This window comes from Oncorhynchus nerka, linkage group LG15 (assembly GCF_034236695.1).
Source record: "Oncorhynchus nerka isolate Pitt River linkage group LG15, Oner_Uvic_2.0, whole genome shotgun sequence".
Taxonomy (NCBI): Eukaryota; Metazoa; Chordata; class Actinopteri; order Salmoniformes; family Salmonidae; genus Oncorhynchus; species Oncorhynchus nerka.
In genome coordinates, this window is record NC_088410.1 from 29,119,324 (window position 1) to 29,191,207 (window position 71,884).

General features: G+C 45.5%; 3 protein-coding genes across 4 annotated transcripts in view; all 3 read left to right on the forward strand.

Annotated features, from left to right (window-relative positions):
• The first annotated feature begins 1,808 nt into the window (after positions 1-1,808).
• On the forward strand, positions 1,809-12,118 carry LOC115142403 (inactive phospholipase D5-like). Its single transcript, XM_029681828.2, has 10 exons — positions 1,809-2,200; positions 5,741-5,877; positions 6,147-6,330; positions 6,604-6,712; positions 7,560-7,687; positions 8,375-8,572; positions 9,704-9,855; positions 10,170-10,335; positions 10,626-10,716; positions 10,996-12,118. The coding sequence occupies exons 1-10, from the start codon at positions 2,162-2,164 to the stop codon at positions 11,223-11,225; spliced, it is 1,434 nt and encodes a 477-aa protein (XP_029537688.1). The 5' UTR covers positions 1,809-2,161; the 3' UTR covers positions 11,226-12,118.
• Positions 12,119-13,458: 1,340 nt separating this feature from the next.
• On the forward strand, positions 13,459-55,818 carry LOC115142395 (girdin-like). Of its 2 annotated transcripts, XM_065001475.1 has the most exons (29): positions 13,461-14,100; positions 14,208-14,299; positions 16,850-16,955; positions 28,458-28,527; positions 29,341-29,399; positions 29,606-29,689; positions 35,821-35,940; positions 36,521-36,690; positions 38,049-38,130; positions 38,687-38,845; positions 39,161-39,307; positions 39,635-39,779; positions 40,021-40,205; positions 40,382-40,874; positions 41,194-41,467; positions 41,693-41,819; positions 42,111-42,241; positions 42,503-42,644; positions 42,808-42,981; positions 43,287-43,448; positions 43,880-44,157; positions 44,459-44,602; positions 44,889-45,075; positions 45,812-45,957; positions 48,455-48,547; positions 48,722-48,954; positions 52,732-52,980; positions 53,307-53,372; positions 53,803-55,818. In XM_065001475.1, the coding sequence occupies exons 1-29, from the start codon at positions 14,038-14,040 to the stop codon at positions 54,990-54,992; spliced, it is 5,571 nt and encodes a 1,856-aa protein (XP_064857547.1). In that variant the 5' UTR covers positions 13,461-14,037; the 3' UTR covers positions 54,993-55,818. The 2 variants fall into 2 exon arrangements, with proteins under 2 accessions (XP_064857548.1, XP_064857547.1); XM_065001476.1 differs by lacking the exon at positions 52,732-52,980 and having other exon boundaries at positions 13,459-14,100.
• Positions 55,819-70,647: 14,829 nt separating this feature from the next.
• LOC115142393 (methyltransferase-like 26) overlaps positions 70,648-71,884 on the forward strand; it is a 2,410-nt gene continuing 1,173 nt past the window's right edge. The window contains exons 1-3 of the mRNA XM_029681800.2: positions 70,648-70,999; positions 71,259-71,421; positions 71,560-71,619. Of these exons, the coding sequence (XP_029537660.1) occupies positions 70,806-70,999; positions 71,259-71,421; positions 71,560-71,619 (417 nt within the window). The 5' untranslated portion in view covers positions 70,648-70,805. The remainder of the gene's footprint in view (positions 71,000-71,258; positions 71,422-71,559; positions 71,620-71,884) is intronic.

Sequence of the window (71,884 nt, forward strand, 5' to 3'; positions counted from 1 at the left end):
TGGATGTGAAAGAAGTATTCCTCAGACTCCCAAGGTTGTTTGAGGTAAATTGACTTTAAGTAAACTTTTCCACTCCCCACCAGCTCTCTCTCTCTCTCTCTCTCCCTCTCTCTCTCTCTCCCTCTCGATGGGCTCCAACCCCCTATGCCTCCTGCAGTAGGTAGCATATGCTCTTCAGTCTTCGCTAGAGTTAAACCATGCCAAGTTTCCCTGTGAATAAAAAAAGAGACATTAGAGGTGAAGAGAAAGATTGAAGTAGTTTAGTTTCAATCATGCTTGATTCTTCTTCACTGCAGTCTTGAATGCGCTTTTGTGCACTGCAGAGTGCAAGAGTTATGGATGTTGATGGCCTTAAGCGCAGTGATTGAATATCAATTATTATGACACAGGAAACTTGAAATGTAGGGCGTAGAAAACAAACATACTATAATGACACCATTTGATATGCTGTGTGTGTGTGTGTGTGTGTGTGTGTGTGTGTGTGTGTGTGTGTGTGTGTGTGTGTGTGTGTGTGTGTGTGTGTGTGTGTGTGTGTGTGTGTGTGTGTGTGTGTGTGTGTTCTTAGTACACTGTATGTATAATGTATTTGTGTACACTGTTTACCTACAGTATATCCATCACATGATTATGTTGGGTGGATGGAGGTGCAGTTGAATCAATACCATAAACATTATGTTAGTTCTGCAGCTACTTTAGTTTCTGCCCTATACCCAGTGGGTATGTTTCTTTAGTTTCTGCCCTGTACCCAGTGGGTATGTTTATTTAGTTTCTGCCCTGTACCCAGTGGGTATGTTTCTTTAGTTTCTGCCCTATACCCAGTGGGTATGTTTCTTTAGTTTCTGCCCTATACCCAGTGGGTATGTTTCTTTAGTTTCTGCCCTGTACCCAGTGAGTATGTTTCTTTAGTTTCTGCACTATACCCAGTGGGTATGTTTCTTTAGTTTCTGCCCTATACCCAGTGGATATGTTTCTTTAGTTTCTGCCCTATACCCAGTGGGTATGTTTCTTTAGTTTCTGCCCTATACCCAGTGGGTATGTTTCTTTAGTTTCTGCCCTGTACCCAGTGGGTATGTTTCTTTAGTTTCTGCCCTGTACCCAGTGGGTATGTTTCTTTAGTTTCTGCCCTATACCCAGTGGGTATGTTTCTTTAGTTTCTGCCCTATACCCAGTGGGTATGTTTCTTTAGTTTCTGCCCTATACCCAGTGGGTATGTTTCTTTAGTTTCTGCCCTATACCCAGTGGGTATGTTTCTTTAGTTTCTGCCCTATACCCAGTGGATATGTTTCTTTAGTTTCTGCCCTGTACCCAGTGGGTATGTTTCTTTAGTTTCTGCCCTATACCCAGTGGGTATGTTTCTTTAGTTTCTGCCCTATACCCAGTGGGTATGTTTCTTTAGTTTCTGCCCTATACCCAGTGGGTATGTTTCTTTAGTTTCTGCCCTATACCCAGTGGGTATGTTTCTTTAGTTTCTGCCCAGTGGGTATGTGGGTATGTACCCAGTGGGTATGTTTGGGGATTTCATTCTAGTCCCTAGCTAGGTCCATTTGCTTTCTGCCGGTTGAGTTTTGCTTCACAGGGCAGGTAGGAAGGAAGAAAGGAAGGGAGAGGAGTGGGTTGGAAGGAAGAATAGGGGAGGGAGGGAGGGGAGGGAGGGAGGGAGGGAGGGAGGGAGGGAGGGAGGGAGGGAGGGAGGGAGGGAGGAGACTCAGCTTGGAGAGAGCTTTCACATTGGATGTTTGGACTGAAGGGGTGGGCACAGTCCTGTTCCTACTCTATCTCTCCTTCTGCCTCTGTCAGTGTGGAGGGTAGTAGAGAGAGCACACACACACATCCAAACACACACATCCCAACACACACACACTTTCACACTATCACTGTGGACAGAGTAGAAGAGCACACAAAGGAAGAGCCAGAGAGGAAGTGGAGAGACCATGTCAGGACTTACCGGGACAGACCTCGGACTACACCACGCATCACACACACCGTTGGGCCCAGAGCAACAGCATTATGAGGACAAGGGGACACTGTGAGGACAGGGTCATGGTTATGGTTTACGAGGACAGGGTCGTGGTTTACGAGGTCACTGAGATTGGAGAATGTCTAATGTGATTAACCGTTAGTTGACCGTTAGTTGACCAGATGTGTGAAGTGTAAAGGACTCATGGCAGCACCAACTACACAGCCACAGGAGCCTATGAAGGTGAGTTTGAGATTTATCAATGATTTATTCATTCATCACCTTCCTTTTTTATTCTTTAGAATGATTTGTGTATGTTATTATTCATTATATTATACAGAATTGGGTGTTAATGTCCTTACAGAACATACTGGCTCATTTCGGTTGCTAACTTTTCTCGCTGCGATTTGAATGCTTGATCATAATGAGATTTGATTTATAATATCCAGAAGAGAAGGCTTTACTTGTAATTAGTTGCATACAGATACAATTGGTCACAGAGAATAGTGTTTTATAAATTATATAATTAAATAACATGTTGCTGTGGAATTAAAAATGATACCAGAAAATGAAATTCTGGGTTTATGCCGGGATAGTTTCTGTGAAAGGTCAGACAGGTCTGGCTTGTATTTATTGCGGATGAATTTCCCTATGGGTATTAACACCAGCGAAACGTGGCGAGGTCTTTGACTCGGCTAAATTAATTGAAGGGAGGAGCGGTTCCCTCGTTCTCTTGGCGCGACAGACGAGTGCAAAGTGCATCCGGGCTGTTTCTCCTTCGTTCCGCATGAGCGCCCGAGACAGACAGAGAGGAGAGTAGATGATGGCCCGGGTTTAAAATCGACTTGACAATCTGTTTCTATGTGGACTGGCCATTCTCAACATGTTATAGCTGAGGAGTGACACTTTTTGTTTCACTAGCTGTCAAAAGTTGTATTGTTTTTTCTGACTTCGACCAGTCTTTGTTTTGCTTCACTGGCAAAAGTTTCATAGGTTGTGAACGATGGTACATTTCTGACTGCTTGAAGTTTTAAAAGGGCTGCTGTAAAAAGGGGGGAATTTGCACCGCTCCTTCACCCAAAGGCACTGAACAAGCTGACAAGGGGCCAGAGAGGGATGGTGATGAAAATACTAAATCTAGCTGTCAGAAGTGTTATTGGTTGTACTGGTGGAAAATTCTTGACTACATAGAATCTTTAAAAAACTACAGTTGTGGAAGAAGGGTTGAGGGCAAAGCTCCCTCACCCAAAGACAGTAGACAAGCTGGCAGGGGCCAAGGGAGGATGTTGATTCAAATACAACATGGGAGAGGAAAAGAGAGAAAGAGATTAGATAATGTGATGGTGACAGCCACACACAGCGCAACACTGATACAGGCGCCGTCAACAGTAGTGCCAAAGGGCCAAGCAACCGAGAGAATGAGATTGCAGGAGTGTCGAGCTAAGCGAAACAAAACTGACGGCCCGCACTTTTAAATGAAGAAAAAAAATAGGGGCTTCTTGAGGATACCTCTCAGAAGAGAGGTCGGTATTCTGAGAGATCTGCCCTCAATTAAAGCTACATACATCAAACCTGTAGGAGAAGGAAGAAGAAAAATGTTATCTTTACTTTCCCTCAAGGGGATGTGTCTTCAAGACACAATACTGTTGTATAAAATAGATACTTACACTCAGGGGTGCAACTTTCACTGGGACATGTCACCCCCCCAACATTCTGAATTTGCATTATTGCCCTCCCAGTTTTATCATTGGAATGTGATACAAAACGAGGCAACGGCGTGTTTTAGGACCATGAGCATGCCTCCGAGTGATCGCGTAGGCTGTTTAGAGTGTTTATCTGACTGGGTAGAAAGAAAAAAAAATATATATATATATATATATATATATATATATACAAAAAAATATACAATAATGATGTCCCCCCCACGTCTGAAACCGAAGTTGCTATAAAACATTTATACAATTAAACATGTCATTTACATCTACTACACATAGTGTTACAATACATACATTGAACTAAGTAAGGTTTGTAAACAGACAACAAAAAGACCCCATAAAGTAGTACACGGTCTCAATACAGCAAAGTAGCCGGTTTAAGGTTGAGCAAAATCCTTTCAGATCTGATGCGCCTGAACAATTCAGGCGGGCGTAGGGCAGCTGTTGAAAAGCCCTACATACCTAAGCCCCTGTTCTTTTACTTCAATAGAACAGTGTTTTCCTTCTTTCTTTCCTTTAAACGTAGTTTTACTGTGAATCAAATTTGCCTTCAGTTTGGTTTGGAAGTGTAAGGTTCTGTATTTATTTTCTTAGTCAACCGTTGTGTTTCGTTGTGTTTCGTTGTGTTCTTGAACGTAGCCCTGTCTTTAATTTGTGTTGATTGATTTCACCTGTGTTAGCTACTCACCTGGTCTCATCAGCTCCTTATTTAGTTCCGTTCATTCTGTTTGTGCGGTACTGTTCGTTTTGACTCTACGTAGCCTTTTCCTAGCTCGTTTGTGAGAACCAGTTATAGCCTTCAGTCCTAGTTTTGTTTCTCCTGCCTGTTTATGCCCATTGCCTGCCTTTGACAACGATTCCTGCCTTCTACGAAGGCGAAATAAACACCTGCCGTGCTCTGCGCGGGAATCTACACATTTTTCTCCCTGAGTATTCATTACAGGAAGACTGTTCCACTTCACTTGTCCCCTCAGCTTCTTCTTAGCATTATAACAGCCTTCCGTCTCCAACCTAAACTCAAGTGTTCCACTACAGCATATACTGTATCGTGTGTTGGAGGATGGCAGGACCTCTAGAATAGGACATCCACCATCAATATTCAATATATTACCAGTAGACCGTAAACTAGCATAGTCCATTCTCAGCCCATTCATTTGGAATGCCTGGAGCTAGCCACAGGAGGATTGCAGCCGAGGAAATGTGCTTCGCAGCCTCCAATGAGAATTGATAACTTCCACTGTCCGGCTCAGACGCACTCAATGCCTGCTTTAAATATGGACCATACCTTCCTCTGTCACATCTGATGTCTGACAACACAGTCCAATGACGTTCTAGTTGGGTTATTGATTCGTTAAATCCTGACTGCTGATCAATTGTATTGATGATTGATATTCAAATCTAATGAAGGATGATTTTCTTGTTGTGTAATACCTGAGACCTAATGGACTTGTCAATAGTTCATCTCGTCAGTTTTGCTTCTTGGCTGAGATTAGTCCTAATCAGGAAAGAAGAGATTGAGGAGCATTTAGTAAATCCATTGAGGTTCCTTTCAAAAACGGTTAGTTTTGCTCCCTTGGCTGCATTTCTATTAGTCATAATCTGGGATGTAAACAAATTACAAGGGGACAGATTGAGATTTAGGTTGAGGTGCATTCAATATCTCCATTGAGGTTCCTTTTAATTACACTCAGGAAACGTTACAACTGATTACTGGGTTGATGTGGATCATGTTCTTTAGGGCATACGTTTTAAATGATTTTTTTACAATGGAAAACAAGTATTTGTGCTACCTATTGGATACCTCCAGGGTCGTATTCACTAGGGCACACCATATCTAAGTATTTTGCAACAGAAAACAAACATTACCCTTTCTCATTGGACAAGTCCAGGCTGTCCATCCATGTTTCAGTCTGTTTGCTGCCTAATGAACACAACCCTGATTTGATGTGTTGTGTTTCTCTCTGTCTTTCGGTCCCGACAGAAGTCCACTTTAGTCATCCATATTTCATTCTATTTTCTTCCGTTTGGTGTTTACTGATCATGATGTGTGTTCCTCCCTGTCTTCCAGTCTCAGCAGAAGTGCATAGCCATATTTGCTCTGCTGTGCTGCTTCGCTGTGCTGGTGGCTCTCACCTTCTCCGCGGTAGACGTCTGGGGGGAGGACGAGGACGGAATCACAGAAGAGAACTGTAACAGACACTGTCGGTAAGAGGTACAGGAACTATAATCAAGGAACCCAGAACCAAATACTTGCGCTAGCTAAATGAAAGTCATTACAAAGGTCCTAAACCGTCTGCAGGGCTAACGATCTGTAACAAGTACATCTATAGATATAGCCTACAACATTGTCATATTGACAGGAGTCAAAATCTTCCAAGACCCTAAGATGCTATCGTAAACATAGACCATAGATGTCTGCATCATCGATTTCAGAGATGTGAAATGACGATTAAAACTGTATGCTTTCTCATCAGCATTGTCCTTGTGGAGAACATTCCGGAGGACCTCCCCCTTTCCGTAGATGGTACAACCCACGTTCCCCTCTCCACAGGCCTCAACAGCCTGTTGGACCAGGCCAAGCACTCAGTGGAGTTGGTATCTCCCGTCTGGAACCTCAACTCATGGGACCAAGAGACATGGCCCAACTCTGACACACAGGTATCATGTAACAAGAATGGCACTTCTACTTCTTCATCTTCTTCTTATTCTACTTCTTCTTCTTCTTCATCATCATCATATATCGCAAACTATAAAACTATACAAAACAAATGTTCTACTTTGGCAAAGTGCGATTCCATCATATCAGCAGTGCGCCCAGCAGCAGAAATTGATAGTAAGCCACACAAAACCTGCAACAGTCTTTGGATAAGGACATTCACAGAGCAGAGGGTACAATAACAGTCATACTGTACATATCCTTTTATGTCTCAGGGCCAGCTCCTGTTCCAGAGACTGCTCAACCTCAAGACTCGGGAGGTTAAATTGAAGATTGCCAGCAGTCTCACGGACTCTGCTGAACTGCAGAAACTAACAGAGCATGGTAAGTGACACTTCATTCATATCACTCCACATAATATACAAAAACAGCAATGTATTATTCATTGATGGCCTATAGTACTGTGTGTGCCCAATTATGCATACGGATGTAAGATCTTAATTGAATCACTATTTTGTCTTTGAGAATTTTCCTGCACGGCAGAAATGCAAACTTGTAGTGAATTTGAGTTTTTAAAAGGCTTCTAAAGTTGATAATTTCCACTTTGAAAATTCAGACTTGATTTGCCCTAACAAAAAAATATATCAACCCCTACAAAAATGTTAATGAATTATAATTACATAATTCAAATTTCCTCTTGCTGCAGGATTATTTTCCCGCTGTAGCAAACTTACTCAAATTTAGACCCTACATCTGTAGGCTACAGTGTCTCATATGTATCTAAAGGAAAGCAGATACAGCACTTTCTATAACATTTTGTCATACCCGTGGTATACTGTCTGATATACCACCTCTGTCAGCCAATCAGCATTTAGGGCTCTAACCCCCCAGTTTGTACAACGTTTTCTATAACATCCATCACAGTATGAGCTCCACTCTCACTCCCTGAGCTCTCCGGCAAACTTGAGTCCACAAGGTCAAACAACATGAATGTGCAAATGGATCCAACTTAACTGCTTCCTTGTCAAATTGGGCTTCAAGGCTGCCTGTACGTCTTTCTGTCAGCCACAGGCCACATCTTCCTTTCTTCTCGAATGTGGCCGTGATTTAAGGGGCCAATAGAGACAGGGCTTTAGAAGCCTAAATGTTTGTCTGGAGGTTGTGCCCTTCAGCAAGGCACTTTACTGCCTCCTTCAGTATTCTTCTTCTCTGACTTCATTTTCCCCCTCAGGTGCCGAGGTTCGCTTTGTGAATATGTCAGCTCTGACCAGAGGCGGACTGCACTCCAATTTCTGGGTTGTTGATAGGAGGCATGTGTTCATTGGCAGTGCCAGCATGGACTGGAGATCACTGTCCAAGGTACCAGTTCTAGACTAGGGTTTCCCAAACTCGGTCCTGGATCCCCCCTGGGTGCATGTTTAGGTTTTTGCCCTAGCACTGCACAGCTGATTCAAATAACCAACTCATCATCAACCTTTGATTATTTGAATCAGCTGTGTGGTGTTAGGGCAAACACCAAAATGTGCACCCAGGGTGGGCCCCAGGACCGGGTTTGGCAAACCCTGATCTAGTCCATTAGTGATTAGAGAAATGATTACCTGGCACTTTCATGCCCTAATGCCAGCTGGTGGTAGAACTCCCATTGAATGTAATTAACATATTGGCCAATGAGGAGTCAAAACACACACACACACACAACCGCACACACACAACCAAACACACACACAGTGCAAGACAACAGAAATCTACACACTCTAGCAGAAATGTCGGCAGAGAACAGAAATGTCTCAAGGTCCTGTACATGCAATAATGAGCTGTCAGCAGTCTTTGTCAGCTGAAATGAACAGGTATATAGTCCACAAACACAATACACTGAAACAAACAATGTGTTCATCAGACAAGTATTCACTTATAGTGCATATAACTAGTCTGTTTAAGGAGTCTCTCAGCCGCCCAGTCAACACACTCATTCTCTCTTTAATAACCAGACTGTCAACCACATTGCCTCCTCCTCTCCCTCCGTCTCTTCCCTGCATCTCTCCACAGAGGAAGGAGTTGGGGGTGGTGGTTTATAACTGCAGCTGTCTGGCTATAGACCTCCATAGGGTCTTCTCCTTTTACTGGCAGCTCCAGAACAGAGACTACGTCCCTTCTATCTGGTCTAAGAGAGTCACGGCCCTCTACGGCAAGGACAGCCCCGTAACGCTGTACCTCAATGATACAGAGGTTACCGCTTATGTGTCGGTGAGGATTCGTTATTATGTACTATGTATTACATAGAGCAGATCAGCGGAGGCTGGTGGAGGGAGGAATCGGAGGACGGGCTGCGTTCCATTTCTTCCATCCCAGGCATTACAATGAGCCTGTCTTCCGATGTATAGTGACACCAGCCACCACTGGTCTACAAACTATAACATTGTCTTGCTATAGGAGTTTTGGAGTTATGTTTCTACACTCTTGTTGAAATGGAGTAGAATAACCATAACTAACCCTAACCATAACTAACCCTAACCCTAACTAACCCTAACCCTAACTTACCATAACTTACCCTAACCCTAACTTACCATAACTTACCCTAACCCTAGCCCTAACTAACCCTAACCAACCCTAACCAATCCTAATTTACCCTAACCCTAACCCTAACTAATCCTAATTTACCCTAACCCTAACCAACCCTAACTAACTCTAACCCTAACTAACCTTAAATAACCCTAACTAACCCTAACCCTAACCTACCCTACCCCGAACAGATTGCTTTATCAATTATTAAACCGACGCTCACCCGGGTGATTAATCATGTAAATGTTACGCAGAGAAACAAATGAAACGTCTCCGTTCAACGCGCCAGCGTCTAATTTGACAGTAATGAATCTCTCCACCCCCCCTAGGGATGATGTGTTGATCAGCTACAGAGAACACATTCATCATCATAACAGGAAGTAATGATGGTATGGCGTCCTACTGTGATGCTGCTGTTGGCAAAACCTTGCCCTCCTCCTCTGCCTCAGCTCCCCTCAGCTCACTTCTGACAATGACGCATGTTGGGGTTATGTCCGTCCTCGTTTCGACCCGCTACTCCCCCCCTTCGTCTCAGACTATATTAAGTATTGAGACTGCTTAAAATGTAGGAAATGGGAAATTGGAAAATAACCTTTGTTTTGAAAGTGTGAAATATAGGCTAAAAGGGGGCGTTGGCTGTCACATAGAAGGCAGTAATAAAGTGAAGCTATGAAATGCTGAAGCTCTACTTATTGAAACAGTTGACAGTCTTCAATATAACCTGCAATCAAAACAAGTCAAATTGAATCATTTGAATGTGTGTTCTCATCTTAATTGTGATGGCTTTCTTGGTTCCCTCCTTCCTTCCCTCCTCAGACCTCTCCTGACCTCTTCTGTCCTAAGGATCGGGCCAAGGACATAGATGTCATACAGCATGTGATGCAGGAGGCCAAGTTGTTCATCTACATCTCTGTCACAGACTACCTTCCCCTACTCACCAGAAGGTCTGGAGGGCCTTTAGTTTCAAGGTGATGCTTCCCAATATCCGATAATGAGCCTATTCATCTTTTCACAATGTGCTCATTATAGTCGGACCAATGACATACCACGTATATGTCATACAAGCTGTAGCTATACCTTCTGCAATCTGAGTGCAGCCGTAGTTTGCATCCGTGCCTTGATTTCTGAATTTGAGAGCCCAAACCCTCTGCTTTGTAGCAAACCAAGTGGCAGGGATGCCATTGGCTGAAACACACATGAAGGATTGTGGCTCAAAGTGTTCTTCTAACACCCAGTGGTCCTCTGCTGTGCATCTCACTTTGTGACCCTTCCATCGACACAGATACTGGTCTCCTATCGATGAGATGATACGTGAGGCTGTGGTCCTGCGAGGGGTCAAAGTTCGCATGCTCATCAGTTTCTGGAAGCAGACCCACCCGCTCACCTTCAACTTCATTATGTCCCTCAAGTCACTGTGCATGGAGCTGACCAACTGCTCCCTAGAAGTGGTGAGTGAAGGAAAAGAAAGACTGTGAAAGGCCTATTAAAGAGATGTACTGTATATTACACTCCAAAATACCACGTACTGTAGCTGGTTTTACACAATCACTACTTTTGAGGTCTAAGAACATTGGTCTTGGACTGTAATATTCCTTTCAGAATAAAGTGGCTCAGGAATTCAGATGTATGATGGCTCATTGAGTGTTAAAGCAGCGTGAAGCCGTACAGTGCACTAGCATTGCCTCTATTGCGGTGGATATCGATTTGCTTTTCTGACTTTAATCTTCTGTTCCTGCAGAGGTTTTTTAGCAGGAGGGAGCAGATGGCTAATAGTCAACCAGGAGTCAACCACAATAAGTACATGGTGACCGACAGTGCTGTGTACATAGGTCAGTGATCCAGATCCAGTCACTGGGAATCTACTGTATCATTGATTATACAATTATACAATACCCCCCCCACACACACACACACACACACACAGACACACACACACACACACACACACACACACACACACACAGAGACACACACACACACACACATATTTTGGAGAGAAGCAAAGCGTCAACCACAATTCAGCACTCCCTAGAGCTAGTTTGGAATGCAGTACCTTGCTCAGGGCACAACGGTATGATATCTGACGTGCGCTGCCTCTATTTCCTCAGGCAATCACGACTGGGTGGGGAGTGAGTTTGTCTATAACGCTGGGACCGGACTCGTCATCAAACCAACACAAACTCTCAAGGAGAGGGGCGCCACAATCCTGGAACAGGTGAAGGCTGTATTCGAGAGAGACTGGCATTCGCGCTACGCTAAAACCCTACAGGCCAGTAACAGGACTCCAGAGGGTAGCAAATACAGCAACCTCCACAACAACCAGAGGGCCAGAGTCTGACGGATAACAAGGAGGGCAAAGAGACCTGGAATGAGTCTAACGACCCCTGTTAATAAACTATCAGCACACCTTTCCCTTTAACTTGTCATGAAACAAGGGTGTATTCACTAGGAACTAAACTGACGCAAACAGGCCGAAAGGGGGTGGGACCGAGTTAATATTGTCCGATATGAAACTCTGGTTTTGTTGCGTTTTGCTGTGGTGCGTACTAAGGAATGCATCCCATGTTTGATGACGGCCAAAAATGGATTAGCCCGAAGATGCACACATCTGGTTATGTGGACCGTTATATGCACTATAATACCCATGAGCGGCATGGAGGTCGAACATAAACGACTATTCTAATGGTGTCATTTCTTTCAGGACCTCTACATTTACACACACTGAAGTATATATGCATTTTGTATTGTCTGATTATGCATTCAGTTTGACAAGAATACCTCAGTATTTGAACCTTTTCTAATAACCTATATAACCACAAAAAAAATCCTAGTAAACATAAAATGCTTTGCCTTAATTATATTTCACATGCTCACATGGAGACGACCTCTCTTTCTAGACTTATTGTCATATAAACAAATGACAATATAACTGGTAGGATGTTACCTGTGTGCAATTGCATGGCATGCCTTTTGGGGGAACTGCCAAAATGACCCCCCCCCCTTCTCAGTACACACACACGCTCAAGGACAAGAGGACAATTGAACCTAAAGCAGAAGATTATCATTATACAGAAGCCAGTAGGCCTATGTAAGTAGGAATGATTCATTAACATACATGGAATGTACATTATATTTATGATACATTTATGATACAGTTTCGCCTTGTTGATCCATAATATAATGTGAACTTATTTTATACTTGACTGTAATAAAAACGATACCTCGTCCTTATTTCCACTGTTCTGAAACATTTCCTGACTGGAAGTAGCAGAAAAACAAAGGATACAATGGCCACCACTTCGGCCTAGTAAAGGGGAGAAGTGTAGGAAATTAATCATGGGGCTTACTTTTCCCATCAGAGCTGTATTTTGGGGGGGGGGGGGGGGGGAACAGTTAACTTCATGCCTAAAATCTATGTTTTATAATGCTATTCTACACATTTTGTCATGAGGCTGTGAGAAAATGTTGCAGTTTTAAAGCAAAGTGTCTACTATTTACACAGTTTGCCATGAAGCTGAGAGAGAATTTAGCTGTTTTAAAGATCATTTCCTGCAATTCTACAGATGTTGCTGTTATACGCTATTTGGGGCCACCCTGACCTCCAAGTTGTGTAATAATAATTTGGTTGGCGGTACCCTGGAGGTCGGGGGCCCAGGGCACGAGCCTTGCGTTCGTGCCGGGCACCACATGAAGCAACATCAGGAGTGTGGTAGTACTTATTTTGAACACATGATGGTGCTATAGTATTATATTAGATATCAAATGGCTCTGGGTTGACACTGTGTAAATGGATTCAATGAGAGATGATAATTACTTTTTCATGTTCAGTTAGTTGTATGTTCACCGCAAAGTTTGATATCAACCTTTTTATTCAGTTTTATCATAGACTAATCATGTTGAAATTACAGCCTAGGTTTACTCGTGTTGTAAATTGTTATAAACATGTAATGGGGTTTATCGTTTGATCGTTTTTTTGTTTGGATTTGGATTGCAGTTTATGTATCTCCTCAATTTGTATGATACCATGTTTTGCTCTTTTTCTGTCCAAATTGTATTTTGTTGTTAGGGAACAGCCATTATGTAGCCTATGGTGGTGATATGGAATGGGAAACGTGCTTTCCATTCCTGCTTCTTCCAGTGAAGTGTTGCGTGGCTTTAGCATTATCCCTGTGTTGCTTATTGTCGCTTTGTGATGAAAAAGGACCTGCCCCCTCCCAGCGATGAGGAGAGGAGGGGATGGAGAGGGTGGGGTGGGTGCCGCTGTCATGGCAACAAGATTAAGGTCAAATATATTTTAGACAGCTCTATTAGCACTTTTTGCTCCTGCGGATTAGCACCAACTCGGGATTATTTGATATGGTTGGTGGCATCGGGGATGTGCGATGGTTTGACTGAGGTTAGTGTGTTGTCAGTCTCGTTTTGTCATGACAAATATACCGACCGGTGCAAAGATACAATGTATTCAGAGTGAGAGATCATTGTAACTTTTTTTGCACTTAGTGTAGCTACTTACCCGGCACTGCGTCACTCGTAGGTTGAGTGTCCGCAACAGAACGTCAAATTGTAGCTGGTGGATACTGATACGCGCGTGCATGTGTTTTTGTACGGGAAAGAGAGTGAGGAATGGAGAGAAAGAGGGAGGTAACGTTAGGTATGTGCCACCTGACTGCCTGCAGATGCCTTTGCAGCTGCAGGGAATGGACCTTCCAAAGGATTTAGGTGACAGAATACATTTGCGGGGGAAATGCCAATGGAATTTTTTTGAACAATGCGTGTCCACGGCTACATATCGTAATCTTTTCAAAACAAATGATGTAGCATGTTAGTTTGTGTACTAGCGACAAAAGTGCGTACGGGACTATTATGCAGTCTCACTGCGGCTGCAGCAGGGAGCTACTTGAATTCTCAAATAGTTTTACGAAAGCGACAGGATCCCTGCCGACCACACGAAATGCAGCAGGCTTTTCCACAATGACAGTGGCTGTGTCCTGCGTTTCATTCACCTCTAGGGATAGGGCGAATGTTTGAAAAAAGAGTGTTCTGTGTTTATCAAGCAAACGATCTCTCTTTTGACGTCTACAGAAGTCCTCATCAAATCCAATATGTTTTGCTGATAAAGGATCGATCAATCATCAAGGACATCGATCAAGATGGAAAGCGAGGTTTTTCTCCCCCATCTGGAGCAATTTATGCTCAGCCCGCTTGTCATTTGGGTAAGTACCCTTCTGCATGTTAAAAATGTAGCTATGATAAATGTCCGTGGCGTTGATTTTCCTATTAATAAGCAAATAATTATGTTTTTATTTTTTGTTTTGTTTAGGTGAAGACATTTGGGCAAAACTATGGGAACATGACATTGGATTATCCCGAGTTACTGGATGGGGTCGTTTTGAACAAGATCATGATTCAAATGTAAGTTTGGTCTGTTTTTGTTTTGTTTAGTTGCACATTTTGCCCTTTGCACTGCAGCCAATAAGGAAGTTGGCTCTATGCCGGCCTGGTGTAGCCTAATCCAAGCCAATGAGCAGCACTGTCCAGATAAAACAGTTAGTGTAGCTGGAATTTGACACGTTTTGACACAGCCCATGTCAATGATTGTCTTGTCACCCGCTTCTGCTCATCTGACAGCAAGCTACAGTGTTGCTCATAATGTTGCTGTGATCATCCATGCTATTAACGAGAGAATTTACATAATAATAGGCTATTTAACTTGGTTGTATTTTGACAATAAACCGAGTGCCAGTCTCTCTGCTATCATGCTAACTCCTTGTCAGTAGTGGTCATGTTTGGTGTGACAATGACATCAGTGGAGTTAAGAAGAGCACAAACAGATCTGGGACCAGGCTGTTTTGACTACATTTTGACTCCATTTTGACTCCATTTGGGCATGCTATAATTAGAGTGAGTTCTGCTGCCAACTTCATGCAAAATGTATGTACAAAGTGATATAACACTTAACCTGTTTGTACTCCAGTCCTCTCAGAATTTCGCCGCATTTTGGGAATGCTATTTTTAGAGCTCTAAATTGTGTTGGGTCGGTCAGGGTCATTCTGCCTGACATTTAGTGTTTTCAGAATGAAGTTGTGTTCTTGTCTGTTTCTGCGTGTCGGCTAGTGGATACAGCTGTTACTAATGCAGCACAGAGCTGCTGAAGTTCTTGTTAACTAGTCAATGCAGCACAACAGTGTGTGCTTTGTCACTCACTTGCACTGAAGGAGTTCATTGTTGTCTGCCTGCCTGTCTGCCTGCCTGTCTGCCTGCCTGTCTGTCTGCCTGCCTGCCTGTCTGCCTGCCTGCCTGTCTGTCTGCCTGCCTGTCTGTCTGTCTGTCTGTCTGTCTGTAGACTGACTGTCTGTAGACTGACTGTCTGTAGACTGTCTGTCTGCCTGCCTGCCTGCCTGCCTGCCTGCCTGCCTGCCTGCCTGCCTGTCTGTCTGTCTGTCTGTCTGTCTGTCTCGGTCAAGAATATGTATTGTAACGTTTCTAATTGGTTTCCAGAAAAGGTTGAGTCTGAGTCCCAGATCACTTAGTGCAGTCTTTCCAGCTCCCATCGCTGATGTGACAATGACAGCGACGAAGTTGACAAGACATTACGAAACAGATCTGGGACAAAATAGGTCTTAAAGGAAGTCTTCAAGAGCTCATTGAGTAGCTTATTGTTGGGGTACCTTATGGCTGGGAGAATTATCATCATCACCCACCTAATCATCACAAACTGATGTCCCCTCTGATAGACAGTCATTAGTGTGGCTGGGGGTTTGTTAGACCCAGGCTGTCCAATGAAAAGGCACTATAACCCCAAAGAACAACTTTTTATTAAGGTTAGATATAGCCTAGCTCTGAACCTAAACAATATCAATATTTAGGACTAATGTAAGTTATGTTTGAAGGACTCCAAATAACTAGAGGTTTAAATATATATATATATATATATCCTGTCTTCTTTGGGATAAGAGCGTCTGTCATAGTCTGGCTAAAAAACAATACACACACACACACACACACACAATGCTGGGGCCTGCCGGTGGTTTAGGATAATCCCTTGGATTGCATGGAGACCCTCTGGATTAGAGGCTTGTTGATAGTGTTTTTTTTATGTGGAGAGCGAGACAGATGGCAGGGAGGGAGACAGTAGCGGCTCAGAGACCTACAGGAGACTATGGGGTCATCCTCATTAGGGTTCACAGTAGTGACACATTTTGCAACGGGAATCGAAAATGTGTGTTTCTTATTGGACCAATTCAGGTAGTCCTTCCCTGTTTTGGAATGTTTGCTTCCATTTTCTGCCTAATGAATACAACCATGGACAGATACCAGGGTACATCCTATCTGTTACAGGAGGCTGAGGCCAAATGGGTTTAGGTCACTGTGTCAGTCAGATTGCCAGTCATTAGGGAAATTGAAATGGATGGGAAGGGAGTGGAGTGGATGAGTGAAGGGAGGGCTCTTTTAGGTGCTTGAGTGGAGTGTTGCTAGCCTGGTCCCATATCTGTTTGTGCTGTCTTCCCAACTCACACATGTCAAGGACCATAGGAGTTAGAAAGACTGAGCAAACAGATCTGGGACCAGGCTAGAGTGGAGCAGGCTGATGCTATGGCTAGAGAGCAGCTACCATTTGGCTGTGAGTTCATCATGCCATGAGCCTGACAGAGGGAATGATGTAATGGGGTAGAAAAAGAGGGAGAAACAGAGAGAGCTAGAAGCAGGTTTGATGAGAGTTAAAGCCAAGTTTAGCCAGATGTACTATATCTTTATAGCACCTGGCTTACCACATAACTCACCACCTCTGTGGCTGTAGAAATAGCATCTAATACGTCTTAGAAATAGCATTTATATTTAATGTCATTTCATTTCCTTCAGAAATCACAGAGGTAACACTTGCCCATCTTTGTGGATGTAGCTGAAATATGTTGTTGTAATTAAGTTGCTATAACGTTATTATAATGTTTTCATTCTCCTCAGAAATCCCAAAGCGACTCTTCCGAGCGTCAACAAAGTGAACAACAACCCCAGTCAGAGGATTCTGAACCTCACCGTTCTCATCCGTCAAATCAAAACCTATTACCTAGTGAGTTACAGCTATGGATGTTCCCTCTTAGTTAAGTTTCCACCATTAAACATTCCTCCCTTTTATACTGTGTGGAACATTTGAGTTTGAAAGATTGGCAAGTCAAACCACATTCGTTCTAGGGAAGGGACACGCAAACACACACACACACACACACACACACACACAGTCTCACAATTTGCATGATGGTAAGGGTTAATACCCTCTAAGTGAGGAGAGCAGCTCTCTGCACATCTGGCCCACAGCCCTGGCCTGATCTGGTCGGCCACCAGGCCACCCACCAGACTGTCAACCAGCCTCTTCTTAAGACGACTGCCCTAAATATCACCACATCCACCATGTAAACATCTCTGCAATCAGTGTGTGTCGTTAGGCAGGCTACAGTAATGCCTGTGCCAGACCTACAAGGCTTTGGAATGACCCATTTGGGGGGGATCACGACAGAGAGCGAGAGAGTCCCTCTCAGTCACAGCTGTCTATCTGTCTAATGCTGCGGTTTAGATGAAAGCAATTGTAGTAATTGAAAACAGAGCAATTATACAGACATAAGGTCAGTTTTAATTTGACCTTTATTTAACTAGACAAGTCAGTTAAGAACAAATTATTATTTTCAATGACGGCTTAGGAACAGATCTGTACCTTGTTAGCTCGGGGGTTTGAAAATATAGTACATTGTGAATGTGTGATAGCCCGAGACATACTCTATATTGTTATATTTCCAGTATGGAGATTGATTTGGATTCCGGAGGGAGAGTTCAATCGCAGCTATCTACTTTCCCAAAAGGGTTTGATTTGGATTCCGGAGGGAGAGTTCAATCTCATCATCGCAGCAATCTACTTTCCCAAAAGGGTTTGATTTGGATTCCGGAGGGAGAGTTCAATCTCATCATCGCAGCAATCTACTTTCCCAAAAGGGTTTGATTTGGATTCCGGAGGGAGAGTTCAATCTCATCATCGCAGCAATCTACTTTCCCAAAAGGGTTTGATTTAGATTCCGGAGGGAGAGTTCAATCTCATCATCGCAGCAATCTACTTTCCCAAAAGGGTTTGATTTGGATTCCGGAGGGAGAGTTCAATCTCATCATCGCAGCAATCTACTTTCCCAAAAGGGTTTGATTTGGATTCCGGAGGGAGAGTTCAATTTTATCATCGCAGCAATCTACTTTCCCAAAAGGGTTTGATTTGGATTCCGGAGGGAGAGTTCAATCTCATCATCGCAGCAATCTACTTTCCCAAAAGGGTTTGATTTAGATTCCGGAGGGAGAGTTCAATTTCATCATCGCAGCAATCTACTTTCCCAAAAGGGTTTGATTTGGATTCCGGAGGGAGAGTTCAATCTCATCATCGCAGCAATCTACTTTCCCAAAAGGGTTTGATTTGGATTCCGGAGGGAGAGTTCAATCTCATCATCGCAGCAATCTACTTTCCCAAAAGGGTTTGATTTGGATTCCGGAGGGAGAGTTCAATTTTATCATCGCAGCAATCTACTTTCCCAAAAGGGTTTGATTTGGATTCCGGAGGGAGAGTTCAATCTCATCATCGCAGCAATCTACTTTCCCAAAAGGGTTTGATTTGGATTCCGGAGGGAGAGTTCAATCACTTCTAATTCTTGCTCAGCAACAAAAAAAAAACAGGAAAGAAACACCAAGAACAATCAAGATATCTAATGAATTCCCCTCAGAATTCCTTATGGGCCCTGGTCAAAAAGGAGTGGATTGCAATTTGGGAGTGTAACGATCTGAGTGTAGTGGGTGAGGAGTCAAGCGCAGGAAGCAGAGAGTTCAGGTGAGTGCCATTTTAATGCACCGACAAACGGCGAACATAAGCCAACCCACACGAACACACACAGCGTAATGAACAAACAGGAGGACTAAACGGTCCTGGGAAAACCCACAAAATGGGAAACACAAAAACCCATAGACGTGCACACAAGTACACTAAAACAGATGGTCACAATAATTAATCCCGCACAAGAAACTCTGCGGGCCGGCTGACTAATAAAGCCTACTACCTAATTCAAAACAGGTGCACTCAATCAACACATAAGGAGGGGGATGAAATAATCAGTAGCAGCTAGTAGGCCGGCGACGACGACCGCCGAGCGCCACCCGAACGGGAAGGGGAGTGTCCTTCGGTCGGAGTCGTGACAGTACCCCCCCCTTGACGCGTGGCTCCCGCAGCGCGCCGACACCGGCCTCGAGGTCGACCCGGAGGACGAGGCGCAGGGCGATCCGGATGGAGGCGATGGAAATCCCTCAACATTGACGGATCCAAAATGTCCCTGGTGGGTACCCAGCACCTCTCCTCCGGACCGTACCCCTCACAGTCCTCGAGGTACTGCAGGGCCCCTCACCCGGCGTCTCGAATCCAGAATGGCCCGTATCGTATACGCCGGGGACCCCTCGATGTCCAGAGGGGGAGGAGGGACCTCCAGTACCTCACCGTCCTGTAGGGGACCAGCTACCACCGGCCTGAGGAGAGACACATGAAACGAGGGGTTAATACGATAATAGGAAGGGAGTTGTAATCGATAACACACCTCGTTTATTCTCCTCAGGACTTTGAACGGCCCTACACACTGCGGCCCAAGCTTCCGGCAGGGCACGCGGAGGGGTAGGTTTCGGGTCGAGAGCCAGACCCTGTCCCCTGGTACAAACACGGGGGCCTCACTGCGGTGGCGGTCAGCACTCCTTTTCTGCCGTCCACTAGCCTGTTGAAGGGATTCCTGGACGGCCCTCCAGGTCTCTTTGGAGCGCTGCACCCATTCCTCCACCGCAGGAGCCTCGGTCTGGCTCGGATGCCACGGTGCCAGGACCGGCTGGTACCCTAACACACACTGAAAGGGGGACACATTAGTAGAGGAGTGGCGTAGTGAGTTCTGGGCCATTTCAGCCCAGGGGATGTATCTCGCCCACTCCCCTGGCCGGTCCTGGCAGTACGACCGCAGAAACCTACCCACCTCCTGGTTTACTCTCTCCACCTGCCCATTACTTTCGGGGTGATAACCGGAGGTCAGGCTGACCGAGACCCCCAGACGCTCCATGAACGCCCTCCATACTCGGGACGTGAACTGGGGGCTCCGATCAGAAACTATGTTCTCCGGCACCCCGTAGTGCCGGAAGACGTGGGTGAATAATGCCTCCGCAGTCTGTAGGGCTGTTGGGATACCGGGCAACGGGAGGAGACGGCAGGACTTAGAGAACCGATCCACAATCACCAGAACCGTGGTGTTGCCCTGAGACGGGGGAAGGTCGGTCAGGAAATCTACGGATAGATGTGACCATGGCCGTTGTGGAACGGGGAGGGGTTGTAACTTCCCTCTAGGAAGGTGCCTAGGAGCCTTACTCTGGGCGCATACCGAACAGGAGGAGACATAAACCTTAACGTCCCTAGCCAAGGTAGGCCACCAATACCTCCCCCGAAGGCTCCCCACTGTCCTCCTCACCCCAGGGTGACCCGAGGAGGGTAGGACGTGAGCCCACCGAATCAGTTGGTCCCGAACACCAAGCGGCACGTACCTCCACCCCGCCGGACACTGAGGAGGCACGGGTTCAGCCCGTAACGCCCGCTCGATGTCCGAGTCCACCTCCCATACCACCGGTGCCATCAGCTTTGAGGCCGGAAGGATGGGAGTAGGTTCGGTGGACCTATCCTCCCGTGTCGTAAAGGCGGGACAGTGCGTCCGCCTTCACGTTCTGGGAGCCCGGTCTATAAGATAAAGTGAACCGGAATCGAGTGAAAACATGGCCCACCTTGCCTGCCGCCGCGGATTCAGTCTCCTAGCTGCCCGAATATACTCCAGATTTTGGTGGTCGGTCCAGATGAGAAAGGGGTGCTTAGCCCCCTCAAGCCAGTGTCTCCACACCTTCAGAGCCCTGACCACCGCTAACAACTCCCGGTCCCCCACATCATAGTTACGCTCCGCTGGGCTGAGCTTACTCGAGAAGAAAGCGCAGGGGCGGAGTTTTGGTGGCGTACCCGAGCGCTGTGATAGCACGGCACCCACCCCAGCCTCGGACGCGTCCACCTCCACTATGAATGCTAGAGAGGGGTCCGGATGCGCCAACACGGGTGCATCCGTGAACAGTGCCCTCAACCTGTTGAAAGCTCTGTCCGCCTCTGCTGACCATCGCAACCGCACCGGGCCCCCCTTTAGCAGTGAGGTAATTGGAGCCGCTACCTGGCCAAAACCCCGGATAAACCTCCGGTAGTAGTTGGCAAAAACCCCAAAACCGATGCACCTCTTTTACCGTGGTGGGAGTCGGCCAATTACGCACGGCCTTACTGCGGTCACCCTCCATCTCCACCCCCGAGGTGGAAATGCGATAACCCAGAAAGGAGACGGCTCGTTTGGAGAACACACACTTCTCAGCCTTGACGTATAGGTCATGCTCCAGCAGTCTACCAAGCACCTTGCGTACCAGAGACAGATGCGCGGCGTGAGTGGCTGAGTAGATCAGAATGTCATCGATATAAACAACCACTCCCTGCCCGTGCAGGTCCCTGAGAATATCGTCTACAAAGGATTGAAAAATGGCTGGAGCATTTTTTAACCCATACGGCATGACGCAGTACTCATAGTGGCCCGATGTGGTACTAAATGCGGTTTTCCACTCGTCTCCCTTCCGAATACGCACCAGGCTATACGCGCTCCTGAGATCCAATTTTGTGAAGAACTGAGCTCCCTGAAAGGATTCCACTGCCGTAGCAATGAGAGGTAGTGGGTAGCTGAACCCCACTGTGATGGTCTGATACTTCCGGCGCCGACTGAGATGGCCGCCTCGCTTCGCGTTCCTAGGAAACTATGCAGTTTTTTGTTTTTTTACGTGTTATTTCTTACATTAGTACCCCAGGTCATCTTAGGTTTCATTACATACAGTCGAGAAGAACTACTGAATATAAGATCAGCGCCAACTCCATCAGTACGACCAAGAATATGTTTTCCGCGACGCGGATCCGGTGTTCTGCCTTACAAACAGGACAACGGAATGGATCGCATGCAGCGACCCAAGGAAACGACTCCGAAAAAGAGGGAAACGAGGCGGTGTTCTGGTCAGACTCCGAAAAAGGGCACATCGCGCACCACTCCCCAGCATTCTTCTTGCCAATGTCCAGTCTCTTGACAACAAGGTTGACGAAATCCGAGCAAGGGTAGCATTCCAGAGGGACATCAGAGACTGCAACGTTCTCTGCTTCACAGAAACATGGCTTACTGGGAAGACGCTATCCGATGCGGTGCAGCCAACGGGTTTCTCCACGCATCGCGCCGACAGAAACAAACATCTTTCTGGTAAGAAGAGTGGCGGGGGCGTATGCCTCATGACTAACGAGACATGGTGTGATGAAGGAAACATACAGGAACTCAAATCCTTCTGTTCACCTGATTTAGAATTCCTCACAATCAAATGTAGACCGCATTATCTTCCAAGAGAATTCTCCTCGATTATAATCACAGCCGTATATATCCCCCAAGCAGACACATCGATGGCTCTGAACGAACTTTATTTAACTCTTTGCAAACTGGAACCATTTATCCGGAGGCTGCATTCATTGTAGCTGGGGATTTTAACAAAGCTAATCTGAAAACAAGACTCCCTAAATTTTACCAGCATATCGATTGCGCAACCAGGGGTGGTAAAACCTTGGATCATTGTTACTCTAACTTCCGCGACGCATATAAGGCCCTGCCCCGCCCCCTTTCGGAAAAGCTGACCACGACTCCATTTTGCTGATCCCTGCCTACAGGCAGAAACTAAAACAAGAGGCTCCCACGCTGAGGTCTGTCCAACGCTGGTCAGACCAAGCTGACTCCACACTCCAAGACTGCTTCCATCACGTGGACTGGGACATGTTTCGTATTGCGTCAGATGGAAATATTGACGAATACGCTGATTCGGTGTGCGAGTTCATTAGAACGTGCGTCGAAGATGTCGTTCCCATAGCAACGATAAAAACATTCCCAAACCAGAAACCGTGGATTGATGACAGCATTCGCGTGAAACTGAAAGCGCGAACCACTGCTTTTAATCAGGGCAAGGTGTCTGGTAATATGTCCGAATATAAACAATGCAGCTATTCCCTCCGCAAGGCTATTAAACAAGCTAAGCGTCAGTACAGAGACAAAGTGGAATCTCAATTCAATGGCTCAGACACAAGAGGCATGTGGCAGGGTCTACAGTCAATCACGGACTACAAGAAGAAACCCAGCCCAGTCACGGACCAGGATGTCTTGCTCCCAGGCAGACTAAATAACTTTTTGCCCGCTTTGAGGACAATACAGTGCCACTGACACGGCCTGCAACGAAAACATGCGGTCTCTCCTTCACTGCAGCCGAGGTGAGTAAGACATTTAAACGTGTTAACCCTCGCAAGGCTGCAGGCCCAGACGGCATCCCCAGCCGCGCCCTCAGAGCATGCGCAGACCAGCTGGCCGGTGTGTTTACGGACATATTCAATCAATCCCTATACCAGTCTGCTGTTCCCACATGCTTCAAGAGGGCCACCATTGTTCCTGTTCCCAAGAAAGCTAAGGTAACTGAGCTAAACGACTACCGCCCGTAGCACTCACTTCCGTCATCACGAAGTGCTTTGAGAGACTAGTCAAGGACCATATCACCTCCACCCTACCTGACACCCTAGACCCACTCCAATTTGCTTACCGCCCAAATAGGTCCACAGACGATGCAATCTCAACCACACTGCACACTGCCCTAACCCACCTGGACAAGAGGAATACCTATGTGAGAATGCTGTTCATCGACTACAGCTCGGCATTCAACACCATAGTACCCTCCAAGCTCGTCATCAAGCTCGAGACCCTGGGTCTCGACCCCGCCCTGTGCAACTGGGTACTGGACTTCCTGACGGGCGCCCCCAGGTGGTGAGGGTAGGCAACAACATCTCCTCCCCGCTGATCCTCAACACGGGGGCCCCACAAGGGTGCGTTCTGAGCCCTCTCCTGTACTCCCTGTTCACCCACGACTGCGTGGCCATGCACGCCTCCAACTCAATCATCAAGTTTGCGGACGACACAACAGTGGTAGGCTTGATTACCAACAACGACGAGACGGCCTACAGGGAGGAGGTGAGGGCCCTCGGAGTGTGGTGTCAGGAAAATAACCTCACACTCAACGTCAACAAAACTAAGGAGATGATTGTGGACTTCAGGAAACAGCAGAGGGAACACCCCCCTATCCACATCAGTAGTTGAACAGTAGTGGAGAGGGTAGCAAGTTTTAAGTTCCTCGGCATACACATCACAGACAAACTGAATTGGTCCACTCACACTGACAGCGTCGTGAAGAAGGCGCAGCAGCGCCTATTCAACCTCAGGAGGCTGAAGAAATTCGGCTTGTCACCAAAAGCACTCACAAACTTCTACAGATGCACAATCGAGAGCATCCTGGCGGGCTGTATCACCGCCTGGTACGGCAACTGCTCCGCCCTCAACCGTAAGGCTCTCCAGAGGGTAGTGAGGTCTGCACAACGCATCACCGGGGGCAAACTACCTGCCCTCCAGGACACCTACACCACCCGATGTTACAGGAAGGCCATAAAGATCATCAAGGACATCAACCACCCGAACCACTGCCTGTTCACCCCGCTATCATCCAGAAGGCGAGGTCAGTACAGGTGCATCAAAGCTGGGACCGAGAGACTGAAAAACAGCTTCTATCTCAAGGCCATCAGACTGTTAAACAGCCACCACTAACATTGAGTGGCTGCTGCCAACACACTGTCATTGACACTGACCCAACTCCAGCCACTTTAATAATGGGAATTGATGGGAAATGATGTAAATATATCACTAGCCACTTTAAACAATGCTACCTTATATAATGTTACTTACCCTACATTATTCATCTCATATGCATATGTATATACTGTACTCTAGATCATCGACTGCATTCTTATGTCACTAGCCACTTTAACTATGCCACTTTGTTTACTTTGTCTACATACTCATCTCATATGTATATACTGTACTCGATACCATCTACTGTATGCTGCTCTGTACCATCACTCATTCATATATCCTTATGTACATATTCCTTATCCCCTTACACTGTGTATAAGACAGTAGTTTTGGAATTGTTAGTTAGATTACTTGTTGGTTATCACTGCATTGTCGGAACTAGAAGCACAAGCATTTCGCTACACTCGCATTAACATCTGCTAACCGTGTGTATGTGACAAATAAAATTTGATTTGATTTGATTTAGACCTCTATAATCAATACACGGACGCAATCCTCCCTCCTTCTTCTTCACAAAAAATAAACTCGAGGAGACGGGTGAAATGGAGGACCGAATGTACCCCTGTCCTAGAGACTCCGTGATATATGTCTCCATAGCCAACGTCTCCTCTTGGGACAGTGGGTACACGTGACTCTTGGGAAGCGCAGCGTTACCCTGGAGATCTATCGCACAATCCCTTCCCGGTCGATGTGGTGGTAATTTAGTCGCCTTCTTTTTACTAAAAGCGATTGCCAAATCGGCATACTCGGGGGGAATGCACACTGTGGGACCCTGGTCTGGACTTTCCACCGAGGTGGCACCGACGGAAACTCCCAGACACCTTCCAGAACACTCCTCTGACCACCCCTGGAGAACCCCCTGTTTCCACAAAATTTTAGGATTGTGCCGGGCCAGCCAGGGAATCCCTAACACCACTGGAAACGCAGGCAAATCAATAATATAGAGACTGATACGCTCCCTATGATTCCTCTGCGTTACCATGTCCAGTGGAATCGTGGTCTCCCTGACCACCCCTGACCCTAATGGCCGGCTATCTAGGGAGTGCACGGGAAAGGGAGAATCTATCGGCACAAGCGGAACACCTAATTTAATAGCAAGTCCGCGATCCATAAAGTTCCCAGCTGCGCCTGAATCGACTAGCGCCCTATGCTGGGAAGAGGGAAAAAATTTAAGAAAAAAAATCAAGACAAACATGTGACCAACAGGGGGTTCTGGGTGAGTCTGGTGCTGACTCACCTGGGGTGATCGAGAAATGTTCCGCCTGCCATCTCGACTCCCAGACGGACCCCCCCAGCACCGATCGGCCGTGTGTCCTCTCCGACCACAGTTGGTGCAGAGGGAGCCTCCTCCTCCGGTACCCCTCGGCAAAGCCCCTCCCAACTCCATCATAACAGGAGTGGAGGTGCTGGGTGGTTGAACACACAGGACCCTCTCCAAACGCCCGCGAGCAGCCAGCAGATTGTCCAGTCGGATGGACATGTCAATCAGCTCATCTAATGAAAGAGCGGTGTCCCGACACGCTAGCTCCCTGCGGACGTCCTCCCGGAGACTACACCTGTAGTTGTTGATAAGGGCCCTGTCGTTCCACCCGGATCCTGCTGCCAAGATACGGAACTCCAACGCGTAATCCTGGGCGCTCTTTTTCTCCTGCCGAAGATGGAATAGTCGTTCTCCCGCCGCTCGGCCATCTGGAGGATGGTCAAACACGGCGCGGAAGCGGCGAGAAAACTCGGGGTAGTGCTCCTTAGCTGAGTCTGGGCCATTCCAAACTGCATTTGCCCACTCCAGAGCACGACCCGTGAGGCAGGAGATGAGGACATTCACCCTCTCCGCTCCCGAGGGAGTAGGTCTGACGGTGGCCAGGTATAGTTCTAGCTGGAGTAAGAACCCCTGGCACCCTGCTGCCGTTCCATCATAGACCCTCGGGAGCGTAAGACGGAGGGGGCTGGAGTCGGGAGATGGGGAGTCTTGAGGAGGGGGGGCCGAAGGTGGAGAGAGACCGCTTCTCTCCCATCGGTCCATTCCCTTCATCACCAGATCCATCGCCGTTCCGATCCGATGGAGAACGGTGGTGTGATGTAGTACCCTCTCTTCCATCGATGGGAGGGGAGTGGCTGTTGCTCCTGCTGACTCCATTCCTCAGTGGTGCGGGATTCTGTAACGATCTGAGTGTAGTGGGTGAGGAGTCAAGCGCAGGAAGCAGAGAGTTCAGGTGAGTGCCATTTTAATGCACCGACAAACGGCGAACATAAGCCAACCCACACGAACACACACGGCGTAATGAACAAACAGGAGGACTAAACGGTCCTGGGAAAACCCACAAAATGGGAAACACAAAAACCCATAGACGTGCACACAAGTACACTAAAACAGATGGTCACAATAATTAATCCCGCACAAGAAACTCTGCGGGCCGGCTGACTAATAAAGCCTACTACCTAATTCAAAACAGGTGCACTCAATCAACACATAAGGAGGGGGAGGAAATAATCAGTAGCAGCTAGTAGGCCGGCGACGACGACCGCCGAGCGCCACCCGAACGGGAAGGGGAGTGTCCTTCGGTCGGAGTCGTGACAGGGAGGTATGCTAAGATGGCAAATGAAGACGGCAGCTCTCCTCTCTCTGCAGTAATGTAGGCTACAATGCTTGATCAAGAGATGAAATGGAGTCTGTTTCCCAGACACTCATTTCAGGACAGATTCAAATTCTGTCATATTGAGACATAGTTATTTTGGGATGGAATTGGCCTAGTTTGTGTTAGTCTTAGATTTGTGCATTTTGTGACAGGATTTTTAAAGATATATATTTTTTGTCATATTCAGCTGCAACGTTGCAGCTGTAATCTCTATGTCACATATATCCAAGTCTTATTTTGTGTGTAGTGCACCAATCACTGGTTGAAGAGATGATTTTATCTCAACTCTGCTATAAACCGCAATCCAAAAAAAATGATTTCACTTCATAATCAGATTTTAGCTCGAGGGGAAAGCAAAGTGACCCCAGAACCCAGTCCCTTGAACATTCCTCACTGGAAATTGGAAATGGGTCGCAGTCACTGGAAAAATTGACTGGTTGGTTGGATGGCAGTGGTTGAGTTTACTGCATCACAGCTGCATGGCTCGCCAGACTGGAACTCTCTTACTAGGGACTTTACTAATTGTTTCCTGGACGTAAGAGGGGTCCTGGTTTTCTCAATGGGAAATGAAACATTGCATTACACATTCACACCACATTAGCCTAGCTAGCCACTGTAGCGACCAACAAATAGACATGGGTTCAAATAGTATTTAGTCTCTTTCCAATACCTTCGCTGTGCTTGATTGAGCTTACCCTGGCACAATGGAATAGTCCCTAAAGTGCAAACTCCGCCCGCCTCGACGCAGGCTAAATAAAATGTGCTACATATTTGAAAGACAATACAAATATTTCTTTTAAACTCAGGTCTGGTCAACAATTCCCCAGACTGGAAAGTGCCTTGGCACCACTGGCATTATAGGCTGAAAGGGTTATGCATAAAGAAGCACCAAAGAAACTGCCCATTTCTTATAGCCATTCTGGTCCCTCTCCGTCTGTTGGCACCAAGTCGACATATTTAAATGCCTGACTATACAATCCCAACCCTACTCATTCAGATAGCATTGGCCAGATCCCAACAGTGTTTTTTTTGTCCTCCTGTCTCACTCTTTCGTTGTCCTTTTCCGTACCCACGCTCCCTTTCTCATCCCCCCTTTTCTCCCTTTCCTAGGAGACTCTGAGGCAGCTGATCATGATGCCTTTACCCAACGTGTTGGTGCTTGGCAGGACTCCTCACTGTGGTGTGTTTGCCCACCATGCCCACACCGTCTTACATTCTGTTGAGAAGCCCAAAGAGAGAGCAGTACACCCTTTGAATTCTATGTGAAGTACAGTACTACTTTAGTTACAGAGATGTAGCATCTTCATTTGATCACCCTGTTGTTGCCCGAAATGTCAAACTTGTATTGTATTCAATGTTTAAAAGGGCTTTTAAAGTTGGTCATATCCACTTAAAAATGTCCGACTTGATTTGCCCCATCAACACTTTTATCAATCGCTACAAAAATGTTCATAAATTATAATCCACACAATAATTCACATTTCCTGTTGCTGCAGGATTCTTTTCCTTCTATGAGAAAGTGGTCAAATGAAGATCCTACCTGTAAACTTGGTTTGCCAGTCACACACGTCCGTTGAGAGACTAGAAATACCAACTGTATCTGTGCTGCGTAGATAAGTACAGTTTGTAAGATGATTGACACCATCTTAGAGTTTGCAGTATCATCCTTCCATTTGTTGTCCGTGACATAATACAATTATTCATATGTGTAAACTGAACTCAAACCAGACCAGTTAATTTGCAATGTTGCCCTATAAATTGACCTCAAAACCCCTATAAGACAGACTTTGAGGGCCTTCGCTGTCTGTAGATGTGTAATTCAAATGCACACCATCAGTCTGATAGATGTGCTAGCCTTGGTGACAGGCTCTGGCCTGATGAGTGACCCAAATTCACACAGCAGCCTGCCTCAAGTTAGACTACATCTGAATTTCCTTTAATCATTGACTGAATTTAATGTGTGGGGGTTGTATTTTGGGGGTTTTCTCCTCAGAGCAAAGTCTGGAGGAAATGAAGAAATTACTTCTTCTCTTATTGGGCTGTGCTGTCCAGGTAGGAGGAATTGGAGAGGTGTGTGTAGTTGTGTGTGTGTGTGTGTGTGTGTAGGGGGGGTCTGGAACGATGTTGTTTTAGCTAGCTCATAATTGAGGATTTGAGGGGACCCCTGTTTCACCTCACCAACAAGATGTCCGTCCCCCAGGCTAGGCTACACACACTCATTAAGACCCTAATCTACTATACCCACTGTGTGTTTTCAGTGTGAGAAGAAAGAGGAGTACGTCGAACGCATCCAGACCCTCGACTTTGACACTAAAGCAGCAATAGCTGCTCATATCCAAGAGGTACAGTATCTCGTTCCACGTTGCACTTGTCCCTGGTCTGTGCGTGACAATGACAGCAGTAGAGTTGGCAAGACAGATCTGGGACTCAGGCTAGCTTGTTCCACATTCAGTAACATGCATGTTTCTCTTATGTGGAAGTATTAGTCATTGAGGACATGATAAGGGCAGGCTAGCCATTTGCAAACTGTTTATAACAACATGCACCAAACTGTGTTGTGATTTAAATAATGATCCTTTTTAAAAAAGCATTAGAAACATTAATTTTACAATAATCCGTTAAAGGTCCTATATAACCACCGGACTTTTAGTAATGAACAGCAACATAATAAATCAATTTAGCATGTGTGAATACATTTTACATGTGGGTGGTCCCGGGAATTGAACTCACTACCCTGGCATTACAAGCACCACACTCTACCAATTTAGCTACAAAGAACTACATGGGTAGCTTTTATATCACATTTATCCCACATTTATTTATTTAGGAGAACAATAATACCTTTCATTGCATTTAGTTCACATGAGAAATGACGTAATTATTTCCCTCAGGTAATAGAAGTTCACATGGAACTTAAGGTCATTTTGTAATTTTTATTAGGATCCCCATTAGCTAACGCCGTAACGCTAGCTAATCTTCCTGGGGTCCAACACCAATTAACAAGACATTACAAACAACCACAATCAAGACTTCACAAATATTCAACATGTAGACCATACAGACGATTCAAATACCTGACAGGAAACACATTTAACATGTAGACCATACAGACGATTCAAATACCTGACAGGAAACACATTTAACATGTAGACCATACAGACGATTCAAATACCTGACAGGAAACACATTTAACATGTAGACCATACAGACGATTCAAATACCTGACAGGAAACACATTTAACATGTAGACCATACAGACGATTCAAATACCTGACAGGAAACACATTTAACATGTAGACCATACAGACGATTCAAATACCTGACAGGAAACACATTTACAATTCAATTGATGCTTTCTATTTCACGTCCAGTCATATGGTCTATTGCATTAAATGTTGTTTTATTTTATTCTTGAAGGTGGATTTACTTTTTGCCTGAGAAATATGGATTGGTAAAGATTTCCATTCAGCTATGGCTTTATATAAAACTGTAGACTGCAGGCGATTTGTCCTTGGCTTAGGTTGTTTTTAGCTGCCCTGAATTTGCCTGTCTGATTTGGTGGTCATGCGTGTTGCTAGTATGTAATAACTGGACTGAAAAGTTCAGTGTGTTTTAAAAAAAAATAGAACATTCCTAAAGAAAATCAGAATACTGGATAGTCATTTATTTTGAACGTGAAGCTATGAGAGATTCTGATGCACTTGGATAATATTCATACGGACAGAGCAAACCAGGCAGCCCTGTTTGGAGCCATTTGGAGCTTTTTTAGACCTTTCTTTGCTGCAGATGACCATATAACTGGACAGTACTCTAAGTGTGATACAACCAGGGATTGACCATATAACTGGACAGTCCTCTAAGTGTGATAGGACCAGGGATTGACCATATAACTAGACAGTACTCTAATTGTGATAGGACCAGGGATTGACCATATAACTGGACAGTACTCTAAGTGTGATACAACCAGGGATTGACCATATAACTGGACAGTACTCTTAAGTGTGATAGGACCAGGGATTGACCATATAACTGGACAGTACACTAAGTGTGATAGGACCAGGGATTGACCATATAACTGGACAGTACTCTAAGTGTGATAGGACCAGGGATGGACCATATAACTAGACAGTACTCTAAGTGTGATAGGACCAGGGATTGACCATATAACTGGACAGTACTCTAAGTGTGATACAACCAGGGATTGACCATATAACTGGACAGTACTCTAAGTGTGATAGGACCAGGGATTGACCATATAACTGGACAGTACTCTAAGTGTGATAGGACCAGGGATTGACCATATAACTGGACAGTACTCTAAGTGTGATAGGACCAGGGATTGACCATATAACTGGACAGTACTCTGTTTATTTTTTTTATTTTTTTTATTTCACCTTTATTTAACCAGGTAGGCTAGTTGAGAACAGGTTCTCATTTGCAACTGCGACCTGGCCAAGATAAAGCATAGCAGTGTGAACAGACAACACAGAGTTACACATGGAGTAAACAATTAACAAGTCAATAACACAGTAGAAAAAAGGGGAGTCTATATACAATGTGTGCAAAAGGCATGAGGAGGTAGGCGAATAATTACAATATTGCAGATTAACACTGGAGTGATAAATGATCAGATGATCATGTACAGGTAGAGATATTGGTGTGCAAAAGAGCAGAAAAGTAAATAAATAAAAACTGTGGGGATGAGGTAGGTGAAAATGGGTGGGCTATTTACCAATAGATTATGTACAGCTGCAGCGATCGGTTAGCTGCTCAGATAGCTGATGTTTGAAGTTGGTGAGGGAGATAAAAGTCTCCAACTTCAGCGATTTTTGCAATTCGTTCCAGTCACAGGCAGCAGAGTACTGGAACGAAAGGCGGCCGAATGAGGTGTTTGCTTTAGGGATGATCAATGAGATACACCTGCTGGAGCGCGTGCTACGGATGGGTGTTGCCATCGTGACCAGTGAGCTGAGATAAGGCGGAGCTTTGCCTAGCATGGCCTTGTAGATGACCTGGAGCCAGTGGATCTGGCGACGAATATGTAGCGAGGGCCAGCCGACTAGAGCATACAAGTCGCAGTGGTGGGTAGTATAAGGTGCTTTAGTGACAAAACGGATGGCACTGTGATAAACTGCATCCAGTTTGCTGAGAAGAGTGTTGGAAGCAATTTTGTAGATGACATCGCCGAAGTCGAGGATCGGTAGGATAGTCAGTTTTACTAGGGTAAGCTTGGCAGCGTGAGTGAAGGAGGCTTTGTTGCGGAATAGAAAGCCGACTCTTGATTTGATTTTCGATTGGAGATGTTTGATATGGGTCTGGAAGGAGAGTTTGCAGTCTAGCCAGACACCTAGGTACTTATAGGTGTCCACATATTCAAGGTCGGAACCATCCAGTGTGGTGATGCTAGTCGGGCAAGCGGGTGCAGGCAGCGATCGGTTGAAAAGCATGCATTTGGTTTTACTAGCGTTTAAGAGCAGTTGGAGGCCACGGAAGGAGTGTTGTATGGCATTGAAGCTCGATTTGAGGTTAGATAGCACAGTGTCCAATGACGGGCCGAAAGTGTATAGAATGGTGTCGTCTGCGTAGAGGTGGATCAGGGAATCGCCCGCAGCAAGAGCAACATCATTGATATACACAGAGAAAAGAGTCGGCCCGAGAATTGAACCCTGTGGCACCCCCATAGAGACTGCCAGAGGACCGGACAACATGCCCTCCGATTTGACACACTGAACTCTGTCTGCAAAGTAATTGGTGAACCAGGCAAGGCAGTCATCCGAAAAACCGAGGCTACTGAGTCTGCCGATAAGAATATGGTGATTGACAGAGTCGAAAGCCTTGGCAAGGTCGATGAAGACTGCTGCACAGTACTGTCTTTTATCGATGGCGGTTATGATGTCGTTTAGTACCTTGAGTGTGGCTGAGGTGCACCCGTGACCGGCTCGGAAACCAGATTGCATAGCGGAGAAGGTACGGTGGGATTCGAGATGGTCAGTGACCTGTTTGTTGACTTGGCTTTCGAAGACCTTAGATAGGCAGGGCAGAATGGATATAGGTCTGTAACAGTTTGGGTCCAGGGTGTCTCCCCCTTTGAAGAGGGGGATGACTGCGGCAGCTTTCCAAATCCTTGGTGATCTCAGACGATATGAAAGAGAGGTTGAACAGGCTGGTAATAGGGGTTGCGACAATGGCGGCGGATAGTTTCAGAAATAGAGGGTCCAGATTGTCAAGCCCTGCTGATTTATACGGGTCCAGGTTTTGCAGCTCTTTCAGAACATCTGCTATCTGGATTTGGGTAAAGGAGAACCTGGAGAGGCTTGGGCGAGGAGCTGCGGGGGGGCCGGAGCTGTTGGCCGAGGTAGGAGTAGCCAGGCGGAAGGCATGGCCAGCCGTTGAGAAATGCTTGTTGAAGTTTTCGATAATCATTGATTTGTCGGTGGTGACCGTGTTCCCTAGCCTCAGTGCAGTGGGCAGCTGGGAGGAGGTGCTCTTGTTCTCCATGGACTTCACAGTGTCCCAGAACTTTTTGGAGTTGGAGCTACAGGATGCAAACTTCTGCCTGAAGAAGCTGGCCTTAGCTTTCCTGACTGACTGCGTGTATTGGTTCCTGACTTCCCTGAACAGTTGCATATCGCGGGGACTGTTTGATGCTATTGCAGTCCGCCACAGGATGTTTTTGTGCTGGTCGAGGGCAGTCAGGTCTGGAGTGAACCAATGGCTGTATCTGTTCTTAGTTCTGCATTTTTTGAACGGAGCATGCTTATCTAATATGGTGAGGAAGTTACTCTTAAAGAATGACCAGGCATCCTCAACTGACGGGATGAGGTCAATGTCCTTCCAGGATACCCGGGCCAGGTCGATTAGAAAGGCCTGCTCACAGAAGTGTTTTAGGGAGCGTTTGACAGTGATGAGGGGTGGTCGTTTGACTGCGGCACCGTAGCGGATACAGGCAATGAGGCAGTGGTCGCTGAGATCCTGGTTGAAGACAGCGGAGGTGTATTTGGAGGGCCAGTTGGTCAGGATGACGTCTATGAGGGTGCCCTTGCTTACAGAGTTAGGGTTGTACCTGGTGGGTTCTTTGATGATTTGTGTGAGATTGAGGGCATCTAGCTTAGATTGTAGGACTGCCGGGGTGTTAAGCATATCCCAGTTTAGGTCACCTAACAGAACAAACTCAGAAGCTAGATGGGGGGCAATCAATTCACAAATGGTGTCCAGGGCACAGCTGGGAGCTGAGGGGGGTCGGTAGCAGGCGGCAACAGTGAGAGACTTATTTCTGGAGAGAGTCATTTTCAGAATTAGTAGTTCGAACTGTTTGGGTATGGACCTGGAAAGTATGACATTACTTTGCAGGCTATCTCTGCAGTAGACTGCGACTCCTCCCCCTTTGGCATTTCTGTCTTGACGGAAGATGTTATAGTTTGGTATGGAAATCTCTGAATTTTTGGTGGCCTTCCTGAGCCAGGATTCAGACACGGCAAGGAGATCAGGGTTAGCAGAGTGTGCTAAAGCAGTGAGTAAAACAAACTTAGGGAGGAGGCTTCTAATGTTGACATGCATGAAACCAAGGCTTTTTCGATCACAGAAGTCAACAAATGAGGGTGCCTGGGGACATGCTGGGCCTGGGTTTACCTCCACATCACCCGCGGAACAGAGAAGGAGTAGTATGAGGGTGCGGCTAAGGGCTATCAAAACTGGTCGCCTAGAGCGTTGGGGACAGAGAATAAGAGGAGCAGGTTTCTGGGCATGGTAGAATATATTCAGGGCATGTGTGATAGGACCAGGGATTGACCATATAACTGGACAGTACTAGGCTTTCTGTGTGAATCTGTGTGATAGGACCAGTCATTGACCATATAACTGAACAGTACTCTAAGTGTGATAGGACCAGGGATTGAATTACCTGATTCAGTGTGCTAGATGTTACATACTCTGGACAGGTCACGAGCAATACAAACTAAATGAAAAGGCTTTCGGATTCCCCAGAAACGAATACCAAAGGAACGTTCTAGCACATGTTGTCTTGTCTGCGTGACAACAATACACAGTGTTCTGTCACTGTTACTCAGCACGATCATCAAGCGCTTATTGGGGACAGTGTGCAATGAAAAATGAAAAACTGTCATTGCATTGCCAGTCTTCCATTGTAGCCAATCCAGTCACAGAGGCACTCCTACTTGGTTGCCAATAACATGGTCCAAACATTGTCATTTGAAACACATGTGCTGGGTGTTTTGCAACATTAGAGGATGTGTCTAATAACACACATAGATGCTGCTAAAAGACCTGCACAATATTACCCTATACTTGACCACACACACTAACATGTTTTTAGGGTAATTTATTATGGATTGGTACCTATGTACAGTATCATTCCACGTACTGCTTTGAGGTACATATATAGGGAGAACGGAGTGAATGGAATGGCGTCAAACCATGTGTTTGATTTGATCTGTTCCTCCCTGTGATTGGTCAGGTTACCCACAGTCAGGACAGTGTATTGGACCTCCATTGGCTGGAGGCCAGCGAGCTCTGTGCTGAGGACCTGGAGACCCTGTTCAGACGCCTGGTGGACCAGAGAGACACACAGCTGGAGGTAGGGGGTTATAAATGGGTTATGGAGGGGTTATGAATGTGTTATGTTCTCCTTATATAGGCCTGGTGGGCCAGAGAGACACACAGCTGGAGGTAGGGGGTTATAAACAGGTTATGGAGGGGTTATGAAGGGTTATGAATATGTTATGTTATCCTTATGTAGGCCTGGTGGGCCAGAGAGACACACAGCTGGAGCTAGGGGGTTATAAACGGGTTGTGGAGGGGTTATGAAGGGTTATGGATGTGTTATGTTCTCCTTATGTAGGCCTGGTGGGCCAGAGAGACACACAGCTGAAGGTAGGGGCCACTGTTGACATACTGCACAGTGTTTATAGGTTTGACCTTGCTGAGTCATACAAGATATTGCTGTGCCATAAAATATTCTGTAAGTCTTACTAGACTTTTATAGCAGTAGTTACTTATTGATTTTCTATATTGATCTGTGGTGAAATGGAGGAAGTTGAAATGGAGGAAGTTGAAAGGGAGGAAGTTGAACTTGAAATGACAGGTGAAGGAGAAGTGTCATTTCCTGTCCTATTTTCATCTTTCCTCCCTCTGTTCTTTTCTCCTCCCCACCCCAGACTATTTTAGAGCTAATGCAGGAGAGAGAGTCCACCCCGTCACCCTCTCCGCCCAGCGCCCAGTCCCCCAGTGACTGTCCCAGCATGCAACAGCAGGCGGCCTCCCACCAGCACTTGTCTGTGGAGCTGGCCGACTCCAAGGCCAAGGTCAGACGGCTGCGCCAGGAGCTGTGAGTAGTCAGATAAGGACACTCCCAGACCCAACCCTCCCACTCAGTGGTCATAAAGTAACCTGGGCATGACAATGACAGCCATGGGGTTGGCAAGACAACATAAACAGATCTCCAATGCAGGCTAAGCATAAATGTATTTGAAAGGCACAATCTGGTATTTTAACAGTAATGCAGTACTGCTTGAGGACTTTCTGAGTCATCTTCCACCCAACTGGTCATTGTGTTTAGAGGATACATATGTAATTTCCCTAACCCAGCGTTAGAGGATATACTGTATGTAAGCCTTCTTTAAAGAACTCAAAAGCACCCTAGGGCATCTTCATTTCCTGTTTTATATTCTGTACAACATTTGAAATAGCATGAATAAGACCAACTAAGTGTTTTTTTTCTCTCGGGTTGTCTCCACATATGTATGGAGGTTAAACAGTTGAGCTGTGAGACAAGGCAAACGGTCAACAGTAGAGAGAGAGAGAGAGAGTCATCCTGAACGGATACAGGAGAAGGTGTCTGGGGATAGTTTGGCCCAGATTCTCTCCTTGGCATGACCCTCCAGGGCCTTGCATTGCCATTGTCCCACTTTGGCCCTCTTCCTCCCTGCCACCCCTCAGACCTGATTCAGCCCTCCATCTCTCCTCCTCTTCTCTCTTTTATCGCTTTCATTGTCTAACTGGGATATGCTGACTCTAGCCCCCGGACTGTACAGCAGTACAGTATCCTCATAATGCAACCCAACACTATCTGTTCTGTTCCTAGAAATGTAATAGCTTTTGGTTGTAGTGCACACTTGATGTCAACAAAGTGATAGGTTTGTGAGAAAACATGTACGACATAATCTTTTCTCCTAGGGATTCTAAAAAATGGTCATGCCGTAGTACTGGCCAGTATGTTGCTACTTCCCAGAGAAACTGGGGGTGGAGAAAGTGATGGTCTGGGTGCTGCAGTGTGTGGTGGAATGTGGCCAAGCAAGCAGGAGCCAGGCATCCCATATCTGCACTCGTAGAAAAAAGGGTCCCAAAAGGGTTTTACATGGAACCAAAAGGGGTTCTTCAAAGGGTTCTTTGAACATGTTAAATGTCTTCTCCAAGAGCTGTATATAATGGCTGTATGACTTGACCTACTGTATCTGTCTGAGTGGATGGAGGGTAGAAGTCAGGACTGTGCGTGTGGCGCGCATGCATGCATGTGTGGCAACATTAAGAAAAGATATGCATACTTACACCATCCCTCTCCATCTCTTTCTCTCCTCTCCCCTCCCTCCCTCCCTCCCTCCCTCTCCATCTCTTTCTCTCCCCTCCCTCCCTCCCTCCATCTCCATCTCTTTCTCTCCCCTCCCTCCCTCCCTCCATCCCACTCAGAGAGGAGAAGAGTGAGCAGGTACAGGACTGCAGACAAGAGCTGGAGAACATGGAGGCTGAGTTCAACAGGATTCAACAGGAGGTAGAGAGAAGTGACGCACACACACACACACACACACACACACACACACACACACACGCATGGACCTCCTCTCTAACCCTCAGTAACATGACACACAGTATCCTTACTCCTATCAGAGATTATTCAGATGAATGTACACTATGCTTTAGTATAGATAAAGCCTTAGTGCTTAGCTAGTGACAGTGGCTACACCTCAACACTGTTTTCTACAACAGTACGAAAGCTGCAGCTTGATCTCCTGAGTTCCTCAATCTGTTTTCCTGAAAGGAGAAAGAGAGATTTCTCATTTATTTTCATGCCTAAAACATGGTTCTACATCAACTGAGTCACATGGTCAGGGAAACCTCTCATAAATTCAATGAAATTCAAAAGACTTTAATCTTCAATATATAAATACAGTGTAGATAGTTTTGTTTAAACTGTAGATGTATTTTAAGACAGGAGCTACTTCCCAGCATTTTCCTCTCCCCACTTGAGAGAACTTTTGCCGTATATTTACCTCACGACCGTGTCCCATGGATGCTAAAACCCTTTCCCGTGTCGGTGTCCGTATCAGAACTCTGTGATGCTAGCGGAGGCCCGGTCAGCCCGTACGTACCGTGACGAGCTGGATGCCCTGAGAGAGAGGGCCATCAGGGCTGACAAGCTGGAGAGCGAGGTGGGACGATACCGCGAGAAGCTGCACAACATGGAGTTCTACAAGGCCAAAGTGGAGGTACGGTAGCGCACGGAGAAACACATTCAATACTCAGACTATAGCATGATAAACAGACAAAATGTGAATTTTGTCCACTGTTAAATTGATATCAGAACGTTTCAGAATGCAAAGCACCACAGCTACTAATATTTCAAATCAATTGTTAAGGTTTTACAAATGACTGTTATCGCACTTTGCAAAAAAACTTAGCTAGATCTCAAACAATACTTCACGTATTTCATCATTTAACAATTGACATTAATCTGCTGTTATCATGTACCCGACAGGGGTTTCTTTGTTTGTATCAGCCTTGATTTGTGTCTCATCTTGTAGGAGCTGAAGGAGGATAACTCTGTGTTGCTGGAGACCAAGGCTGTACTGCAGCAGCAGCTGGAGGGGTGGAGGGCCCGCTCTGATAAACTACACCAGCTAGAGAAACACAGTCTGCTGCTCAACGCCAGGGTCCACGTCATGGAACAGGTAGAAAACATGGAGTATTATGCAGTGGATTACATGGATGTAAACGGTGGTCAATATCAACATTGTGGGGAAACAGGTTAAAGGTTAAGGGAAGGATGGGAAAGGGACTGGTCTTACTGCAGGGGAGGATGTGTATTGGAAGATGCATGCGATGGAACAGGTTGATGGACTAAGAGGATCATACTGTACATGCTTGGATTATGTTGTGGACATGTCAAAAGGTCATACTTTCCCACAAAGATCAGATAGAGAAATAGGAAGTTGAATATCTTTAGAATAACAACGTCATCTCCCCCCTCGTCCTCTCTCTCTCTCGGCCCTTCCCAGGAGAAGGAGGTGGACAGGAGGCGCATGGAGGAGCTGCAGGAGGAGAACCTGGCCCTGGAGCTGGCCCAGAGGAGGAGCATGGAGGAGTCACAGCACCTGGGATGGGAGCTGGAGCAGCTGTCTAGGAGCCCCGACAACTCACAGGGTAAGGCTGACAGTCTACTCTACCCACTTCATCTGCCCTGTGGGAACAGTGGTACTTATGGGAAGAGAAGTGACGTGTGAAATATCATTCTAACGTTAAGAACTATTCTATATGGCACAAAAAGGATACCTTCAATAAGATCATTCATTCAGTCATGATCTCACCAGTCTGTTCATAGTGGAGGTTATGTAACAGCTAGTTCGTATTCCTGTTATCCTTTCGGTCTGATGGCTGTGTTCAGGTCAGAAGTCTCTGGGTGAGGAGGTGGTTGAGGGGACCAGGAGTCGTCTGCTGAGGCTGGAGAGAGAGAACCAAAGCCTGCTCAGGACCATAGAGGAACTGAGAGCTGCTGACCTCAGCCTGGGACCGCAGCACAACCATAACCATGAGCACACGTGGAGGGACGGCCAGCGACCCACAAACACGGTAACTAGCCAGGGACCACGACACAAACATGAACACAATAGGCACACACAGCTGCTCAGGCAGCACACGTACAACCATCAACCCACACATTCGGATTCCGGTGACTCTATTGAACTATAGCAGTGAACGGTGCTATTTCCATGTGAAAATGTTGTTTGTGTTTCCTTGTTTATTAGGCTGAGGTGGTTAGAGAGTACCTTGGCAGTTTAGACAACACCTCCTGGGAGCAGTCTGAATTGGTCATCAAAGAGGATTGTGACATTGACATAGACACATCACATCACAGGGACCCAGAGTGCAACGGAGTGTCGGTTGACCTAGAGGGAGAGATTGACCGACTGGAGAGAGAGAGCGAGACCCTCAAGGAGAAGATGGACCTTCAGAAGCAAGAGAAAGGCCAACTTGAAGACGGAGAGTCTTGCGACCTGAGTGACCCCATAGCTGACCTGGAAGCTGTAGCTAAAGACAACACCCGCAATCTCCTTCAACCAGGCGCTTCAGTGTCTCTGACGCGTGATACCTCACCCTACTCTACTCGGGAGAACAGTAGCACAGGGCTGCAGGTGAGGGCTTCCTCTTCATCCACGAAGCACACAGAGCGTCTGGAAGCGAAGTGTAGAGCCCTGGACACAGAGAACCAGCGGCTTCAGGCTGCCCTGGACAACACAGGTTGGTGTTCTGGGAGAATGTTGTGGTACTGCTGTCTCTTTGTAGCGTTTGGCTCTGTTGTGTTAGATACAGGGGCATTGAATGGGCAATGGGATGTGCTTTATTTGTTCAGGGATCCATTTACTTGTTGATTTTTGTGCTCTGTATGCCTGCTAACCTAATAATTGATGATTAGTGATTAATGAAGTAGCCTATATTCATTCATAATTATTATTGTTTATTTTTTATCCACCCACGCCCCCACCCATCCATTCATCCAACCTTCCATCCGTCCATCCATCAACCACACCCCTCCATCCATGCATCCATTCACCTCCAGGCCGGAAGCTCCAGCGGCTGGAGGCCGAGGTCCACGAGCTGGAAGTTGAGAACCAGATCCTGCAGGCTGGGCTGGAGGAGCTGAGGATCTCCTCGCGGCGCATGGAGCAGCTGGAGCAGGAGAAGCAGACCCTGGAGCAGGAGGCTTCAGGCCTGGAGAGAGACAAGAGGAGGCTGGAGAAGGAGAACCGCAGGCTGAGGCAGCAGGCAGAGATCCAGGACTCTACCCTGGACGGGAGCAACCTGAGGGTGGCTAGTCTGGAGAGAGAGAACAGGTATGATGCTAATGGTCACCATGGTATGATTGTGGTGCTAGCAATGTCAGGGTTGTGGGTTCGATTCCCGCTGCGATCACATGTATAAAAAGGTATGCACTTGTATACAAATGTATCTACTCATATACAATACAATATACAAAAATGTGTGCCCTCACTGTACTGTAAGTCGCTTTGGATAAAAGCATCTGCTACATGGTTTATATTTCTATTATATTATAACAGGGGGATGGGGAAGGAGGTGGAGAGGCTGAAGGAGGTGGAGGAGAGGGTCAAGGGGCTGGAGAGGGATAACAGAGAGCTGGCCAAGCAGGGAGCGATCAACCAGAGGGCCCTGGTCACCCTGAGAGAGGTGAAGCCACTCAGATCAGCATTTAGCTTCTTATGTGTGATACTCATGTATTTCAGTGTGCCTGACATGACGGATTTGTAAGTTTCCTTATGGGAAGATAAAGTTAAGCGAGCTTGAAGTCGTGGAGATTTAGATCACATGTCATGAATATATATCAATTGTTTTTGATTTAACAGCTCTGATAAGTAGGTCATTGGTCACAAGAGCTTTACATGGCTGCAAGAGGAGTCACTGAACTGAAATATGCGATGATACAAAAAGCAGATATTTCTGACTGTTGTTCCTCTGTAGGAGTTGGTGAGTGACAAGCTGAAGACCCAGCAGAGGGAGAATGAGCTGGAGAGGCTGGCCCACGAGCTGGAGATGAGAGTCCTCAACCAGGACACATCACCACAGAGTGACGAGGAAACTCCAGACACCAGGTAAAACACTGGACACAGCGAGGTTCATGCAACTGATTTAGTCTACCCCCCCCCCCCCCACCACAAACCAGGTTCGGTGATAGTTATACAAATCTTCAATTAAGTTTGTGAATGACTGTGTTATACACATGACAATAGATTGGTAAGTTATTTTCCAATAAAATCAATTACAATTAGTGACAAAATACAGAAAAATATGTCTATTTTCCCTCCCCCACGTGTTGTTCTAAATCCCCATTTATTTTATTTCCCTCTCCCCAGTAGGTTCAAGATGTTGGAGTCTGAGCTGGAGTCGTCTCTGAAGAGGTCCCTGCAGATCAAAGAAGACAAGATGGCTGCCGTTGAGGCTCGTCTGCAGGAGTCCTCCACCCTCAACCAGCAGCTACGTCAAGAGCTCAAGACTGTGAGTCTGGCCTGAGGTTCCTCAGTTTCAAAGGGAAACTATACCTTGTCTACATTCATTCACTTTTACATTGGAGTTCTTTGTCAAAGCATATTGAAGTCTGAAGTTGAAAAATGGCCTCGCTCAGTAGCAATATCTGACCTTTGTTCTTGACCCCCTACAGGTGCGTCTGAACTACGAAGCCCTGCTGCAGAGGGAGGAGGAGGAGCATGCGGCGCGTAGCCCCACCCCTCAGAGGGAGAGTGACAGGGCGGTAAGCGGATGGCAGCGGGAGAGCCAGGAGGCCACCAGGGAGCTGCTGAGGGTCAAGGACCGCCTCATCGAGGTGGAGAGGAATGTGAGTGGAGAACTTTATGTCATCATGTTGTGACTAAGCACTAAATTTGGTGCTCTTATTTCAATTTTTATAATTTCTGAAATGCATCTGACTTTGTTTAAAGGCCTCCCAATAATGACTATGGGATGATAGAACTCAAACCTACATGACATTTTAGTCATTTAGCAGACGCTTCATTATTTCATTACATTACATTGCCACGTTAATACAAATGTTATCCATCTAAACCAGACTATTACTATGGATCAACACCAGCTTTTTTCTATGTATTATTGACTTGTCCCTCTTTTCCTCCCCTACTGCAGAATGCCACACTGCAGGCAGAGCGTCAGGCACTGCAGGTCCAGCTCAGACAGCTGGAGACCCAGTCAGACGGCCTGCAGGCTCAGATCTTGGCCCTGCAGAGACAGACCGCCTCCCTGCAGGAGAACAACACGGCTCTCCAGACACACAACGCTAACCTGCAGGTTAGAGGAGCAACATTCCTGATATACTAATATACTCCTAGTATACTGATAAGATACTCAAAATACACAAATACACACTCACTGATTTAATGCTTCCAAAATATGAACTTTTATTTTGAAGTGAGTACTTTTATTTTGAAGTGAAATCTTTGTGCAGATATCCATTCTGCATTGGAGTCATCTTGTTTTTATACCTAGCACTCAAGTTGCCTCATATAATGCCATTCTAACAGAACCTGATACTGTAAGGTTGGTGTTACATGAAGCAGTTTGAATGCAACTTATGTTGATTTGTTAAATGTGAACCACTTCCTATAAAGTCCTTTCATACATGGTATGAGTAGTATTTCATCTTATACAGTATAAACTCATACCTTTGAATTTCAACCTTTTCACACATAATAATCATATCCACGCCTATCCAACCACAGGTCGAAAAGTCCACTCTGAACTCCCAGAGTGCATCACTCCTGGCCCAGAACGCTCAGCTCCAATGCCAACAATCCAGCACTGAGGGTGATAAGGAGGTGGCCATGCGTGAGCGCGAGGAGCTGCGCGGCGTGCACGACCAGCTCCTGAGGGACCACGAGAGGCTGGCGGCGCTGCACGAGAGACAAGCCATGGACTACGAGGCCCTGATGGGGAAACATGGTTGTCTGAAGAACGTCCACCGCACTCTGGAGCTGGAGCATAGAACGCTGGAGGACAGGTAGAGGAAGGGGACCAGAGACCATTCTGATTCTGTCATGGTTCACAATATACCATTTGAATGCTTGAGTAATGGTTGCTTAAATTCCACCTCTCTATTTTATGTTCTCGTGCAACAATGAGGATATCTGTTGAGGAAAATCTGTTGGATTTTAGAACTACAGTATATAGGTTCTACCCATTCATATTTTATCAAAGACACTCATCAATGGCTGTGACACTCATTTCCCATCCATGCAACAACAACGAAAACAGCAACCGAGAGGAAAACTCTAAATAACCACGATGGTGTGTTGCTGTAGGTACAAAACCCTGCTGCGGCAGAAGGCCAAACTAGAGGGTCTGGAGAAGGCTCTGAGAGAGGAGCAGGACAAGATGTCTGTGGAGAAGGAGCAGCACAGGACCACCGCCTCAGAGTGTCGACAGCTCCAGGATGAGAAGGACTGGTGAGGGGCGCACATAGCATAACACACACACACACACACACACACACACACAGCATCTCCTAAAGATGACAAAGACTCCCTCTACACACAGCATAGCTCACCACACACATAAGCTCACAAAAAGATAGTTTCAGGCTGATAGCTTTTACATAGAATTCAGAGAAATTGCTTGTATAACTTGCTGACATTCAGAGAACTTTGCTTGTCTAACTGTTGTTCTTAACAATATGTTTTCGCCTTACTTTGTCAGAGTGTTTCTTCTATGTATATTTCTATGTGCCCCCAGGCTGAACCAGACGTACCGTCAGCTGTTGAAGGATCAGGAGGAGCTCCAGGCGGACCATAAGAACATGAAGACCCTGCTGAACAGCACCAAGCTGGAGCAGACCAAGCTCGAGTCCGACTTCAACAAGCTCAGAGAGCAGTACCAACAGCTAGACATCACCAGCACCAAGCTCACCAACCAGTGTGAGGTATGAAGGATATATTTAAGCAACAATGCTCGAGGGGGTGTGGTAAATGACGAATATACCACGGTTAAGGGCTGTTCTTATGCACGACGCAACGCGGAGTGCCTGGATACAGCCCTTAGCCGTGGTATATTGGCCATATACCACAAACCCCCGAGGTGCCTTATTGCTATTATAAACTGGTTACAAACGTAATTCGACCAGTAAAAATAAACATTTTGTCATACCCGTGGTATGAGGTCTGATATAACACGGCTGTCAGCCAATCAAAATTCAGGGCTCGAACCACCCAGTTTCTAATAATACTTTCACCATCCAGGTTCATTTAAGTTATAATTCAAAATATATTTACCTAAAAGCATCCATTTTAATCAATCAAAACATGATACAAATTCCAATATTCTGTACAGTTGTAATGAAGGTTTTGTTGATCGTATTGTAATGAAACAGGGAATGCGGCACGAACCCTCCACCTTCTGACCCGAAGCCCAGTGCGCCATCGACTGTGCCACAGAAGCATGCTCATGTCACGAAGTCGATTCTCCCCCCTTATTAACCCAGGGTCGTTACAGCATTGCTGGAAAAGTAATTAGATTCTGTATTCCCCAAGCACTATACGAAGAGGCTATGTGAGGATATTCACATTTGCTCTCAAAGCAGTTTTGTGCCAGATTGATGTGTTGTAGTAATGCTATCATTAAAGAAGTCATTGACATATACTATGTGCTCTTGTGTCTAGCTGCTGAGTCAGTTGAAGGGGAACCTGGAGGAGGAGAACCGGCACCTGCTGGACCAGATCCAGACCCTGATGCTGCAGAACCGCACCCTGCTAGAACAGACGATGGAGAGCAAGGACCTGTTCCACGTAGAACAGAGACAGCACATGTAAGGGACCCGTCTATCTGTCTGAAGGCCGAGTGGTAGAGCTTTAATCCCTTGCATTCTAACTTGCAGTTAATGGACTGAATTAGAAGTTAATTGAACCAAATGTAATAAATGTTCCACCACCCGCAGCAGACACTGTACAGTATATCTACAGTATATAAGAGCAGAGTTTGTACAATAGTAGCTGCAGCCACACTATAGTTCTTCTCATAATGATCGACTTATGGAATGTATTCACATTATGCTAAAACAATGGGCTTCACATAGGACACAAGGCATTCCAGAGCAGCACAAAACAAAAGGCATTGATTCAGCTATAGAGCACCGTTGCACCAAAAACACAGTGCATCCCATCATATTTAGAGCACCAAAACCGCTGGGCCTCTGAGTTTGACAGAGCATGGATTATTGATGTCGTCTGCCATCTGTAGTGCCAGTTTAGAAAAAAGGTTGGCTGACCTAAAAACAAATCCTCTCTCTGCTAGTGTCAACGTTGGCCTATATGGAATAAATCTCCCCCATTTTGAGTTTATCTTCTGGACATATGGGGCATACTAAGCTATGTGTAATATGTATGAAAGTATGGAAATATAACATTCACATTCTTTTCACCTGGGTGGTATTCATTGCGGCATGCAACGGAAAACGCTTTTTAACGGAAAATGGAAATGAGAGTTCCTTATTGGACGAGTACATGTAGTCCCTCACTGTTTCAGTCTATTTTCTTCCGTTGGTGCCTAATAAATATGGCCTTGGGGTTTGATGGTGTTTAACCTGTCTGGGAACCTCTCGCCAACAGCCAATGAAATTGCAGGGTGCCAAATACAAATCAACAGAAATCTCACATATCAAATTTCTCAAACATACAAGTATTAGGCACTGTTTTAAAGATAAAATTCTCGTTAATCCAGCCACAGTGTCTGATTTCAAAAATGCTTTACAGCGAAAGCTCCACAAACGATTATGTTAGGTCACCACCTGATGAAGACAGCTTGGCTGTCGAAACGTTGGTAATTACATTTTTGCATCTGAGCTCCTAGAGTGTGCGGCTCTCTTTTATTTTCAAGTTTTCTACTCTGCTAGCCAGTACCTCGCCTAAATAGGTGTGCGGTACTTTTTCTTCTAGGTCACCACCAAGTCACAGAAAAACCCAGCCATTTTTCCAGCCAAAGATAGGAGTCACAAAAAGAACAAATAGAGATAAAATTAATCACTAAACTTTGATGATCTTCATCAGATGACACTCATAGGACTTCATGTTATACAATACATGTATGTTTTGTTCGGTAAAGTTCACATATATATATATCCAAAAATCTCATTTTACATTGGCGTGTTATGTTCAGTAGTTCCAAAACATGCAGTGATTTTGCAGAGAGCCACATCAATTTACAGAAATACTCATTATAAATGTTGATGAAAATACATGTGTTATACATGGAAATATAGATATACTTCTCCTTAATGCATCCGCTGTGTCAGATTTTTTTTAAACTTTGCAGAAAAAGCATAATCTGAGTACGGCGCTCAGAGCCCAAAACAGCCAAAAGAAATATCCGCCATGTTGCACAGTCAACATTAGTCAGAATTAGCATTATAAATATTCACTTACCTTTGATGAATGCACTCCCAGGAATCCCAGTTCGACAATAAATGTTTGATTTGTTCCATAAAGTCCATCATTTATGTCCAAATAGCTTATTTTGTTAGGGCGTTTGGTAACAAATCCATTCGCGTGTTCAGGTCCAGCCGAATGTCGGACGAAAAGTTCAAAAAGTTATATTACAGGTCGTAGAAACTTGTCAAACTAAGTATAGAATCAATCTTTAAGATGTTTTTATCATAAATGTTCAATAATGTTCCAACTGTAGAATTCCATTGTCTGTAGAAAAGCAATTGAATGATAGCTACCTCTCATGTGAAATGTGCGTGACTGAGAACGAGGCTGCTACCAGACCACTAACTCAAAGAGCTCTCATCCGGCCCCTTTCACAGTAGAAGCCTGAAACAACGTTCTAAAGACGGTTGACATCTAGTGGAAGCATTAGGAAGTGCAAAATGACCCATATCCCACTGTGATTTCGATAGGGGCTGAGTTAAAAAACTACAAACCTCAGATTTCCCACTTCCTGTTTGGATTTTGTTCTCAGGTTTTTGCCTGCCATATGAGTTCTGTTATACTCACAGACATCATCCAAACAGTTTTAGAAACCTCAGTGTTTTCTATCCAATATTACTAATAATATGCATATTTTAGCATCTGGGACTGAGTAGGAGGCAGTTTACTCTGGGCACGCTATTCATCCAAAAGTGAAAATGCTGCCCCCTATCCCAAAGAAGTTGAAGGTGCCAGGTGCGACAGTGTGACGGTTCAGACAGTTCAATCAGAGTTTATTCTGAGACGTAAACACACCAGCCATCTTTGCAGCAGCGCCACCTCTTCTGTTGATGTTACCTCTCTGTGTGAAACACTGTGTTTTTCTCTCCTCTCTCTCAGAGACAAGCTGAATGAGCTGAGGAGACAGAAGGAGAAGTTGGAGGAGAAGATCATGGACCAGTACAAGTTCTATGACCCCTCACCCCCACGGAGGTACAGTGCCGTTTGGAGAGGAAATCAATTCACTTTGACAGTGACAAAATTCACTAGTTTGGATACAGTATTAGTTAGTTTTACCTGTTTATTTTTAAGACAGTTTTCCCATTAGGGATAATCAAGTTTATCCTATTCTATATCGATTTTAACATATCTATTATATTTCCCGAGGCGTGGGAACTGGATTGCCCTGAAGATGAGGAAGCTGATGAAGCCGAGGAGCCGCGAGCGTTGTGGCCCCGCCTCCTCTTCTGACCACCATCGCTCCCTCACCCCCACACGCTCTGGCTCCTTCGAGGCCCTCCCGCCCACCTCCCCCTCTGCTTCCTGTTGCCAGGACAATGGCTCCTTCGTGGGTTCAGACGGCTCGGGTGGGTCCACCACCTCCCCTCGGAGGAGCAGCAGTGAGTATGACCTCCTTATCCCCTCCCATTGGACCCGTCTGAGAGCCCTGATAGGCCAGGCAGAAACGGGCTGTCCAATCACGCTCCGCCATCACCGCAGGCCCACCCACCCTGCTACGAGCTATAGGCCAAGAAGAGAGAGCGACAGCTAGGCCCCTTCCTCCACCACGGCCGACCCTGCAGCCACGGCCATCAGGGATAGAACAGAAATATATGGGCGGAGCCAGTTACTGCAGGGAACCTCCCCCAGCCACCACTGATTGGACAGGGAGACAGAAGTCACTCAATTGCTACATCTTTATTTGACGGCCCTACAAGACAGACTCTTCCTATTTGTATCAAGATAGAACCGCCTCCCAGGCTCTTTACACAGAGATCTATGAGAAGGAATAAAAATGATCTGTTGGAATGATCTGTTGCTGTGCCATTGTATAGGAGTCTCCTGGGTAGGAAATCATCATACACACTTGACTTCTGAAGTGGTAAGATGTAGGGCGGCTCTGTCTGTATCTACCCTGTATAGCAGGATAACTCACCTCTGACCCTACGAGGTCCGGAGCCTGCTGGTTTTCTGTTCTACATAATAATTAATTGCACACACCTGGTGTCCCAGGTCTAAATCAGTCCCTGATTAGAGGGGAACAATTAAAAATGCAGTGGAACTGGCTTGGAGGGCCAGAGTGTAGTTTGAGGGCTGTGTAGTATACGTGGGTTTCTATGACAGACAGTGCATGCAGAAACACTTGTTACCTGGTGTTGCACTATGAATATGTCTGCATGTTTCTTTATGTGGATCAATAAGGCCAAAATAAGGCAACATTGTGCCTATTTCTGTCTATCCCCATGTCTGTTTTGTGTATGTTAACGTGTTCTCTTCATCCTCCCCTGTTTCTCCCTCCCCTGTTTCTCCCTCCCCTGTTTCTCCCTCCCCTCATCCTCCCCTGTCCCCCCCTCCCTTCATCCTCCCCTGTTTCTCCCTCCCTCCCTTCATCCTCCCCTGTTTCTCCCTCCCCTCCCTTCATCCTCCCCTGTTTCTCCCTCCCCTCCCTTCATCCTCCCCTGTTTCTCCCTCCCCTCCCTTCATCCTCCCCTGTTTCTCCCTCCCCTCCCTTCATCCTCCCCTGTTTCTCCCTCCCCTCCCTTCATCCTCCCCTGTTTCTCCCTCCCCTGTCCCTTCATCCTCCCCTGTTTCTCCCTCCCCTGTCCCTTCATCCTCCCCTGTTTCTCCCTCCCTCCCTTCATCCTCCCCTGTTTCTCCCTCCCCTGTCCCTTCATCCTCCCCTGTTTCTCCCTCCCCTCCCTTCATCCTCCCCTGTTCCCCCCCTCATCCTCCCCTGTTTCTCCCTCCCCTCCCTTCATCCTCCCCTGTTTCTCCCTCCCCTCCCTTCATCCTCCCCTGTCCCCCTCATCCTCCCCTGTTTCTCCCTCCCCTGTTTCTCCCTCCTCCCCTCATCCTCCCCTGTTTCTCCCCCCCTTCATCCTCCCCTGTCCCTTGTTGTCCCACACTGTAAAGTGTCCACTCTGAAAATCTTTCCCCTTATGAGGAACAGACTGAAGGATAAGGACAAAGTCAAGTCCCTCTTTCGTCGTTCCGTGTGTAAGAAACATGATGGGTCGATGTCTCGTGACTACCTCATCTTGGCTGCGACCTGCCTATTTTCTCATCATTAGCGAACTATTAGCCTGGGTCCCAGATCTGTTTGTGCTGTCTTCCCAACTTCTTAGGAATGACAATTCCATACGAAGTTGGCAAGACAGCACAAACAGATCTGGGACCCAGGCTAGTGAGCTATGCTTTACCTTATTCTTTAGTCTACCATTGTTTTAATGAATGCAGCAGAAATCCTCCGAGACCATACTCTTGGAATTACGTGTAGAGTTCTGCAAAGTGTGCAGCTTGGCATCCTTCCTATGATTGAGTTCAGCCATAATATTGCTAATATTGCTATATATTGCAATTTTGATACCCATACCCACTCTTTCTCGCTGTTAGCATAATGTCATGTCTTTACTATCATTAAATGAAGACTTTTAATTTTTATCAAAGATTCTCTGTAATTAGCATTTGGTGATTAACTAATCAGGCAAATGTAATTAACTAGGAAGTCGGGGCACCAAGGAAAATATTTAGATTACAAAGTTATAATTTTCCTAATACAGCTTTTCAGATATTTTCATATCTGATCAATAGTCTTCTGATTAATGAATTCTTCCATACCTCACGTTAGTCTCATTCAAAACGTTATAAATTGTTGGTTATCTGCACGAACCCAGTCTTCACTATGAGTCATCCATACATCAATTGTCTTAAAATAATGTATTTACTAACTAAGTAATTCACAGAAATGCATAAACAAACAGTAGATAGTTACAAGGAAATGATATAACGGAGTTTCCCTAGTGGGATAAACCGGCATCGCGGCTTGGTGTACAAAAGGGAAGTGGGGGTCGACTGAGATAAGACAACACACAGTTGATAATTATAACAATTGAAATGCTAATCCTTTGCACGTGAACACTCACTCATTCGGGAACAACTGCAATCAATATATATATATTTACGCTCAGTGTGTCGTCGGGGTCTCTGTTGAAAAGTTTGTTTCTGTTGGAGAGTTTGTCCGCCCTCTCTGTCATGGTTAGAATGGATCGTTCAGAGTGACATTAATTCATGTAGTTATGGATAGATGTTTCGGCGGTTGTCGGTCTTCGCGTTCAATGATACCAAATTCCTAGCTCCAGACTAGTAATTAATATCAAAGACTTGTTCTTATTCTTATTCTGGTATCAATAGTCTAAGAGTTTAACCACGTGGGATGGTTAAAAGATTCAGCAGTCTGGTCTCAAACCTTGGCTCTCTCGTTATCGAGGTAAGCTGGTCTGCAACCTTTATCCTCTTGTAATGGAGAGAAACATGGTCTGGTGATAGAAAACCCAGGTGGGGTTTTATTCGGAACATCGAAAAGGGCTGTCTCATGACGCCCGGTCCTGTCTGTGCCCCTGGGGGCGTGCCAAGGACTTACTGAAACTTTTTAGGGAATTGGAGTTTCCTTCATTAAACAGTCCACAAACAGTTCCATCCTCACTTATTCATTTTATACAACAATTAGATGTAAGCCTCATCTGAGGCTATTATATAAACAGCGTTATGGTAATGTGGCCGTATTGACTCCCATGAGTTTCACAAAATTGTACCAAACGGACCAGTTCGTAGCTGGATTCTTCACCGATCTTTTATACCTTCTCCAGAACATAAATGTTGTTCGGTTCTCCAGTTCTGTGAGGTGGAAGAAATTCCTTTGTTCTCTATGAAAATTCACTCTGTCTCTATACTGTGGCCATGAGGAGATAATCTCCTCCAGGAATTTACGACCTCTCTCTGACCACAGCAGCCTGGGTGTAGGAGACAGGGGGATGGGGCTTTCTGTACCCAAAGAGGGCAACGTCATGATAATAAGCATCCACCACCATAGATATTTGCACTCTTCTGTTCTCCATGCAGTTCTGTAGAGTTACCCAATAAGTCAGGGGAATGCTACATTGCAGAACACTGGTACTGCATAATGTTTTAGTTTCTCAGGACCACATTGCTGGAAGGCTGGAAGACTCTGACGGAGGTTGTGAGGCTTAAACCGTAGTTATTGATAAACGTCATTCTTTTCAAGTGAAGCGTGTAGAATCTTCTCTCCTTTGAATGAAAGACAGGAAGGGAAAGAAAATATAGGACTTCCCCATTAACCAGAGGCAACTCAAGTCATCTCTCTCCACCTCCACCCCCAGCCCTGAATGACCTGGACAAACTGAATGACTTGGTGTACCCCTCAACCCTGTCTGAGGACCCTGAGCAGCTAGAGGGGTCAGAGGTCAAGAATGACAGATCCAGGAAGGAGTCTATGACCTCATCCATGAGCGACTCCATCTTGTCCATCATCAACCATCAACACCAGCCCACCACCACTCCTTTGTTTTATCCCACCACCACCACTGCTGCTGCCGCTGCCACTGATGGCAATGAGCGATGTTTGACAGGTAGTGATTCCACCATCCATATTACGTCCTTCCATTTGACATCTTCATCAGCTATCTGCTATGAACACCTTTTGCTGTCGTTTTAAGGATCATGCTACAAGGGTACATTTGCTAAGGGGTTTGAGCTACAACGTCTCTATAGGGATGTGTTACTTCATACAGCTGCAATTCCGTTTGTTTGAATGAACACTACCACTTCCCATATGCTTCTCATGCTTTTAACCTGACCAGTTTGACCGCAACACCTCCTCGCTCCTGGATACAGTGTTGTCATACCCATACCGTGTCGTCTCATTTTCTGTCCCCTGCCATTTTGTGTTGCACAGACAAGGATTGTAATGACAGTGCTGTGGCGGCTGACTTTGACGACGGTGATGAACTACAAAACCACGGTAAGCAACATCCCGCTAACTCATTATTTGAGGGTTCCCAAATGGCACTCTATTCAATACACAGTGTACTACTTTTGACCAGAGCCCTATAAAGAGAATAGGGTGCCGTTTGGGATGCAGACCATGTGCACAGATGTACGAGTTAAAATGAAGAATAAATCAATATCTGTTAACATGGCCTTTTTTCAAGTTAATCTCTCAAGTAGGCATTATTCTGAACAGCTTGATAATACTGCTCTCTATAGGCAGACATAATGATACATGCATTTACTAGCTTGTATTGTTGCCTATGCTATGTTTATTTTACATAAAATGTGTTTATAATACATTGTGGAAATGCATACATTTTCCAGACAGTTGTAATCAAGAGTGTAGCCTGCTATTTTGGTGTAACCTAAAGCGACGTTCTCTCCATCTGCGGTTCCCCCAGGTCTGAATGGTGTGCCGAGCCGTGCCCAGAGCCAGAGCAGTGGAGAGTTCAGCCTCAGCCTAGACAACGAACCCTGGTCCAACGGCAGTAGCCCGGTCCAGCCGCCTCTGTCATCCCGCCGCTCCTCTTCCTCCTGCCTTCCGCCTAGCAATACCTCCACCCCCCGACACACACGGCAGAACCCCTCGCCGACCACACACACACAGCAGCGATCCACTTCCTTAACACACACCAGCAGCAACAAACACAGAGAGAGGGTAGGAGTAAAGAACTCCTCACCTATTGCCATAGCAAACACCCAGGGTTCAGTTCCCTGTAGGGGGAGGGAGGTGGGTAGCACCCAGGACCCCTGGCCCAGAAGGAGTGTCCTCAGGAGGTGCGCCAGCAGAGCCCCCCAGCGCCCTTCCGATGGGAATGTCCCCAAAACAGCTCAGGGGCAGGTTGTCGTACTACCTCGATCTGGATTAGGTCTGAACAAAGCTCCGGAGACCACCACCACCCGAGCCTCAGCCATGTCCCCGATCACGGTGCTCTACGTCCAGGGTAAATCTTCCTCGGTGTCTGGGTGTCTCAACTGTTTCTCCACCCCGTTGGGGAAGGAGGCGCGTCTGAGAGGGCCATGGTCTCCTGCCTCTCTACCCCGGGCCAGTAGCGTCATCTCAACAGCCGAGGGTTCCTCGCGACGATCCAGTGTCAACAGTGACTCTAGGGTGATGGCGAAGGTAGATCCCTTACCTATCATGGAATCTGATGGGAGCCCGAATCAGGAGACGGACACGGTTAATCAGAATCAGAACAAGCAGAACAATCCAGAAGAACGAGACACTGATAATCAACCACCACCACCGAGCAAACCCCCCAGAGACCCAGCGATAGCCACCGATCGACCCAAATCCACCTGCCAGGAATCACTCTTCGGTGGCACCCCGTTCAACCTAGACTCTGTCTTCTCAGACACTATCTTTAGCGAGTCGGTAGTCACCACCACTACTAGTAACAGCAGCAATAATAACGATAAGAACCAGACTTTCCTATGTCTGGACCCAGAACTGGTGCGTAACATCAGTTGCCCGCTCCTGAGGCAGGAGTCCACTAACGGCACGGCACTGGGACACATGGACAATGTACAGAGCCAAAATGGAGGACAAGAAGACTGTGAGAGTAATACTGTAGAAATCACTCAGTGCTGATTGCCGATGACAGGTAGTTTGTAGTTGCATGTAGAAACAGGTAGTTGTGAATGTCAGTACCAACGGAGTACTAATCATTACCAATGTAGTACCAACATTGTTTAAAAGAGACTTGTTTCTCTATACTTGTTTCTCTAATGTACAGATTTTTATATTTAGTCCAAATGAAGATGTAAATAAAAATTACTTTTAGGGAATAAGTTGTTGTTTTCAAGTTGTTGTTTTCAAAAAAGCACATCGGAAATATTCCTTTGTTGTTTGACAAAAGTGTTTAGTATTATGCAGCCTATGTTTTAATTAGTATTTATAATCCTGTGTTGATATTTGTGTTTTTATTTGTGTTTATAGGCCGTGTCAATCTACAAATGCTTAAACTCCCTATTCATATATACTTTTTGTTGTCCCCATTCGGTAGATCTAGTTATACACATAAACCCTTCAACCGAAAAACCACAGCTCTCTGTCCAGAGTGTTGATATTACATACAGACTAGTAGACAACATGTACATTACATTACCTTGTTAGTTTATTACCACGCTGGACATTACAGTGAACTTATAACAACAAACACAATCAGTAATAATCTGATTAGGAAAAAAGCACCAATCTTCGTTCTTCGGCTATGTGTCATGTCATTTGTTGTGTCATGTGGGGACTGTATTTTTATTTGGTTTGTTCAGCTTGTTTTTTTGCTTGCTTTTCATTGTCTCTGCAAAAATCCAATCCTGAGATTGTCCTCAGTGAAGATGAAACGTTGTAAATGTAAATGTGTGCAGGGACTTCAGGAGCCACAGTTGAATAAAGCCCTTTTCATTCCTTTAATATATTACGTTGAGTCTGTTCTGATTTCTGATTCTAGTAGTAATGAGTGAGAATGCATGTAATTCTCAAGAAAATGTGCAGACAAAAATATAAACGCAACATGCAACAATTTGAAAGATTTTACTGAGGTGCAGTTCACATAAGGAAATCAGACAATTGAAAAAAATTCATTAGGTTCTAATCCATGGATTTCACATGACTGGGCAGGTGTGCAGCCATGGGAGGGCCTTGAATGGTATAGGCCCACCCACCTGGCAGCCAGACCCACCCCTGGGTAGCTAGGCCCAGCCAATCAGAAAGAGTTTTTCCCTACAAACGGGCTTTATAACAGGCAGAAATACTCCTCAGCCCCTGGTGTGGTCTGCCAAATTCGCTAAAACAACATTGGAAACAGCTTATGGTAAAGAAATGACTTCAGGTGACTTCAGCATTGAGGTGGTCAACCAAGTGAATGTGCTCCTTCTTGGAAGCCACTTTAGCCTGAAAAACAGACAAGTAGACAATAGAGACAAATATTTTAAAGACAACCATTAACACTGGATATTAGTATAACAATAGTTAATAAATGATAACATATTACAGTACAAAACACTATATAAGTATTACTGACAGGCATCCTGTTCTTTCTCGTGAACAGTCTCCGTAGAGATGAGATGAATTCACCCCTTGTTTTCTTCTGATTGGCAACAGCAGTGGATGAAACAATGTGGCCATCAGTGGTAGAGGTAGACATTTCCTCAGCCGGGTGCTCCAGGCTGGTAGCAATAGCATCAACTTCATGGACCGAAGCATTGCTACTCTCGGATGAAAACATAGAAATAGTGATGACTAGTCTACTTCTCTCGGTTGAGACATCAGCCACATGGACCTCAGGTTGGTTGGAGTCTCTCAGTGTGGAATCAATACGATCCTTCACTCTAGCGTCACTGCTGGACAGAACCTGAGACAATAGGCCTGCAGCAGACTGGATCAGGTCATTCTCCACGATGGCAACACTGGTGGACAGAACCTGAGACACTAGGCCTGCAGCAGACTGGATCAGGTCACTCTCCACGATGGCAACACTGGTGGACAGAACCTGAGACACTAGGCCTGCAGCAGACTGGATCAGGTCATTTTCCATGATGGCAACACTGGTGGACAGAACCTGAGACACTAGGCCTGCAGCAGACTGGATCAGGTCACTCTCCACGATGGCAACACTGGTGGACAGAACCTGAGACACTAGGCCTGCAGCAGACTGGATCAGGTCATTTTCCACGATGGCAACACTGGTGGACAGAACCTGAGACACTAGGCCTGCAGCAGACTGGATCAGGTCACTCTCCACGATGGCAACACTGGTGGACAGAACCTGAGACACTAGGCCTGCAGCAGACTGGATCAGGTCACTCTCCACGATGGCAACACTGGTGGACAGATCCTGAGACACTAAGCCTGCAGCAGACTGGATCAGGTCATTCTCCACGATGGCAACACTGGTGAACAGAACCTGAGACACTAGGCCTGCAGCAGACTGGATCAGGTCATTCTCCACGATGGAAACACTGGATGACATAACCAGAGACACTAGGCCTGCAGCAGACTGGATCAGGTTGTCTTCCTCGATGGAAACACTGGTGGACAGAACCTGAGGAGTCTGCAGGAGTGTCAGTGGCTCCCACTCATCCAGGAAGAAGCTCTCGACAGAGGGGAAGCTTCTTCCTTTCAGAGCTGGGGGAATGTAGGGGTCGTACCCAACAGTCCAGAGCAGAGAGCTGTCAATGGCATTCGCGTAGTGGTACTTGTCACCAAGTACCTCTGCAACGCACTGATGGATGTTCTGACTCTCTGACTCTGGACCTTCAAGGGTGTTGAGTTTGGTTACCGTTGACATCCACCCTGAAAGAAACACCAACACAGGGTTAACTAAACTGATTTCAGCATTACAAGCAAGGGATATTCTTCATTGCATTCTTCATTTTCTTCATGCATCTCAATAGGTCTCACTCAATAGGGGCTAGGTAGAGTTTTAGCCATATTTAATATACCAGTCATTTCCTTTCAAATCAGTAAAGGGAGGTGAACAAGTGCACATTTTGGGTGGAAGGAGAGATAATTGGGACAAAGTATTATCATTGGCAAAATAACCCATTGTCAGCTGGAAAACCTCATTTCGCATGGTTACACTGTTTGGTAACTAACAACAAACCCCTAAAGCCGTATATTCTATGTTATTTTTATTTCCTTTCGAGTAGGAATTACACCTTCAATTAATATTTGTATTTAAAGACGGAAATGAACGTTATTGTTCTTACCAGAATTGACTTCGTTGTCCTTAATGGAACAACGTCTGTCTTCGGGGAAGATTAATGAAAAGCTTTCCATAATAATGCTGTCTCTCTTGTTGTTTTGTCGATCAAGAACTGAAGATATTTTGAGTGTTCTGGACATATCTCTTGGGTTCTGGAGTTCCATGCGGAGCGTCGGCATTGTGACCCTCTCGGTCGCATAGAGATGGAATACGTCTTTACACATAGTTTCGAATCGGAATGGAATTCTAATTTGCTTTACCACACGCTCTAGCCATGAAACAAAATGTAAACAAGTTTAATTTCTTTTTTTTAAACGAGTAAACTAGTGTCATAACACCATAACAACGATTATGCATTACTGCAAAGAGACCGTGCGTAAAAGCGCGGGACGTGCGCACTGCACAGAAATGAGTGCCCTCAGCCCGGCACGTTTCCTCACCTGGGCAGTGTTGGCGTACCCGAGCCTATAGTCATTTTGCTCTCTCTCTCTCCAGTTCAGGGCCTTGTACACAAACTTGCACATGTGTACAAAGCATTCAGAAAACAATACATTTTGTTTTACCATATTCGACTATTGAGTGAAATATATCTCTCAGAAAAGGATGCTACGAATAGAGAATTTAAAGAACTGTACAGGCAGTCTTCTATTACAATAAAAGGCTCTGGTTATAGGCATTATATGTTGGTTAGACAAACAGAAGGACAATTTGATATACTCTTGAGTCCTATTGTCTGTTATTTATCAAACAAAACTGACATTCACCAATAACAATCAGAAAATACTAGTATATTGAAGGCTCAATACTTTCTGCCAATTCAATGGTATATGACTGAGGCTCCACACACATGTAGTAGAGTATTTGTTCAGGTAACATTGTACTGTGATATATATGAACATCACAGAGGCTGTAGTATGGAGCCAGTCGTTTCCCCCGAGTTGTCCACTCACTGCTGATGATGTAACAGAGCATCTATATGATATAGTCAGCACAACATTTCAGGTTTCAGGTTTCAATTTCAATACCATGACTCAGTCATGTCTCAAAGGAGATCACCGCATTAAGCCAGCAGAACAAGCAGAACAATCCAGAAGAACCAGACTCTGATAATCAACCACCACCCCCAAGCAAACCCCCCAGAGACCCAGAGGTAGCCACCGATCGGCCAAAATCCACCTGTCAGGAATCCCTCTTCAGAGGGACCCAGTTCAACCAAGACTCTGTCTTCTCAGACACTATGTTTAGCGAGTCGGTAGTCACCACCACTACTAGTAACAGCAGCAATAATAACGACAAGAACCAGACTTTCCTCTGTCTGAACCCAGATCTGGAGCGTAACATCAGTTGCCCGCTTCTGAGGCAGGAGTCCATTAACGGCACGGCACTGGGACACATGGACAATGTACAGAGCCAAAATGGAGGACAAGAAGACTGTGGAAATCACTCAGTGCAGATTGCTGATGACAAGCAGTCTGCGGCCCGTTGTAGGAGGTTATGGTCTGCGGCCCGTCGTATGAGGTTCCGGTCTGCGGCCCGTCGTAGGAGGTTCCGGTCTGCGGCCCGTCGTAGGAGGTTCCGGTCTGCGGCCCGTCGTAGGAGGTTCCGGTCTGCGGCCCGTCGTAGGAGGTTCCGGTCTGCGGCCCGTCGTAGGAGGTTCCGGTCTGCGGCCCGTCGTAGGAGGTTCCGGTCTGCGGCCCGTCGTAGGAGGTTCCGGTCTGCGGCCCGTCGTAGGAGGTTCCGGTCTGCGGCCCGTCGTAGGAGGTTCCGGTCTGCGGCCCGTCGTAGGAGGTTCCGGTCTGTAGGCTGTTGCCGGATGCTCTGGACTGGGTACTGTTGCCGGACGCTCTGGACTGGGTACTGTTGCCGGACGCAATGGACTGGGTACTGTTGCCGGACGCTCTGGACTGGGTAATGTTGTCGGACGCTCTGGACTGGGTACTGTTGCCGGACGCAATGGACTGGGTACTGTTGCCGGACGCTCTGGACTGGGTAATGTTGTCGGACGCTCTGGAGTGGGTACTGTTGCCGGATGCAATGGACTGAGTACTGTTGCCGGACGCAATGGACTGGGTACTGTTGCCGGACACTCTGGACTGGGTACTGTTGCCGGACGCAATGGACTGGGTACTGTAGCCGGACGCTCTGGACTGGGTACTGTTGCCGGACGCTCTGGACTGGGTACTGTAGCCGGACGCTCTGGACTGGGTACTGTTGCCGGACGCTCTGGACTGGGTTCTGTAGCCGGACGCTCTGGACTGGGTACTGTAGCCGGACGCTCTGGACTGGGTACTGTTGCCGGACGCTCTGGACTGGGTACTGTTGCCGGACGCTCTGGACTGGGTACTGTTGTCGGACGCAATTGACTGGGTACTGTTGCCGAACGCTCTGGACTGGGTACTGTTGCCGGACGCTCTGGACTGGGTACTGTAGCCGGACGCTCTGGACTGGGTACTGTTGCCGGACGCTCTGGACTGGGTACTGTAGCCGGACGCTCTGGACTGGGTACTGTAGCCGAACGCTCTGGACTGGGTACTGTTGCCGGACGCTCTGGACTGGGTAGTGTTGCCGGACACTCTGGACTGGGTACTGTTGTCGGACGCAATTGACTGGGTACTGTTGCCGAACGCTCTGGACTGGGTACTGTTGCCGGACGCTCTGGACTGGGTACTGTTGTCGGACGCAATTGACTGGGTACTGTTGCCGAACGCTCTGGACTGGGTACTGTACCCGGATGCTCTGGACTGGGTCCCTATTCATATGTACTTTTTGTTGTCTCCATTCGGTAGATCTAGTTATACACATAAACCCTTCAACCGAAAAACCATAGCTCTCTGTCCAGAGTGTTGATATTACATACAGACTAGTAGACAACATGTACATTACATTACCTTGTTAGTTTATTACCACGCTGGACATTACAGTGAACTTATAACACCAAACACAATCAGTAATAATCTGATTAGGAAAAACGCACCAGTATGGTTCCTCGGTCAAGTGTCATGTCATGTGTCATGTCAGTGTCATGTCATATCAGTGTCATGTCATGTGTCATATCAGTGTCATGTCATGTGTTATATCAGTGTCATGTCATGTGTCATATCAGTGTCATGTCATGTGTCATATCAGTGTCATGTCATGTGTTATATCAGTGTCATGTCATGTGTCATGTGGGGACTGAGTTTTTGTTTGGTTTGTTCAGTTTTTTTTTTTTTTGCTTTTCATTGTCTCTGCTTCATTGTCTCTGCTTCATTGTCTCTGCTTCATTGTCTCTGCAAAAATCCAATACTGAGATTGTCCTCAGTGAAGATGAAACGTTGTAAATGTAAATGTGTGCAGGGACTTCAGGAGCCACAGTTGAATAAAGCCCTTTTCATTCCTTTAATATATTACGTTGAGTCTGTTTTCATTTCTGATTCTAGAAGTAATGAGTGACTCATGTTTGCATCTCAATGTGAAAAAAACTATTTGCATGTTCTTTATAAAGAGGGCAACAGATGCTACTGAACCAGATGTCTATGTGTCAAGGGAGAAGCTCCAGGCGGTATCTGATTTTAAGTACCTTGGCATCGTACTTGATTCCAACCTCTCTTTTAAAAAGCATGTGAAAAAGGTCATTCAGATAACCAAATTCAACCTAGCTAATTTCCGATTTATACGAAATTGTTTGACTACAGAGGTAGCAAAACTGTACTTCAAATCTATGATACTCCCCCACTTAACATACTGCTTGAGTAGTTGGGCCCAAACTTGCTGTACAACATTAAAACCTATTCAGTCTGTCTACAAACAGGCTCTCAAAGTGCTTGATAGGAAGCCCAATAGCCATCATCACTGTTGCATCCTCAGAAGGCATGAGCTCCTGAGTTGGGAAAATCTTGTGCAATACACCAACGCATGTCTGTTATTCAAGATCCTAAATGGCCTGGCTCCCCCTCCACTCAGTATTTTTGTTAAACAGAAAACATGAGAGGTGACTGTATAGTTCCCTTAAGGAAAAGCACCTTTAGTAAATCCACTTTCTCTGTGAGAGCTTCTCATGTCTGGAATACACTGCATTCAGACACACATAACTGCAGCACCTATCTATCACACTTTCACAAAATGTATGAATACATGGCTAAAGGTCAATCAGATTTGTGAACATAATCCCTAGCTGTGTATTGCCGCTTTCCATGTTGTCTGTTGTCTGTAGCTTGTGAGGTGTAGAAACACTTTGTTGCTTTTATGAATTTTGTCTTGGTGCTTTTTGTTCTATGTTGCTCTGTCTGTATGCTACGTCTTGCTTGTCCTGTGTTGCTCTGTCTGTATGCTATGTCTTGCTTGTCCTATGTTGCTCTGCGTGTGCTCACTGCTCAATGATTGTCTATACTGTAATTGTTTTTCATAACCTGCCCAGGGACTGCGGTTGAAAATTAGCCGGCTGTCACTTTTACTGAAACGCTGATTAATGTGCACTGTCACTGTAAAAATAAAATCAACTCAAGTAATGAGTGAGAATGCATGTAATTCTCAAGAAAATGTGCAGACAAAAATATAAACGCAACATGCAACAATTTGAAAGATTTTACTGAGGTGCAGTTCACATAAGGAAATCAGACAATTTAAATATATTCATGAGGTCCTAATCCATGGATTTCACATGACTGGGTAGGTGTGCAGCCATGGGAGGGCCTTCAATGGTATAGGCCCACCCACCTGGCAGCCAGACCCACCCCCTGGGTAGCTAGGCCCAGCCAATCAGAAGGAGTTTTTCCCTACAAACGGGCTTTATAACAGGCAGAAATACTCCTCAGCCCCTGGTGTGGTCTGTCAAATTCGCTAAAACAACATTGGAAACAGCTTATGGTAAAGAAATGAACGTTGAATTCTCTAGCAACAGCTCTGGTGAACATTTACGAAGTCAGCATGCCAATTGCACGCTCCCTCAAAACTTCCGACATCTGTGGCATTGTGTTGTGTGACAAAACTGCTCATTTTAAAGTGGCCTCTAATTTTCCCCAGTACAAGATGCACCTGTGTAATGATCATAATGTTTAATCAGCTTCTTGATATGCCACACCTGGCAGGTGGATGGATGATCTTGGCAAAGGAGAAATGCTCACTAATAGGTATGTAAACACAACATTTGAGAGAAATAACCTTTTATGGGATTTTATTTCAGCTCATGAAACATGGGACCAACACTTTACTTGTTGCGTTAATATTTTTGTTAAGTGTATTTACATTGTAACAGAATGTAAGCAAAAGTTTTCAGTTTTTCCACAAGGTTACATGTTTCTGAAGGTCACAGTGCAGTGACTCATTGACAAGTACTGAAGTTGAACTGCTAAACCACTGCATTTGTCGTTGAATTCTACAACATTTGATGACAGATCTCGATGTGTAACATGAGTGACCCTCGTTAGAGATGTATTGTGGTTTCAATGAAGATACAAAACACATTCAAATAAAATTATACAAAATGTACTGAAGATAGAAATGGATGGGGTGGAGGCTTAGGGATCAGGGTTGGGGTCAATTCAGTCAATTCAGTAAGTAAACTGAAATTCCAATAGCAATTCAAATTTACCTCAATGCCTCCTATGAGAAACAATTGGAATTGGAATTTCAGTTTACTTCCTGAATTGACTGAATTGATCTGGAATTCATCCCAACCCTGGTAGGGTTTGGTGTGGGGGAGAGGGGCAGGGGTGTAGGTGACGTTGAGGAGAAACAGAAGCATCATCCTGGATGCTTTCAGCAGTGAGTGAGTTGTCCTCAGTGGGTGACTTCAGCATTGAGGTGGTCAACCAAGTGAATGTGCTCCTTCTTGGAAGCCACTTTAGCCTGAAAAACAGACAAGTAGACAATAGAGACAAATATTTTAAAGACAACCATTAACACTGGATATTAGTATAACAATAGTTAATAAATGATAACAGATTACAGTACAAAACACTATATAAGTATTACTGACAGGCATCCTGTTCTTTCTCGTGAACAGTCTCCGTAGAGATGAGATTAATTCACCCCTTGTTTTCTTCTGATTGGCAACAGCAGTGGATGAAACAATGTGGCCATCAGTGGTAGAGGTAGACATTTCCTCAGCCGGGTGCTCCAGGCTGGTAGCAATAGCATCAACTTCATGGACCGAAGCATTGCCACTCTCGGCTGAAAACATAGAAATAGTGATGACTAGTCTACTTTTCTTGGTTGAGAGATCAGCCACATGGACCTGAAGTTGGTTGGCGTCTCTCAGTGTGGAATCATCATGATCCTTCACTCTAGCGTCACTGCTGGACAGAACCTGAGACACTAGGCCTGCAGCAGACTGGATCAGGTCATTCTCCACGATGGCAACACTGGTGGACAGAACCAGAGACACTAGGCCTGCAGCAGACTGGATCAGGTCATTCTCCACGATGGAAACACTGGTGGACAGAACCAGAGACACTAGGCCTGCAGCAGACTGGATCAGGTCATTCTCCACGATGGAAACACTGGTGGACAGAACCAGAGACACTAGGCCTGCAGCAGACTGGATCAGGTTGTCTTTCTCGATGGAAACACTGGTGGACAGAACCAGAGACACTAGGCCTGCAGCAGACTGGATCAGGTCATTCTCCACGATGGAAACACTGGTGGACAGAACCAGAGACACTAGGCCTGCAGCAGACTGGATCAGGTCATTCTCCACGATGGAAACACTGGTGGACAGAACCAGAGACACTAGGCTTGCAGCAGACTGGATCAGGTTCTCTTCCTCGATGGAAACACTGGTGGACAGAACCAGAGACACTAGGCCTGCAGCAGACTGGATCAGGTTGTCTTCCTCGATGGAAACACCGGTGGACAGAACCAGAGACACTAGGCCTGCAGCAGACTGGATCAGGTTGTCTTCCTCGATGGAAACACCGGTGGACAGAACCAGAGACACTAAGCCTGCAGCAGACTGGATCAGGTTGTCTTCCTCGATGGAAACACCGGTGGACAGAACCAGAGACACTAAGCCTGCAGCAGACTGGATCAGGTTGTCTTCCTCGATGGAAACACCGGTGGACAGAACCAGAGACACTAGGCTTGCAGCAGACTGGATCAGGTTGTCTTCCTCGATGGAAACACTGGTGGACAGAACCAGAGACACTAGGCTTGCAGCAGACTGGATCAGGTCATTCTCCACGATGGAAACACTGGATGACAGAACCAGAGACACTAGGCTTGCAGCAGACTGGATCAGGTTGTCTTCCTCGATGGAAACACTGGTGGACAGAACCTGAGGAGTCTGCAGGAGTGTCAGTGGCTCCCACTCATCCAGGAAGAAGCTCTCGACAGAGGGGAAGCTTCTTCCTTTCAGAGCTGGGGGAATGTAGGGGGTATACCCAACAGTCCAGAGCAGAGAGCTGTCAATGGCATTCGCGTAGTGGTACTTGCCACCAAGTACCTCTGCAACGCACTGATGGATGTTCTGACTCTCTGACTCTGGACCTTCAAGGGTGTTGAGTTTGGTTACCGTTGACATCCACCCTGAAAGAAACACCAACACAGGGTTAACTAAACTGATTTCAGCATTACAAGCAAGGGATATTCTTCATTGCATTCTTTATTTTCTTCATGCATCTCAATAACATCTCATTTCTGCTGAAGTGTGCACTCATTCACCACTTCCCACAAATCTAAAAACATTGGCTAGTAGGGGCTAGGTAGAGTTTTAGCCATATTTAATATAGCAGTCATTTCCTTTCAAATCAGTAGAGGTGAACAGGTGCACATTTTGGGTGGAAGGAGAGATAATTGGGACATCAAGTATTTTCATTGGCAAAATAACCCATTGTCAGCTGGAACACCTCATTTCGCATGGTTACACTGTTTGGTAACTAACAACAAACTTCTAAAGCCTTATCTTCAATGTTGTTTTTATTTCCTTTCCAGTAGGAATTACACCTTCAAATACTATTTTTTATTTAAAGACGGAAATGAACGTTATTGTTCTTACCTGAATTGACTTCGTTGTCCTTAATGGAACAACGTCTGTCTTTGGGGAAAATGAATGAAAAGCTTGCCATAATAATGTTGTCTCTCTCGTTTTTTGTCGGTCAAGAACTGAAGATTTTTTTGAGAGTTCTGGACATATCTCTTGGGTTCTGGAGTTCCGTGTGAAGCTTCGGCATTGTGACCCTCTCGGTCGCATAGAGATGGAATACGTCTTTACACATTGTTTCGAATCGGAATGGAATTCTAATTCGCTTTACCACACGCTCTAGCCATGAAACAAAATGTAAACAAGTTTAATTTATTATTTTTAATTTATTATAAAAAACTGAGTAAGCTAGTGTCATAACACCCAAACAACGTTTATGCATTACTGCAAAGAGACTGTGAGTAAAAGCGCGGAACGTGCGCACTGCACAGAAATGAGTGCCCTCAGCCCCGCACGTTTCCTCACCTGGGCAGTGTTGGCGTACCCGAGCCTATAGTCATTTTGCTCTATCTCTCCAGTTCAGTGCCTTGTACACAAACTTGCACATGTGTACAAAGCATTCAGAAAACAATACATTTTGTTTGACCATATTCGACTATTGAGTGAAATATATCTCTCAGAAAAGGATGCTACGAATAGAGAATTTAAAGAACTGTACAGGCAGTCTTCTATTACAATAAAGGGTTCTGGTCATAGGCATTATATGTTGGTTAGACAAACAGAAGGACAATTTGATATACTCTTGAGTCCTATTGTCTGTTATTTATCAAACAAAACTGACATTCACCAATAACAATCAGAAAATACTAGTATATTGAAGGCTCAATACTTTCTGCCAACTCAATGGTATATGACTGAGGCTCCACACACATGTGTAGTAGAGTATTTGGTCAAGTAACATTGTACTTGTCACGCCCTGACTATAGAAAGCTGTTTATTCTCGATGTTGGTTGGGTGCGTGATAGTGACTAGGGTGGGTCATCTAGGTGGTTCCCAATCAGAGACAGCTGTTTATCGTTGTCTCTGATTGGGGATCATATTTAGGCAGCCATTTCCTCATTTGTGATTTGTGGGATCTTGACTATGTATAGTTGCATAGTAGCACTGTTAGCGTCACGGTTCGTTTGTGCTTTATTGTTTTGTTTGGTGAGTTTCGATTTATTAAAATATGTGGAACTTCTCGCACGCTGCGCCTTGGTCCAATCATTATGGCGATCGTGACAGTACTGTGATATATATGAACATTAGAGAGGCTGCAGTATGGAGCTAGTCGTTTTCCCCCGAGTTGTCCACTCACTGCTGATGATGTAACAGAGCATCTATATGATGTAGCCAGCACAACATTTCAGTTTTCAAGTCTTAATTTCAATACCATGACTCAAGGGCAAGTACAATAATCACCATCTCACTATTTCATAACCCACATTTAAATAAAATCCATTTTTATTGTTCACATACACATATTTAGCAGATGTTACTCTGGGTGTAGCGAAATGCTTGTGCTCCTAGCGCCAACGGTGCAGTAATTTAAATGAGGAATATTTTTTTATTGCAAACAACCACCATTGTTAAACATATATTAAATATAAGAGAAAAGTAAGATTCCAAAAGTAGCCGATGGGCAGAGCTGAAGGAAGTAGGCTTGTGTTTTTATGTGATGGCCCTAGATAGCAGTGGGTTAGACAAGCTCAGTGAACAGCTCAGTGAGCAAAGGGAAACTGTGTAATTTTTTGGTATATCCAACACAGGTGTGGAGGGTCACCTGATTGTGAGAATCACCAAAGTGAACTGCCTGGATTTCACTGGTGTATTTACACAGGTAGTTCTCTGCCAAGTCAATCTGCACGATGATCCCCTCTTTCCGCAGATTCTCTTTTAATCCTCTCAGTTTGAGAGTATCGGTGTGGAATGTTGTACACCTGTTTCCCCAACTTCTCTTTCAATCCTTTGGAGAAGTCCTCCAGTAGAATCTGCAGTGCCACACTCCCTTTCTTTTACTGTCAAATGTACAGTGAACTTCTCCATGTTTCCCCTAGTTGTTGTTCTTCTCTCTTCAGCTTTGTTTTGCCAACCAAGCCACCATGTCTGCTCAACAGCATCAAAGTCAGATGTTTTAAGCTCTTTGGCTTGACAAAGGGAGCACTCTGTGTACATTCGCTCTTTCTTCAGGTTCTCACAGCACAAAGACTCAATAAGGTTCTCAATGTTGCTGCAGCTGATCCCTTTGTGATGCTGTAGTTTGTCCTCCATGAACTGGAGGTTGGCGTGGGGTTTTGCAGAGGCATGGGTCCCCATCTTGGACTGTTGGCTTGACAACCCAAAAGAGGACATATTTTGCAGAATTCATAGTAGGACATTTTAATCTCTGAATATTCCCTCTTAAATGTCTGAAAAGAAGCGCATCTGCGCTGTTAGTGTCCTTTTTTCCATGTTGTTGCTCTGCTGTTGTCATCACATTGATAGAATCGAGTGGTTTTCTCTTCTGTGGCTGTGTTAATTCTGTTCCACTACTTTTTCTTGGAGTATTGAAGACTTGTTGGCCTGTTTTCATTTGCCCTCATTGCTTTTGCTGAAAATCAAAATTCTCTGTTTGAGGCTTTGACCAGGCCATACTGTCGCAGGTTGTTGCCTCTGAGCATTTTTGAAGCCACTTGTTTGTCCTTGGCACTGCACATTTTTTAATACTTTTGTTTTAACTCTGCAATGATGGCATTTTGAAACAATAAAATCCTTCTCAAGTTCTTCAGAGTTCCCGCCATTTGCTGTTTAGTCTTTGTCTTTGGGGAATCTTGTCTCTCCATTTTCTTTATCGGTTGATCATTCCCTTTTTGCTATTTCTCAGCTTTCCTTAAAGCTTTATCAAGTTTGACATTTGCCTTGCAAAGATCTTTGTATGTTTTTGAGCAACCTTTTCTAACCTTTTTCCTTGCAGCGAGTATTCGACTTCTCATTCCTGTTGCAGACAATGAGGAAGGGGTATCAGGGTGTGCATCAGGGGCAGGTATGTTGGCCTCATGTTCTGGCTGCAGGTCATCTGGTGACTGAGGTGGTGTGTTGGCTGATAGGTAGGTCTCATGTTCTGGCTGCAAGTCATCTGGTGACTGAGGTGGTGTGTTGGCTGATAGGGAGGTCTCATGTTCTGGCTGCAAGTCATCTGGTGACTGAGGTGGTGTGTTGGCTGATAGGTAGGTCTCATGTTCTGGCTGCAGGTCATCTGGTGACTGAGGTGGTGTGTTGCCTGATAGGTAGGCCTCATGTTCTGGCTGCAAGTCATCTGGTGACTGAGGTGGTGTGTTGGCTGATAGGTAGGTCTCATGTTCTGGCTGCAAGTCATCTGGTGACTGAGGTGGTGTGTTGGCTGATAGGTAGGTCTCATGTTCTGGCTGCAGGTCATCTGGTGACTGAGGTGGTGTGTTGGCTGATAGGTTGGTCTCATGTTCTGGCTGCAGGTCATCTGGTGACTGAGGTGGTGTGTTGGCTGATAGGTTGGTCTCATGTTCTGGCTGCAGGTCATCTGGTGACTGAGGTGGTGTGTTGGCTGATAGGTAGGTCTCATGTTCTGGCTGCAAGTCATCTGGTGACTGAGGTGGTGTGTTGGCTGATAGGTTGGTTGCATGTTCTGGCTGCAAGTCATCTGGTGACTGAGGTGGTGTGTTGGCTGATAGGTTGGTCTCCCATTGCAACTGTTCTCTTTAAAGTCTGTCTTCTATTCCATTGGTTGCATTTCCATTGCCATCTCTTACTTCTTTGTTGTCGCTTTGTAAGCTCAGAGAGAGATTTCACTTCTCTTCTCTTCTCTCCCTGTCTTTTTGCAGATGTTACTGGTATGTATAGGATCATTTTTTATTTGGTTTCTATGTCTGTGACCTCTGTGCTGTTTTATGCTGTTTTAAAAACATCTCAATTCTACCACAAATTAAATAAATGATAGCTTGTTTGGAAATGACTGACAATAAAAAATATTCTCTACACAAGCAATATTATATATCTGGAACAACTGTCTGCTGCAGCCGTATGCTTCAGTGTCACAATACGTTTCCATGGTAACTAAATGAACATTCTCTTGAAAAAACATTATTAATGAGGAATTTGCCCTCAGTGGACATTTTTGTGTAAAAAAACAATATAAGGGGCACACTCACAATATATTTTGATATATATTTAATTTAATTGACTCTTTCTCGAGTAGATAACCTTATGTGTAATTATTAATGATTTCCAATAGCAAAACATAGTAGAAGCACATAAATCTGCGTCAGGGACAAGGGAAAAACAGTGAAATTGAGGTATAAAATGCATATGAAAAGTAGCTCAAATACTTGACAGAGAGGTGTTTAAAAAATCTGGAGTGATTGTAGTGTGAACTTAATATAATACTTATAAAGAACAACAATATATATATATATAATTAAAAATAAAAATAAATCCACAAAATGTACCAAGAGGACATTGAAGTGCCCTGTAGTTGAAGAATCACCCTGCTTCTCCATCCTAAGGAACTGCAATCTCAGGAAAAGTGCACATTGTGCAGCTTTTTAAAACGTTGCAGTTAATTACACCAGGCCGGGTGACGTGTTTTAATCACGTGACACAACGCGGAAGTCGATTAATATTGTTATAGTCCGGAGGCGATATTGTTCAGAGCTTTGTTGTGACTAACTTGCACAGCCAGCTAGTTCAGCTGGAGTGGTGGAAACAATTGCATCTTTTAGCGCGGAGAGTGTATCCAGGAGTTGACAAAATGCTCAATGCACCTGCCGCCGAGAGAAATAAGGAACCCATCCTTGCGGTGCTCCGTGAGAGTGTGGATACGGCGAAACCGTTGAATGCACTGGAGATATCGTCTGGTACGGGGCAACATGTCACCCACTTCGCACAGGGTTTACGAAATATTACCTGGCAGCCGTCAGAATTTGACCGACAATCTTTAGCTAGGTGAGTTTAAAGATGTTTTTTTAGCTTGCAAATGAATGTATAATGTCGTAACGCAAGGCATAAGTTAACGGTTCAGTGAGTCCGGATCTGAGTTGTTTTTCCCAAAAATCCAAAGCTGACCGTTATTCAAAATAGGTTACAATGAATTCATGTTGATAATAATAGTAGGCCTAACTCATTCTTTAGGCCTATTATCGGCAGCTATTATTTTTTTGTTGATGCTTACAATGAGAATGATCTATTTTGTCCCCGCCACCAGTATAGACGCATACAGAGCGCATCACAACCTGCCGAACGTGAAGCCTGCCATCCACCTCGACGCCTCTCTACCCTGTGAAAACTGGGGTGGGATCCAACCCGAGTCCTTGGACCTGGTACTCAACATCAACATGATCCATATCTCCCCTATGGCCTGCACTGAGGTGAATACTGTTTAGGCCTACATATTGTCTATAGAGATGCTCTTATAAATACACAGTTAATGGTCCACTAACTGATGATACATGATACTTTTATTGCATACTACTCATTATTGTGTGATGTTATGTTTTTACCCACAGGGTTTGTTCAAAGGAGCGGGAACCATCCTGAAACCACAAGGAGTACTGCTGACATACGGGGTATATTATAATGGTGTTAGAAGCACAGTGTTGATTATATCCTCAACCGGATGTTGGCAGTAAATAAGCATGTAGAAGAAAGGATGTTGGAAGCAATATTTGTGTATTTCCCATATTTAGAACTGGAACTCTCTAAAAATATGCAACTTTGATATACCTTTTCGTTGCAGGTTAGCAGAACTTACGCAGCAGGTTACAAAAATGTAGGTAGCAAGTTAGGAGAATTAGGTTAAGGTTAGGGAAAGGATTGGGGAAAATGCTCTCC

Coding starts and splice junctions, on each gene's coding strand:
- LOC115142403 (XM_029681828.2), top strand. CDS start 2,162: ATGGCAGCACCAACTACACAGCCACAGGAGCCTATGAAG. Junction 8,573..9,703: donor AGGTTACCGCTTATGTGTCG/GTGAGGATTCGT, acceptor TTCCCTCCTCAG/ACCTCTCCTGACCTCTTCTG. Junction 10,336..10,625: donor CCAACTGCTCCCTAGAAGTG/GTGAGTGAAGGA, acceptor CTGTTCCTGCAG/AGGTTTTTTAGCAGGAGGGA.
- LOC115142395 (XM_065001475.1), top strand. CDS start 14,038: ATGGAAAGCGAGGTTTTTCTCCCCCATCTGGAGCAATTTATGCTCAGC. Junction 36,691..38,048: donor AGACGGCTGCGCCAGGAGCT/GTGAGTAGTCAG, acceptor CATCCCACTCAG/AGAGGAGAAGAGTGAGCAGG. Junction 43,449..43,879: donor CACACAACGCTAACCTGCAG/GTTAGAGGAGCA, acceptor ATCCAACCACAG/GTCGAAAAGTCCACTCTGAA.